The sequence below is a fragment of the Colius striatus genome, chromosome 16 (genome assembly GCF_028858725.1).
Source record: "Colius striatus isolate bColStr4 chromosome 16, bColStr4.1.hap1, whole genome shotgun sequence".
Classification (NCBI taxonomy): Eukaryota; Metazoa; Chordata; class Aves; order Coliiformes; family Coliidae; genus Colius; species Colius striatus.
The window spans coordinates 14,959,688-15,031,776 of record NC_084774.1 but is presented as its reverse complement, the minus strand read 5'-3'; positions in this window follow the sequence as shown (position 1 = coordinate 15,031,776).

Genomic DNA, 72,089 nt, shown 5'->3' with positions numbered 1-72,089 from the left:
TCACTTCACAAGTGCTCGGCATTGTTCAGGAAATTGTATGTGTAAAGCAAAACTGCCTGCGACCAACTTCGACAAGGGAGCGTGGATGTGAGGGTGCTTGAAACTGAAACAGAGGTTTTATGTGTCCTATTATGTGCCCCAGCAAGAGCCATAAATAATTGTGACAAGGATTTTTTTTGTGTGTTACGTGTGAAAGTCCTTGACTGTGCCTCCTGCTTCAGCTCCCCCTCTCTCTCATGCACTACAGCTGCCAAGCTGCATGATGATAGATGGCACTATACAGCAAATGACAGCCGGATAGATTTTTTAGTTTGTGCTTTAGAGAGAATCAGATATGCTGTATAAAGCAATAAAAAAAGCATACTCACAAGACGGGTTAAAAATAGCTAGCACAGCAGTAGATGAGTTTGCTGTTTATCAAAAAGTTAAACCTTTCCATGTAAAGTCCAAGTGATGTGTTAATTCTTTTAAATCTTAGCAAGTAGTAATCTTAAGCAGCCAAACCTATGGAGTTTAATATTTTTTCCTCCATCTTTTAATTTAGAACACACTGAAAGCCTAGATATAAACTTTTTTTGAATAAGGACAGCATACAAAATACAAGTGGAAATATACTTGATCCTTATAATAAAATAAAGTCCTGAATGTGTACAAGGTATGTTTGAAAAGTTTTCTCTCAAGTCAGATCTCGAAACACAAGCCCTGTAATCTTTGAGTCATCAAGCCATTGAAATCAGCAACTCTTTACCATCAAATTTGTCTAAGATTATCTGAGAACCAGTATGGTAAACTATTTTTATCATTGATACACGTTTTTCACAAGATATGATCTATTTAGGTTTTTAGTATATAGTACATACTCTCTTATATGCTAAAATTTAGTCACTTTGTGGTGATAAAGCACATAGCATTAATAAAAATAAGAGTTCAGGTGTGAGAGCACTCACAAAATATTTGTGGAATATGCCCTGCAAAAACATAGGTAGCCATCGTGGTCACATACTCAAACTGGAAGAAAAAATGTGCAAAGGTTTCTGTTCTATATGCTGGTAAAATCTGACAATTACATATACAGAAGGCAGTAGCTTTTCCTCATGTTTAATATTTTTCAGTAATGAATACGATGTTCTGAAGAACAGGATGTTCCCCTGAAATGTACACTGTGCACATCTGAGATGTGCAAACTTGGAAGTTGTTCTGTCCTTTCCACTGGATGTTAACTTTACTTGTTTTCCTCTGTGCTTTCTATTGATCTAGATTCTGTGTAACAAATGGCCTGGTTTCCCAGCCACCTTGGAAATGTCATGCAGGAGTCAACAAAAATACTTAGTGTATGTTTTATAAAGAATTACAGCTGGCTCTGAATTACTCTGGCTTTCATCTCTCTAAACCCAGTCTGGTTGCTCTCTGTATCGATGGATGAGCAGAAGTACCAGGAAATGATTCAATGAGTCAGTGAGTTTCCCAGTTCACGGACATGACAGCCTGAGACATACTTATTCACTCTGCTTCTGTCTCCTCATACACTATACTTGAAGCTGCTATGTAATTTAAGAGTAGTCAGTATATCAGATCTCAACTATTTTTCCCCCCTGATTTCTGATGAATCATGTTAGGAAAGCTGTGCTTTTAACGCTGGAGGATGTGACATAATGCAAAACAGCACAAGAAGTATATTAAAAAAATATGTCTGTCAGACTTTATATTGCTGGAAGGGGATAATTTGAATTATATGCCCATAATTCAAATTTGGGGATAATTCAACACCCAAACAGATACATTTCTAGCTGTACCCAGTCATCTGATATAATACTGGCTGTTGTTTATTACTTGCTAGTATGTTGTTATAGCATCACCTCCCCATGTTATGCTTAGGGGACAGTTTACATTTCCATAATAAAATCCATTTTCTATAGGTTTATAACTCGGTTTACATTTCACAAGGCTGCTGCCTGGCATATGAATTTCCGTTCAAGTCCTATTGGTTTGACTAAAAATAACTTTCAAAGCAGTTTATTTATTTAAAGATAATTAATCAATGCAATGGAGAAGTTTTAAAGTATGTAATATTGTTTCCTAGTCTACGGGGTTTTAGCAGCTCCCAGCTATTCACTAGAAGAGAACTTATGAAAGTCCTTTGTACAAGAACCTGATGGATTTAGGACCAAATGGAACTACTTAGATAAGCAGATGTTCCGGCATCACTATATTTAGAGACGAGTCAGAACAATAACAAAGCATAATGCTTTAAAACTGAAAAGGAGGATTTCTTACATGATGTGACAGCAGTACCGTTCAGTGTACCTGGTGTTCCCACCAGCATTCCCCCACCATTTATATAGTACCCAGGAGGGTCTCACAGTGGTTCATAGGCACAAAATTCAACAAGAGGCCTTAGGTCAGGCATGGAAAACCTGGAAAGTATGAGTCAAAGGTATCTGTCATTGTTTAAAGAATTAAACCTTCAATGCCTAACTCACAGTCACACTGGGAGGGGCAAGGCTGAATGTTGCCCTGTCTCCCAGGCAGCTGTCTGATCCTACACGTTCTTCCACATATGCCTCTTGTATTTTCCACAAAGTTCTATCTTCCACCACAATATTCATCACTCTCACATTACAGTACCTTCACTGCACAATTAGAAGGGCACATATTAACTTTTATTTCCCTATCACTTTTCATTTTCTCAGGATTTCCGACCAAGGCAAGAATGGGGAGTGCTAACAAAAACTGAAGGAATTGCCAGGGCTCTGATCACAGTGTCTGATTTAACGCTTGCCCACCAGAAGCAATGAAATAAAACTTGAATGCATGTTCCTGCTCCACAGAAGAACTTCTCCCAGTTTCATTTGTTGAAATAACAAAATATTCTTAGCCACATAAGCTGAAAATAATATAACTGTTGCGTCACACTGTCGCCCTTTCTACCTGTGTCCATGAAGCTATTGCAACGAGTTGAAGTAGTTCTGAGTGTTTAAATGGGGAAACAAAAAGTCCAAGCATTTCTGCTACAATAAGATGCATGATCTAGTACACACGTGAGAAAACGTGAAAGCTATATCTGATATCTGTTCACCAGACCATACAATCGTGCTTGCAGTTATTCCTGATTAGTTCTGGAAAATAATTATTTATTTTAAATCCATTAGAGAATTCAATAGAAAACAGTCAGTATTGACAAAAATATAACCCTCTCTCAAGTGTAATGGTCTCTATCTCTGGGTGCAATGAAACCTTTTCATGTTTCCCTTTTTGCCCCTCTCAAACAGTGTGTTGGCAGCATCGCCAAGTGTCTGGGAGGAGCCAGGATTTATGTGAGTAGGCAAACTCTGCTTGAAGACAAAGGTAAGGCAACTGTATTATCTGTTCTGAGACATACCTCTCCCATATCAGCTCGAGTGGGAGATAAGAGGGGGAGGGGTGCAATGTGGATCCTTCTCAGGCAAATTACGGAGCTTTGCCATCTCTGTTGTGCTCAACTGGAGCGAGGATTATAAAGCAGGTTTGTGAGTTTGGATGCATCTTTGGAATATCATGTTAAGCTAGTACTGGTGTTTTGATTATAGAGTTTGTGATCTCAGCCTTCCTGACCAGGGTTCATTTTAAACAGCCATCACAGATTTTGCACAGGTTGATACATATGTCTCCAATCATCAGAGCCAAGCTAGGGTTGCACCTCATAAACATTGTCTTTCTTGGAAGAAAATGTTTTCTTTCAGGTCAAATTGAATCACTGGGCCAGCAAGGAGGAAAGGGGGAGTTTATTATGCGTTCTAGTCTGTCCAAGAAAAGACAGGATTAACAGCTAATTTCCTGCCATTATATTTCAGCCCCAAAGAAAGCTTTTTCAAAGAAATGACTTACATCTCAAAATGACATAACATCTGCAATGAGCAAAGATGAGAAACCGGGACACAGTCTGAATTCTAACTCTTCCTTTGTAACTCTCTACTGTGGTAGTATGAAGTAAATTGCTACAATGAACAGAAAAGAGCAAATTGGCACCCAAGGCCAGTGCTCTCCAATAGGAGCAGGTCCCTCAGTCCCCATTGCTGATGCAGGAAGGTTACAGGGATGCATTCTGCTGTCAGAGGTTGTCAAGTTTGGAGCCAGGAGCTGCTCCAGTCCATGAACTCATGTGAGACAAGTTTCTTGTGATCACATTTTAAATGACTGGGGAAAGCACTGGCAATGCTGAAAAGCAGCTGAAGGTATGAGACTTCCTAACCTTCTTACTGTAAAATCACGTTGTCCAGTTCCAATACTTTGAGATCCCACCTTCAGACACATGCCTGCTATCTGCTTGTCTACGTAATCCAAATGTGCAATTGTGCTCATAAAAGGGAAGATGAAGCTATTTGAAAATCCCTTCTTGGTCATCTCAGTTTCTTGTTTTCTTTCTGGAACAGACTGTTCTGAGTTCTTTAAGAGAAGAAACCAAGAGAATAAGACTTACAATTTCCCCCCCTCCTATTTTAGCAACTTCCATTTTTTGTTTCAATCCCAGAATTCAGAAAAAAAATGGAGAGAGAATAAAAAGATCCAGATATAAATTACCTGAAACTTTCTCGATGCCTGAGCATGTTTCTGCAGTGCTGTATTTATGCAGAACATGTGTGGCACCAAAGGACTGGTCCTGTCAGCTGGCAGGACTAATGTCCTGGTTTTGGTTGAGATGGAGTTAATTTTCTTCCTAGTAGTTGGTAGAGTGCTGCATTTTGGATTTAGTATGAGAATAATGTTGATTTTACGGTGATATTTTAGTTGTTGCTAAGTAGGGCTTATCCTAAGTGAAGGACTTTTCTATTTCACATGCTCTGCCAGTGAGGAGGTACACAAGAAGCTGGGAGGTAGCATGGCCAGGACAGCTGACCCCAACTAGACACAGAGCTATTCCATACCACTGGATGTCATGCCTGGTACAGAAACTGGGGGAAGCTGGCTAGGAAGCGCAGATTGCTGCTTGGGAACTGTCTGGGCATCCGTCAGTGAGTGGTGAGCAATTATATTGAGCGTCGTTTGTCTGTCTTGGGTTTTAGTTCTCTCTTTGTTATCTTCCTTTTCACTTCTACTACTATTCTACTTCTCTTATTATTATTATTACATCTTACTTTATTAGAATTATTGGACTATTCTTATCTCAATCCACAAGTTCTCCCCCATCTCACTGGTGACCTGGGGCTGAGCAAGTCACTGTGTTTTGCTTAGTTGCTGGCTGGGGTTAAACCACAACCAGGCTGCAGAAGTTAGGCAGGGTGAGCACCCACTCTGTTTTCCCTGCCCCATACAGAACAGACCAATGCAGGAAGGTGATGGCTGCAAAATGATTTGGAGCAAGGGTACAACCCATTTTCCCATGGAGCAGAGTACTTCAGAGGACTTGTGTGGGAGTCCTAAAAATTGTCCAATTACCTTAATAAGCACAATCTCACCCTAAATTTATAAACCATTTCAAGATCTATGGATAAGCAGAAAACTGTCTGTAACAGTGAACAGTTATTGCTACCTGCACCAAGAGATGGAGCAATTTAAACTGTCTTTGTAGGTTCTATCAGTTAAGTGAGCAGATGTGTTTGGTAATAAATAGCCAAGAGTCAGTAACACTGTAAAACTCACTGGAACAGATTCTCTGCTGGTGTGACTCTACTGAAGTCAAAGGAACAAAGTCAGGAAATTTAGTCTGTTAAATTAAGACAATATAGATTACTGTAGCATTCTGAATGCATTTCTGTCTGCATCAATATTACCATCAAGTGTTGTGGAAGTGTTGTGACTCCATCAGCAAATGGAGTGAAAGGGAATATTAGCTACTGAAAAGGAAATAACCTTTGACTTGGCAGATCAAATAATTACACTTAAAAACTGCAGCATGTTTAGCTGCTCTTTAGCCAGGTTAATGCAACAGAAATAGAAAATCAAGCAGAATCTCACTATACTTCTCTCAGTATGTGCTTAGTGCAATGCATGTGTGGTTAATCAAAGTATTTCTTCATACCTATCACCACAGTGCATAGGTGATGCTGACATGCAGACAGGTTTTTCAGGTGACAGACCTTGTTCTTAGTGAGCTCTGCCTGAGCTATAAAGCTTGAACCTGAGTGTCCGCTCTCACTTCATGAGCAACTGGACCAGAAGGTCATCCACTGGCCATTCCCCTTTGGTGGAGTGGGACTGTGTGCATCAATTTAAAAGACATGAATTGTTCCGTTGTAGAAACATCTCTCTCAGCACCTCATGCACACCCTGGGCCAGCTCTCTCTGCGGTCAGTGGAGCTGTGCCAGTCCACATCAGCGGCATACGTGAGCCCCACTGCTTTGTCTCAGGCTTCAATAAGATAAATGAGTTTAATTCATCCTTTGTGTAAGTATGGACAACTCCTAGAAATTAGACTGGAGTTGTATGCCTCAGATTAATCCCCAAATTCATTCCTTTAAACAAGAATCCATCTTAAAATCACTGTTCTTATGTCTGTCATTACTAAGAGTCATTTGTGACATATATACTTTAAAAATTGCCCATCTAATAGTCATCAACATAAAAGATCACTCAAAGCACTCAGTGATATTGGGTCAGATTCTGACTGCAGCTCACCACTACATGAATAATATGAAAAACAGGCTGTAAAGAATTTGTTTCACAAATTACATTTGTTCAGAGCCATATAACAAAAGAAGTAAAAATCTAGATTAATTATCATAATTATACTCCAACTCAGAAGTCAGTCAGTCCTCAGTAAGAGTTCTTACCAAAGGCTTACACAATTGCTTTGCAGCTTATGCACACAAACCTCCAAATATACACAAAGGCCAATAAATAAAACAAATAAAAAACCCCATATTGCCAAAATTAGTGGGAAAGCTGCACACTAGAGAAATACGTATTTAACTCTTCCCAACATACACAAAGTTGCTAGGGAACAAGCAAGTGCCTTGCAAACTGCCAGTACAATTACATTTACAAAGAACTGACAAGGATTGACCTTTGCCTACTCCTTCCTGTCTGCCTTTTACCAGGCATGGAAAAGCCTGGTGGCTTGACAAACAGATTTGATGGGCATATTTCCAGACAGCGTGCTGTCTGGATGGGTGAGGTAGCCCTCTTTGAGAGTCTGCTGAGGAGTAAAGAAGCTTGTAAGAGCACCATAGCTGTCAACGTACAGCTCCTCTAGCAAAAGGTGGTCTTGCTTTCACTAAGCTTTTGTAAACTTTGAGAAGTATGAAATTTGTTTAGCACTTTAAAGCACAGCACTTTCAGTCAATGCCCAGGCAAATAGTTCCATCAGCAATTATCAATGAAATTGTAGTATGATTCCTGCATAAAAGAAAGGCTCCCATTTCCAAAATTACACATGCAAATTTTACCAACACTTTTGTGGAAACTTTTAAGTGGAAGCTACACTTTTGTGCAAAGTTGCAGTGGTTGGTTGGTTATGAAGATTGCATCACAGAGGTGATAACCCAACTTCCATAGAAAATCCTGGAAATGTGTAAAAAAGCATGTGTATTATTTAGTATAAGAGGCTAAGAGATTCTGTGCCATTATCTGTATATTTTAATAATTGCAACTTTCAATGGTAGTGACATAAAAACAATTACTTTCTGAAATTCCTCTGTGTATATGCATTTGAAAGTACACAGCCATTAAAAACAGTCTGTCGAATTAAAGGTTGTGCAATTAATTAAGTGCAAATCCTGTAAAACTGGACCAAGGAGAAAATTCATCAAATGTGTGAAATATGACCTATCTTGTCCAAAAGACAAATATGTTTAAACAAAATATGAAAATTGATGACAAAATTACTGGTAGCAAAATGCACACAGAGCAAATATGAGACAGCTGTACTTTGATTCAGCATGGGAGGTTCACCCTTACAGAATTTGTGATTCATTATCTCCACTGTCTTGTAAAACTTTTCCTAGTTAATCTCTGAAGTACGGCCTTTGTATCTATGATAGTAAAAATTCTCAATAAAATCCCATATAACTGCTTAGCAATGATTTACTGTCGCTTTCCAGAATCAGATTAAATCTATTATAAATTGGATGTGGGTATCCAGCAGCAGGCTTTCACTCAGACACCTGAAATCTTTGCCTTTTGTAGCTGCTTCTTCCAATCAATGTCCTGGTCTCACTGGTATGACCCACGTGGGTACAACCAGCCATGTGGGCATGAGTCAGGCTGAAATCCCTGTTCTGTCCTGGACAACTAGACTTTAAAAGGGGGACTAGGTGTCTTCTTAGCACCTAAAAATTTTCTGCCAGATAGAAACAGAGTCTCTTCAAATTTGACAGCCATGAAGTTGGATGCCTGGGCCTCGTTTAAGCCACATCAAGTTCACACATCATAGACCAAGTATTGGTATACCTGGCCATCATGCTCTGGTTCTGTACACAGGAACTGACTGTATTTTGAAGGTTTTTACCATCAAAAAAAACCAAACTCAAAATGAGAGTTTTTCTATTTTACCCACAACAACCTGTTGACAAGGAGATCTAGAGATTCTCTGCCTGACACAGCTTGAAGGAACACTTTCAACATCAATAAAGAATGCAACAGTTGTCTCCTGTTAATGAATTTGGATACAAGTCTTCCCACATGAGTATAAACAATTTGCTTGCTCATGGACTGCAACTGGAAACCGTTGCAGTGGCATATTGGGGAGTAGGATTTTCTCAGTCACGTTTAGTGTTTAATATTAAATCAGACAAAAATAAGAGATAGAGAGGAAAGTAGAAGTTGGCTGTCTAAGAACATTAAGAAGTGAAATTCAAGGAATCCATAGACTATTTATATTGCATGAAGTAGAAAATGTCACCAAAAATGTTTGGGGAAGACTGCAGCCAGAATGGACTTTACCACAGGGACAGGAACACCTAAAGGCTTCATGAATGTCAGCTTTAAGCAAAGAAGTGTGTTCCTTCAGCAAACCAAGGAGAACAGAGTGAACTATCTTTTTCTTTGCTTCATTTTCTACTTTCAGCCTAATAGGACAGCTGAGCCAATGCATTGCCCCAGAGAAAGTAGGGGCATGAGACAGGGAATTGCATCAGGCAGTAGGGACTCTAGATCTTTGAGAAAAATCACTCAAACAAACTTAAAATTAGCTTGTGTATATTTACACATGTATACCATTTTCTTCCTGAAGGACATATGCAAACTCAATGATTCTTGAAGAACGCACACTATCTGTCAGGAGCTATGACTTCAAGCAACTGTATTTGTAAGGTGGGCATCTATAATGTTCACTAGACATATTGTATTACATGCGCTTGACATTATAAGGAGGTTTAAGACTTCACAAATCAAAATCAAATTGTAAAGTGGATGGTGCAGAGGAGGCGGACTGCAGGGAATGCTAGGAATACAGCCTGTTATTTTCATATTAAAATGTAATGGTGCCATTAAAGTTAAAACCACTGTTAAACTTGATTGAGTAAATTAGTTAATTAACCATAGCATCTAATGCATTCCTCCAAGGCATACCTCAGTTCCTCACGATAGAAGCTTGATAGAGTTCCAGTTGTACATTTTCCTAGCTGTGAATTTTAGTATGATTACACTCTTGGAGTCACTTAGTGTTTGTCAATGAAGAATGCAAGCTGTCTTGTGAATTTGAGGTTGATTAAAAATTTTGAATTTGAGGTTGACTAAAAATTAGCAGGGAAAAAACTATTTGTTTCCTTTTCTCTCTTATTTTTTTCTTTAAGAAACTTATCACATTTAATAAATTCTTCTGACTTTCTCTGCCCTCAGAAAATTTTATATTAAAAGAAGTTAAAGGTAGGAATATTTTGGTCATCTCTAGTTAAGATTCATGAAGGAAGATTTAGTTCTAGTCTGTCAAAACAGAATAAACTCTGTAGTCATGCCATACCAAACCCACTGCCCAGTAAAACTCTGATTTGGTTTCTGTTAGCTCATCCACACTGAGGCGTTAGGAAGCCATACCATGACTACCTGCTGGTGGTGCTCAGCTTGGGTCCCCTAACAATTAGGAGAGAAACTTTACTCAGAAGGCACAAAAGTGTGCACAAGAAATTCACTTATGTCAAAAGTAAAATAAACAGATGCAAGACTTTTTAAAGTAAGGACCACCACTTACAGCCCACTTAAATCATGCAGCACGAAAGTCACATCTTAACGCTTAGCTCCCAAATTCAGCTTTTGACAACCTTTCCAGGACGGCATCTCTCCTCACTGTTGGCTTTTATATCCAGACATCTACATCTGCAACTTAACAATGGTAAAATCAAAATAACCTTTCCCCCCCCCCCGCCTAAGATCGCTACACCTTCAGATCAGTAGTCATATTTATATAGTTAAAGGTCTGAGAAGCACTCATTTGTATTTTCAATACTTTTTCTGGTACAAAACTTAAAGGGGTGAAATCTGCAGATAAAAGTTACACTAAAACACATAAAAGTCTCTTGGGAGACTAAGAGTTTCCCTTGGGCCACCATAACCTATCACATTTTTGTTTCTTTGGCTTTTCTTCTTGAGGAAAAAAAAAAGAATGATGCTAACCATCAAGAATATTGTGACTTAGTTGTTCTAAAGTAAGCAACAATCTGGTTTGTTACCAAAGCATAAAGTATCACACGCCATCAAATACATCTTCCCACCAAAACTTCTTTTTTTGCTGTATTGGAGATGTTCCTCACCACATCTGCAGTTAACACGCTCAAGATTCACTGCTAGAATACAAAAGCTTAAATGCAAATATCAACTTCAAATGAAAAAGGGAAGAATAGTGTTCTAAGTGAAAAGGCTGAAATGAAATAATTGAAATAACATGCAAAATGTATCATTCAGAGTTTTTAAAGAACTCAAAACCAAAAGGTAACTAAGATAGATTCCTCAAATGTGACTTTTGAATTTAATAATGTAATTTTACTCAAGCACCTTTTTTCAGGAAATATGGCCACAAAGATCAGATCCTGGATTTTGCATCTACCTATCTAATTTACAAATGAGGTAGAGTAAAATACAGAATTTCTGATATAGAAATGTCATGTGAGCAAGAAGCAAGATTATTTGAAAATCTGTGTTATATTAAGAAAGAAAATACATCTCTATCAAGATAGCATACTGTAAACTGAGTATATTTTCCTTTAACTACTTTATTTTCAAAGCAGTTGTCTGAGTTACCATGTTGTCATAAGCATCCCTGTGATCCATTCTTATTACATTCCCAGAAGAAATTTAATTTCTTTTTCAACAGAATTTACTAAGACTTACTGTTTTTCATTTATAGAATTGCACAAAACTTTTACACCAAAATACAGCTTTCACACAAAACAACAACAAAAAAGCATAGTAACACTCCTGCTCAATTGTTTTTCGTGTTCTCTGACCACTCCACTGTAATATCTCCAGTGCAGTGCCAGAGTAGTATCACCACACAAGGTGTGTTGCACATCCCAAGACCACTCTTTTGTGGCAGGTATGCTTGCTTTGACTCACATAGCAGCACACAAATGGCCAAGCAGCTTATTTAAGATCTTTTTGAATGTATGGCTGGCCATTTAATAATTTTTATGCATAGCAATGATATTTTCCCCAGCCTTCATCGCCTTGGGGAATGTTTAATTTTGAAAGCATTAGGACACAATCATGACAATTCCCTTATGAAAACATGGCTAATATTCTGCTTTAAACAAATGTAAAATTGATCTCTCAGGCTGCATTGCTCCGTTTCACATGATCCCTTTTCTCTTCTGCCACACCCAATAATGAAGCTTTCCTAAATGAGATCTGCTTTCTTTTTCTTTTAATTTTTGCTAACAGAGACTACATCTTGCAAAATCACTCTCTGTATATGGATAACAGTGCAAAGTGCAAATATGAGAGATTTTATCCTCTATCTCACAAGTGTCCAAGAGGTCACAAACAATCTGAATGACAATTACTCAGATTTCCATGTTTTCCACACCATAAACTGTCTCCAGTTACAAAGCAGTGTCTAAACTTAGCATATATTAATTCTGTATCTTATAATAAGTATGCTATTTTTTCAGTTATTTATTTGGGGTTTTTTTTCCCCATTGCCACCTTGATAAAACAAAGGATCTTCCTGAAGGTCAAGGTATTGATCTAACTCAACCCAAGGGTCTCATTCCCATCCAGTGACAGATGCAAGGTACCTGTGGGATAATGGACTCATGGGAATAACCTATGAAAAGGACAGTGGGATGGGTCTTCAAAGAACACTGCTAAAATTACAATATTTTTGAGTTATTTCTCCTTTATCTCTTGAGTATATAAAAGTAACTGTAAAGAGAAAATGCAAACACCGAGTGTATGGGGTCTTGCCAAATGATACTTATGGCAGAGCCCTGAACTAAAAAGAAGTAAAAATACTTGACCATTATCTGTGACATGGACTCTGCAGTTTTATTGTTAAAAATTCTGACCTACTGTCCAAATTCTACCTAAAATTAGAAGCCATGTAATGACAGCATTTGGCTGAGCTGAGAGAGGAATTTGCTGAAAAGGAAATTCCCTCTTGAATAATTAACTCAGTTTTCTCTCTGTTTTTCTCCTTTCCTCATCAGATTTCTAGTATATGGAAGGAAGTAACACTCCCTTTCCACTGTTGATGAGCTAATACTGATGATCTAAGTCATTTCTTGCTACTCTTATGTATTTAATAAGGCATCTAAGATGAGTGGTTAAAGTCAGCTAATTTTACCATATTATAGCATGTAATTGATTTAGGGATAGGTATGCATGAATCAACTTTTATTCAGATCTTTAAAATAATCAGAGAATTATGAGTTGATTTTGTCATTACCAAACAACAATGTTACATTTTAAACTGCTTAATAATAAAAACTAATGTAATATCTGTGCAATTAGTTGTATATTTTTGCTCACGCTCTTTTTCAGAAACATATACCTACATTTTTATCCCCAGTGTTTCACTAAGTATAAGGAGTATATAGACAACCCAGAAGGATGATGGCACAGGTGGAACTGTGATCAGATAGGATGCACTAAAAAACAAGTTCAGCTAATCCTAATAATGGTGTATCATGGATAGAAATCAGTGTATATACAAGAACGCAGATCACAGGCTAGTGCTCCACCCTTACTTTTTTATAGTCTTTATCTCTATGTCAATTAATTGTCTTCTTAATATAGAAATTTTTAGCACTCTGGTTGTGAGACACTGTCTACTGTCTTTTTTCTCTGTCACATCTTATTATAACTGCTCCACAGCACATTCTCTTTGTTACACAATTTAGCTTCCTCAAGGGATCCTATTTTTCTGCTTTTTCCTTCCCTCCCCACATCTTCACTGTAGGCCAATATGTTCAGCCAGATATCCTCGGGCTAATGGGTCTAATGTTCTCATATGCTGCATGTGTCCAAGACTTGTCCCTTTTAAAAAATTTTTATTTTTTAACATAGACTCTGACAACTGTTCTGCTGTCTCTTCTAGAGCAGCTTGTAACCAACTAGCTGAACCACAAAACTTCCATGTTCTTTCCAAGGTGATTTACCCCTCTTTTGTGACTGTCAACTTTTCATCCTTCTCAGCTTCAGGGATTTGATCTTTTTCTACTCCTTTCTCACTGTCTCCTCCATATTGGTACTACCACAGTGCTGAACTTCATCTAGTGAAAACACTGCTGCTAACCACCGATGCTCTATTATTCTTCTTACTGTTGTATTGCTGATGGTAGTTTAGTCTGCTAGACGCAAGGGTCATTGCAAAGTCAGTAGCCAAGAAAACTATGTTAATCCATTAAAGTCTTCAGAGTTTACCGTCTGAGAAATTCCACGCTCTCTGGTACCTCAGAGAATTGCTCACCGTGCATTACACCACCTAACAGCATCCCAAGTAGGAAATACATATAATTCCATCTTGCAAACAGAGGTTTCGTAAAACACATAAACCTTCTTGTCTGCTGATAGTCTTGGGTTTTTCCCTTGTGTTTAAAAGTATGGACATCAACAGTTCATGCCAGCTTTGTGCCAGAACTCAGGACTGAGTGTAGACATTTAGTCTTATCTATATTAGAAGCCAGTTTTCTTTCAATGATGTGTCAAAACCAATACTGCAGGGATACAAACTTTGTAATAAGGAGTTTATCCTAAATAATTTTCATAGTTTTAATAGGTACTTAACAACAGTTTAAAGAATTATTGTTTCCTTATTTAAATATCCACTGCAGTTGACTCTGGCTTAGTGAAATGCAAATTTTGTAAAATCCAATCCATCAAGCAGAAATTTTACTAGAAAAGGGTTTCATAGAAATAATAGCTGTCAGCTAACAATTAATGCACCCAACATGCTTAAGTACTTCACTGAACTTTAATGAAAGGTTACGGAGTCTGTTAAATTGCTTCATACCTTGTAAGACTAAAGTTAAGCAAAAATTAACATCAGTACTCTGGGAATGGAGCATGCAAACAAAATTCACCTTAATGATGGGGGGGTGTAATGTTTTCACCGAATATTTTGAACTATGATTCCATTAGAACGTTGTCAAAAGCCTAATAAAGTCACACCATTTAATGTTCAGAACAAATATCTTTTGGGATTTCATCTACAATAATTCCACAGTGACTGTGAACTTAAATGTATATTTAAAAACACATACAGTTCTCAAACATAAGGACAGAGATATCCTGGAATTCTGGTCCTCAGTATTTACATTGCTACTGACCCTTGCATTCTGATAAAGGCTTACTTCACCAGCTGGAAAAGGTCATTTCAAAGCAAGGTATTGTAGCAAGCACCACAGCACACCATTTTGCTAGATGTTTGATAGTGTTTCTAGTACTGTTAGCACTTGGAATACTAGGCAATCTCCTTTGCTGAGTTCTTATAAACATTCCCACACTTTAAGTAATACTTGGCAGCTTTACTACTGTTGTCAGGAACTAAAAGGTGCAATAACCCCATATACAACACAAAGGATCAAACCATCAGATCATAACTCATTCTCAAAGGGCAGTCCAGTAAAAGTGATAAAGGAAACCACACTCCAAGGACTTCCTCAGGCCACTGCCCTGGATCATTAGGGCTACTGATACTGCTCATCTATGGCCAGAAGCACAGAGCTAACTCCTTCCCTGATTATCTTTCAGCCCTGTCTCTCTCTCTGCTTGGTAGCCTCTCCTAGACACCCCCTCTATTATCTGCAGGGGTAAAAGTTCCCACTCAAATGGACAGCTATTTAACCCCTTTGAACATCAGTGTGCACCCTTATTATCAATCTTTTCAGTAGGAATATTTCAAAAAGCAGTGCTGAATACAACTGTGTGGGCTGCTTACTATGGCTGCAAGGACCACAGTTTGGGAAGAACAGAACCAGCCCTTTTCTCTTCTGCTCACTAAGAGTTTATAGAAATGTAATGATGAATATGCACACATATTTATGTTAGAGAGAGCTTGGAGATCAAGAATCAAGACCCAGGCGAGTCTATTCATGATTTTATCCTATCTGTCTGATAAATACACAGTGCTCACCTTTGCTACATCACCAGCTTAGAATTGAAGTTAACATTTGTTTAAGGACATATGTAAGAAGAAATCGAGTACAGAATTAACTGAAAAAAACAGAAGCCATCTCTCAAAATTACAGGCCAGATGAAGGCTCAGCCAGAAAAATGAACTTGAGAAGTACAGGCATTTTGGATGCACACATGGAGAGGTGACAGTGCTGAATACTGTGGGATGAAGCTGTGTGTATGTGTACATGCATTGTGTGTAAAAGAGAAGAAGATAGAAAATGCTATACAAATAGGAGATCTTTTCTTGTTTGAAGCCAAGTACCCATACTTGCATGGTGTGAAGCTGTTTCCCATCAGTATCTACTAGTTCTGTGCTATGGCTGCACAGTTATCAATTGACTTGGTCAGGATTGGTATTTGTCCTGTGCACAGGTAGAGTGAACTCACATCCGCATTACGCACGTAGTCTTCTGACTTGTACCCATAAACTAAGCAGTTCACTAAGTTTTTCTGTGAGGACATTTATCAAAGCATGTTTTCAACAGGAAAATATAATTTCCCCCTTACATTATCCATGCTGAGGAGTGCACTAACTGTTGGCCCCAAACTAGACTCCGTAGCAAGGCATCTGTCATCACAGCAGCAACACAAAAATATGTCAGAGAAAGCCAATGCTCAGAAATACTTTAATGGAAATATTCATCTCTTTATCAGTAGAACAATTAGTAGTCTCTAACAACAAATAAAAGAAGAAAAAGAGAAAAATAAAAGACAGATAACATCAAGGAGACGGAGGAATCCATGATGCAGTTTGGCAGTCAAGTTTAGTACTACCTGTGCTGTGTACACTATGGATAAACAGAAGGTGTAATGTTCCAGAAAGGTAAATTTAGCATCATTCACACACACTAAATTCACTTAATTAAGTCTCTATTCCATGCTTACCATCAGAGTAATGTTTGTGTGTGTTCTTACCCTGGTCTGTCCCACATTATGGACCCATTCAAGCTTCTCCTTGATGCAGATGTGCAATATATGAAACACAACTGATACATTAACCCTCCCCCGCTCACATATTTTCTTGAGATTCTCTAGACTATATTCATGAAAAATGATTTACAAAATACAAATAGATTTTGGCATGAAGTAAGCTTAAATTGACTGCTTTCTATCAGGAATTAATATTAACCAGAGCTTGTCAGCTACTAAATATTTATTTTAGGAATACATACAGCCTCTGCTTTCATGTAGGTTAAGCTGTAATCTTTGGCTTGTCAGTTCCAGGATATAGCAGTGGATAAATCATGCACTCTTGAACTGATAGATGTCAGAGCCGTTGTATACAAATGGAGGGATATGTCAATGAACACCCTAGTTTAGGTTACATTTACTATAAACATTGACATTCCTTTGCAATGAGACCATTTGCTGGCTAAGCAGTCACAGCTTCACAGGATTTGATGCTTTTGTGCTCAATCAGGTTGTAATGATTTCAGATGTTTGCAATTAATGAACCATTAGATTAATTGGTTGAGTACGGAAAGACTGGTTTAAGAATTGGGTCAGAACCACAGACAAGCTATTACCTGAAGTGACAGCAATCACCAGAGGCAAAACAGTGAGAAATTGAATTAATGATTTTTTTCACTCTCTCTTTCACTTTTGGCAAAAATTAGCACTGGGCCGGTATTTAAACTGAGAGAACACTACAAGCGTTAGGGGCAAGGGGTGAAAAAAGTATTCTCATCTGTCCTCATCTTTCTAAATGGAAGAGCTCAATCTTTACCATGCAGACTCTCTGTTGAATATAAAGAAGTTACCATATTTCTTTTGGATCATCTGAATCCTTCCCCCCCCTGCCCCGCCCAAAGCTTTCTTCCAAAGTCAATGTATAACATTAATTATGTACCACATAGGGCACCTTAGTAACATGATTAAGTGTACTTCAGAACCACTGAAATAAATAAGCCTTGCATCAATATATGATCATGTAGGCTGGGTAGAAACCCCAGGGTAGCCATCCTTTAGATAGTGTACATAAGGACGTTTACTCCCGGTAGATCACTGGTGCTTAAATTCCAAGAGTGTGACAAGTTATCACAATGAAGTGATGGCAGTTTAGCTGAATCTGTAATTTCAAAGAGTAAAATTAACCCTGGATGTTCAATATAGATTTTGGACTATTTTCTTTCCAGGAAAGTGTATATTCTAATGAGGTTTTCTCACATTCCATGATGCAGTACTTCAGACATCAAGTGATAACATGGTGGCTGTCACTGCCTTGTGAGCACTTTGTACAAGAGTATTTATGTGCTTTTAGAGAAAAAGGAACAGACTGCAGCAATCCTACCTCACTTGAACCTCAGCTCAAAGGAAGCAAAACAGGTTGCACATTAAAAATAATGGGGTGTGTTGCATTCTTAATCCTGTATTATGTGAATCCAGCATTACAGCTCACAGCTGGAATGCAGGCTAAATAGCAGGAGTGATCATTGTCCTTTTCTTTCCCTGAATCTCCACAGACTTGATCCATTTAGGTTGCAGAAAGTATTTCAATGTGTTTGGGATACAACTTTAAATTACCTTGAATAAGTTATGGATCCTTTCATGGTGCACTTTTATTTCAGGTATAATGGAGCAGTCAATAGACACTTCCCTAGATAAAATAAACAATTTTTTAGCTTTGTTATTATTCCACAAGGAAATGCAATTATTCTGGATCTTCTTGTCATTTCCTTAAATTCTAATTTTATTGCAAGTAAACTGAAATGTGCTGTGTGGTTTTTGATTTTTACAGGAAGTGACTTGGTTGCTGCTGAAGGACAAAATAAATTTAGTGTTTAAGGCATTTTTAAAGTTAACTGTGGATTTATATAAATACTAAATGTTCAATGCAGATCTGCTTTTGAACATGAAAAGAAGCTCAGAAGTTGCAATATTTACAATTGAAATGTCCCACTGATTTCTGATGAATAGCTAGGATTAGTGTCATAACTTTAATGTCACATATTAACACACATTTCCATCTTTTTGCCTGTGTCCTATTTAGTGATTAAGGTTGGGTTTATAAAATTTTAACATCTTTCTACCTGAATTTAAAATCTAACCTATTGTAAATAAATCTGGCAAAACAAGCAGATAAAAGAGCTTTTTGTGGTTTCACTGTTTTACAATGAAAGAGAGCTCACTAAGTCAAAAAGAGACCTTTCACTAATGTTAAATACTTTAAGACAACAGGAAACCAAAGATAACTACATTTTCATCTGTATAACCCATGGGGTCACTAAATGAAGGATGCCTGTGATTCAGAATATGTAGGCATACAACCAGGCAACTTTGTTCCATAGTTCTCTATCCCACAAGGACTTTCTTGTATTTGATTCCCAATAACTGCCCCACTTAGGTAGGGGTTTTTTCCCTCCATATCAGGAATTCTCCACCAAATGCTTCATAAATTGATGAAATCACAGCCATCTGGGAGGAAAAGTAGGTAAGAGTAAAAAAACGGGAGTAATAGATGTGACAACATGATAATCAACCTTAATAGCCCCCATTTATGAGATGCTGAAGACCTGCAAAGCAGCTCTTCTTTTCTTACTGTTTTCTATCAATACATCATATTTATGAGACAAATAAGGCCAAAAAGAGTCAATGAGACTCTCTCTGTTGACTTGACAACTAGAAGAGTAGTCTAGGATATATGCACAAGTAATCCTACTTGCCTGTGTATTCCCAAGTAATATCAGGGAGATTATTTTATATGTAAGAGCTCTCAGAATGACAATCACTTAGCTGAATTGGAGTTTCTTATATCTAAAGTATAACACACATTCCTTTCTTTGGGGGGGTGTTGTGTTGGGAAGAGAGAAATGCAAAACATCCAAAGATAGAATCTTATCCCTTACATGAAGAACAAAGGATATAAATGTGAATCATTAAAAGGCAAAACCAAAAACAAAACCTCTGAAGGCACTGTAAATAAACCCCTGTAATTATGCATCACAAAAAAGTCAACTGCAAATGGTTCAGTAATCTCATTACCAAGCTTACTAATAATCATTGTAATATTCTCCATCTCCCCTAAGATAATGAGCAACACGGTGGATGTTGCAAAAATAAATAAATAAACTTATGAGCAACAATTTCTCATCTAAATATTTAACAAAACGAATGGGTTTGCCTAAAGGTTTGAGATTGAACCTTAGTGTAACAAATTTTTCCTAGTTTCAAATGGGGAGAAAGCTCAGCTCATCTGAGAATGGAGTTCAAACTAAACAACAATTTCATGTCAACCTAAAAATAGAGAAATAAAACATTTTAAATATTTCAATACTACAAAATTAGCCTAAGTTAAAGGCAACAATTAGTAAACAACTTTGTCATATTCAGAGCAGTATCTTTCCCATTAACATTTCTATAGTTCCCCAATTACATTATAAATCAAAAGTAATACAAACAGACAATGTAATAATGAGAACACATAGACTACATCAAAAATTAAGATAGCAGCCTTTTCTTTACTCTTGGATCATTCTGTTAACTTGTCCTACTTTACTTTCTTGGCAGTAAGAGTACAGTCAGACAAAGTGAATTTACACCTTGGTTGATAACTCCTAAAATTTGATCTGAAAAGGTTCTGAAAGGCCAACAATTTCTTTTCTGATATATAAGGCACAGCATTTCAATTTCACAAACACTCTCTTCTGCTACAGATAGAAAAGCAATAGGGAAATCAAGTCACAGGGTCACAGGTCACAGAATGGGGTCTGATGATCATCTAGCCCAACCCCTCTGCTAAAGCAGGTCCACCTAGATCAGGTCACTCAGTAATGTATCCAGGCAAGTTTTGAAGACCTCCAGAGGAGACTCCACACCCTCCCTGGGCCAGGGCACCCTCACCCTTACAATATTTCCTTAAATTGAGGGGATTAAATGGTGTACCTAGGCACTACAGTACTGCTTCCCTGGTTAACCACCAAGCCGCTTTTCTATATTTTCCTTTCACCTCAGAGTTTCTGACCTGCTGATATCTCCTCCTTTACTGTCAGTGTGTGACTCTTCGGTGATGCTACTTCTGGCTATGAAAAAGGACCTTTCAAAAGTGGATTGGATATTCCAGATTTTCTCTGGCAGAGGGACAAGAAGGGAAACAAACTGTACATCAGCAGAGAGTCCTGCAGAAACGTGGGGCAGGACCAGAAGAGCTAATCGCTTTGCTGCATCTCTGAATTTGATGGCTTGACATCCCAACTCAGCTCACTAAAAATGCACTTGCTCAGTATCTCTCAGCTCAAGTCCTCCTTTTGTGTGTGTGGGTTTTTTTGCTTAGCTGCTATGTTGCTGTCATATCCATTTACTACAGTAGTGTCCTTTGACAAGGAAGAATTTTTAAAAGAATGACTAGAAATGGTTATGGCAGTTGTGAATGCAAGTGATACTACAAAAGAGGAAAGTGACTGAGGAAACACAGAAGCACAGGGGGGAGAATTAGAGGTCTTAGAAAAAGGATGGGGATAAAAATATGTCATCATAGTTTTTAAAGTACATCAGTTCCATCAGAAACAGGCTTGCACACAGGATGAAAGCACAAGGGTGTGGATAAGGGAGCACAAGGATGTTAAAATAAATGCAATTAACTATCAGTATTTTATCTTAATGTTACATACTTCTTAGAACATTGTTGCTGCTGATACAGAGATGAATTGTATAGGGTGAAGAAGAAGATTAAATTATGTGTTGTTCCTTTAACACTTTCTTCAGTTAAATAACATAATATTTTCAAGGTTACTGTTAAAATAACAGGGTTGTCCAGTGGAATTTATCCCCACTGGTGTTTGTGTACTGTATATATTTATACCACATGAGCAGTCCATAAATTCTCCTCATAAACGCTGTTATCTCCACCGCTAGCAGTTTCTCATTTTTATGGTAGTATAACTTTTAGGTGTGGTATATGTACCGTTATACCTCATTGCATACAGCTTCTGCTGCCCCATTAGGCTCTGATTCTGAGGTGTGTGCAGAGCTCAGAGCTCCCTGTCCTCCCTGACACCATTTAGTCCTCCTCTTATCCCTGTCCATGCCATAACAAAACAGCCCTGTGTCGTGGCCACCACATAGTAAGTAACCTACTGCTTCTGAATCAATCCACTCCCACTTTGAAATTTGTCTAAGCCCCGTTTGATCACCTTTGAACATCCAACCTCTCCTCCTGGTTAGGAGCTTCTCTTCCAGACCAAGAAAAGTAAAGAAAAAAAAATGGCTTCCAAGAGGAGCACATTACAATCTCATTCTTTTAGAGGTGGCCAAGCTGATTAATAGGAACACAATATTCGTTAAATATAGTTAACCACACAGATATAGATACAGAAAAGTTGTTCAAAAGGTCATCTGAATTGGGAATTGCTTTGAGTATAGGACAAAGCTAAGATAATTTTAGAGGAGGAAAGAAGCCTATGCACACAGTTGCAATAAACCCTTTGTACATCATAATGGGCTTACAAGTAATGAAAGCCCTTCAATGTATCAATCTGTCAATGCATCCACACACACAAAATGATTAGTATCAATGGAACACTGAATTTACTTGCTGCTCACATCCATCTGTCCTGAAGTTTGGTGCTGCTAAGTCCAGACTTCTGAATCTGAACTCAAATGTTGTTTTCTCCAATTTTCTTCCCTTTTATGACCTTTTTCTGTTGCTACCTTGATATATGGTCATTTGTGTGATTGCATTGCTTTGCTTTATGGCAGTTTATGTCATTCTGGTCTTGTCATAAATGACTACCATAAAGTGAGGTAAAATATCATAAAACATTAGTGAGTCACTGATATTCAAGGTTCTTGAGTACAAGCACTGACAGGTAGCAACCACAGAAGAACTGTGCCATTCAAGGGATGTATCATTATGAATACATGTGTGTACTGGGATCTGGATGAACAAATGCCACTATGACTTCGGTTGTCAGTGGAAACAATTTAAAAGGGCAACAATGAGTTATTTTTATAAGTTTAAAAGTCTTATGTTCCTATAGTGATTTCTTTTACAATAAAATGCTTGGGAAATGGAAGCTGATCTATTCCCCTGTAAAATTTCTCCTTGCATTTCACGTATACCTTAAAGGCTATTTAGATGTTAGCCAGGACTGCTAATAACCTGTGCATTAAAATCAGATTACTTTGGTAGGATGAACAGTCTTACTTGTTTGTCCATCCTTGTTCATTTCTTAGCACTGATGTTTGCATGATGCTTTGGTTTTACTGCAGTTGTTGGAAGGTATACCTCTGTGAGCTATGGCAGGCATGTTCGGAAATACTAAATTGATTATTTTGATGTATTCTACTTAAACACATTTTTTCCAATAATCTAAGCACTTATTATTACCTTTTAGCTAAGAGTATTCCAAAGCATTTAATACTTTTTTCTCAGTTTAGAAAAATAAACCATCACAGTTATATACTTTCCAAATAAATGTGAAAACAAAATACAAAAATCTTTTGCCACTGATGTTTGTATTATGAATCCTTTATGCATTAAGAATCACTAATCGCTATTTCCACTATAAATTCCTATTATCAGTTGCTATTGCTTTATAGAATAACTTAATTCTAGAATGAAAATGGGTATTTTCTGCATTAAAAATGGGGAAGGCATTACCATTAAGAAATATGAAGATAACAGTTTGGAAATTTGTGTTTGTTATTTGAACATAAAAACATCGTTCAGATTTTAAAATGGCTTTTGATTTTCTACTATTACTGCAAAAATAAAAGACCTATCATCTCAAAATCTATTTAGTCTATAGTGACATTCCATTATTTATTGGACTGGTTCTCTGGATACTTTGAGGGGGCATATTATTTTTAATGTAGGGCTTTGGTTTTATTTTTTTTATGAAAGACTAAATTTTCATTATGTATATCGTTGCATCTAACCCCTAACATTGAGAGATTTATTGAGTTCATGCACAAAGGAAAATATTAAAAAGAAATGCTACTCTTTCCCCAAATGTGCTGGACTTCATCATGTTTAATGTCAGACCTCTCCCATTTTAGAGGTTTGCAGTAGTTTCTTTGCTGCTTTTTAATGCAGCAAACTCAAGATAGAGCCACTCGATAACCTTGATAACCAGGGATCTGATTCCACTCTCCACCAATCTATTTTGTTCCAGTCTTAATGGTTTGTCCTTTTACAAACATATTCAGCTTAGATTCACCACTTCATTTCAACCCCTTTCTGCTGCCCAGGTAAGCAAGTCAATTTGACAAGTGAAAAATATGCTCTGGAAATGGAAGCCTACAGCTCTACAGAGGCTATGCAGCGCTGCACAGCCTCTGGGCTAACCCACCACTGACCAACAGTGCCTGGTTCTATGCTGAATGTATTGTGGCCAAGAAGACTCTAGATGTGTAGAGAAAGAACGGAGACTAAATTCTGGCAATGCCAGATAAGGTAGAGTCTCAGCCAAATTCCCTCCACCTGCCACAATAACTCCATTTGGAGATATTAACAATTTGTACAAGGGAGAGAGGTGCTAATACCTTCTGGTGTTACACATCAGAAAAACACAATTTTCATGTGAAGGTAGGGGAAAAGTGGAAAGGAAAATAAAGTGTCTTCAGCAGCCATACAGCTAGTGACTTGCAGGAATGAGTGATCAATCTGCTCTATTTCTAACAGGCAGGAAAAGCTAAATCTTATTGGAAGTATCCCATTACAATCCTAAAGACTGGTAAATGAAAACAGAGTTAGAAGATAGTATTTAACCCATGAACCAAATGACATAGGCACTTGTACATCACCTGAGATTGCACACTGCTTTTAGAAGCATCTTTCCCTTTTTTTTTTTTTTTGAGATGTTGGAACACAAAAACCCATCCCCTTGGTACAAAACAACAGCCAAGAGGATGGTTTGAAATGATTTCCTACAGCTAATGCTCCCCTAGGAAATTCTCTGAAAAAAGGTGCTGTATCCAATTTCACCTTTGCTGGGTGGAGAGAAATCTTGCACAGTTATCTCAGTACTTGGGACAATTAATTTCATTGACACTAATGCTTATGAAACAGAGTTTGTGTCCTGTTCCCTCTGAATGCAAGGGCAGCGTTCCTGCTACCTTCAAGGATGACAGGATCAGGGTACCTGTCCTTAATACTTCAGAACTGCTTCTCTCAGCACAAGAGCTCAGTTCCCTGCTCAGTGCTGAGCTGCACTGTGGAGGTTATTGTTCTACATATAACAGAAACCTGAAGCAAAATATCACCGCCAGCAAAACTGCAGAGGAAATTTATTTGTGTGGGTACATTTTGGCACTGGATCCACATATGAATACCTGGTAACGTCTGTGAAATAATCAATGTAATTTGGGCCCCTGTGAGTTTAGGAATTACTGTTTCAGCATTGCATATAATCAACTTGTATCAGATGATCTCCAAATTACACAGGATGTCTAAGGCAGATGATCAGAATACACAATTTGAGGCTGCTACCTGAGTACAAGACAATCCCTTCTTCAGAGCAGGCAGAACAGAGGTGTAGGGTCCCCTTTTTATTTTTTCGGATTTTTTGTTTTTTAGAAACACTAAGTATATTTTCTATTCTTTAAGAAACAAATGCATTCAATCACTCCTGATTCCCAGGGGAATGTATGTGGAATGTATCTGGGTTGCTTAAGAAGAAAAACAGTTTTTGCTGTTAGTACGATGGGCTATTTGGGTTTTGAATTAACGTATAAAAGGATGTTTCCAAAGCAGTGCTCCCTGCACAACAGAAGCACTTTACCTATAGCTCTGTTTTGGTAAGAGAAACACTTAGGTTGTGTATACTCATTCAACAGTTAGCAAAACTGTTTCTGTAATAATAGATATTCTCTGTCAAAATGGATAGACTGGCATTTTTCTTAGAGAGCAAGAAAACTCCCTCTTAATGTTTGAAAACCAACAAACAGTTTCCTTCCCCTCAGCCATCCCTGAAAACTGACTGATTTGAAATATATTTTATTTTATAAGCACCATTTGAGCTGTATTTATGTGTACATGGGAATATCTAAAAGTTTCACCAGCAGTAATTGCTAATGAAAGGCAGTGGTTATTGGTGGTGGTTTATTTGGTTGTTTCAGTGGGTTTTTTGGGTGTTGTTTTTGCTTTGCTTTTTTTTTTTTTTTAATAAATACTGAGGATGTAAGATGAATAATTGGGCAATAAAGATTTGTTAGAATAACTGTAAATATGGAGTCTCTTGAACATACTCCCAATATTTTTAAAGAAAAATGACTGAGATATTTTAAGTTCAACTGACTTATAGTTCTTCACTCCTGCTTTCCTATTTTTGTAAAGTTAAAAGTTTCTATGAAAGAGAGTTTAGGGAAAAGATGTTCTTCAGAAATTCAATTTTATCAAAACCATGAAATTTATGCACAAATTTGGAAATAGATGTTAAAATTTCCATTAGAATAAAACCAGTAAGACTCATCAAAACTACATTCATTTGAAAATTCTGGTTTAGTGTTTTGAAAGACAATCATAATTTCTATTTCATAAGCCAGGTAAGTAAGACAGTAGCTTAAACAGGGTACTGAAATCCCTTGATATAAACTAAGTGCAGAGAGAAAATAGGGCTTTGCATGAAAAATAGAAAGTACCGGTCTCTACCTGTGCAGTGATCTAGATCTAGCATGAAAAGAATAAATTAGAAAAGTATTCTGTTTCTTTGCCTTGTTGTAATATGAAAGAGAATGCATGCTCACCCAAGCACAAAGAAGTCATTGGTTTAGCATTACTAGGGCACCCTGCGTGACCTATTCCAAGCTTCGTTACAATTATTGTGACTAAAGACTGAGAAATTTAGCACGACTGAGACTAAGTGATAAATAATGCTTAAACATATCTGCTTCTTGCATTAAGGAGATAGAGGAAAGAGTTAATAATGCCTCTGATCAGCTTTTAATAGCCTCTAGATACTTTCACACAATAAATAGATCTGTTGTGAAAATACTTTGGAACGCACAGCAAAATACCACATGCATTGTGCCCTTTAAAATGCTTTAAATAGCACAATTATAGATTTAAAGATTGTAATTGATTTAAATTGGTGGTGGAATGTAAAATTTTATATGATGCATGAAACCTCTTAAGGCTTTAAAACTGTAATTATCTTTGTCACTCCCATATTGCACCCCAAAGCTTTTCTTTTAATGATTTCAACGTTATAGAAAACAAAAGAAATGTTCATATGGATTGGCAAAGGAAATGAAAAAAGAAAAACCGTATGGCGCCGTACCTTTAGGAGGAAGAGTCGTGTCAGAGTTTGGCTGAACTCTGAATTCCCAATCCCCAGAAAGCTGAGCAGTAAATAATGAGCAGACATGCTTTGTGTTAATGATGTTCACACTAGTTTAAGTCTATTGCTTCATATAATATAGCTTAGTCTGAAACCTCAGCAGATAATGTCTATGAACAATAAATCTCTGCTGCTTGTTTATACTACAAAAGTGCAATTGTGGGCATCCAAATTGGAGATAAGACTTTAGACACATATTTAAAGAAGCTTCTCAATGTCAGAGAAAGTAATTAATTATTCACTTTTATATTGGCAATGAATAAACAGCAGATTCCAAGCGTCTATTACATATATACATTAAACACACAATAGATATATAATAGCTACAAAATGTATCTTGTCCTTGCTTTCTTATGGCAACCCTTGTCATATAGTTGTGTGTATTTAAGGTTGGAGTACTCTTGATTGTCACACATATCTGTCTCTCCTCTTTGAAAAGATTTCACAAAATTTATGACAGTTTGAACATTCAAAACTCAAAACAAAATTCAGCCACAGAAGAAAAGTCCTGGTCAGGGGAAAATACAAAATTTCACGCACAGTGAAATAAAATCCAAACTCATGTTGCAGGGTTAACCACTAATTCCTGTGGTATGGGACTTTGATGCTGTTTGAAGCCCCTAGATGTTACTTAATATCAAAACAAAAACTATGAATAAGTAGCTAGAAGGAAGAACATTAACTCAAGAAAGATTATTTCTGTTTATCTGACCCATATTTGGAAACTTAAATCAATTTAACATAGTACAGCTCTCTTCGGTAAATGAAGAAGAAAAAATCATCTCAAATCTGTTTATATTCCTGCAGATGTTGATGCTGATATCATGACACAAACAATGAAGTAAACAATTAAGAATTTCTTTTAACTTCTTCTGCTTTAGAAATCCGGTGAAGAAAAAACCCTCAGTGAATCAATGAACTAAAAATGGATAGAATCTCTAGGAAAAGAGATTGTATTTTCAAGCTAAGAGGATATTACCAACAATAGGTAGTTAAAAATGGAATTAACAACTAATAAAAGTGGTGAAGCATATCTTTTTAAAGACTAATTTGAAAGGCTTTCCATTAAAATAACAACTTTAGTCACAAAATTCTGGGTAATGCAATGAATAGGAATATTGGTGGGCTTGTGAGGGCCAATTACCTTTGACTCTGTATTTATGAGTTCCCATTCCCAATGGGACAGGTACCAGAGTTTATTTTGGTGACGTGTGTTTCAGAGAAAGTTATGCATCAAAGTAAACCCTTGACATATAATCTGACATTTTTGTCCAAGTTGACAGAGGAAATGTGACACATTTAACAGTCGTTATGACCTCAGTGAAAGGACAGACACATTCAGGCTGTTGGGAAACAGCGTCATTATAGCAGCAGAAAGATCAGCAATTAATATGAGGTGAGAATGATCTACTACAGAAATACTGTTTATGTCTTTGAATTTTTAAGGTATTAGACAAAAACACTGAGATTCATAATACATGGTCAGTGAAAATAAGGTAGCGTGTAATTTGCCAAGTGCTTTTAAGAAAGTATATGAAAGACAACATAGAAAGCTGTATTTTCATAGACGCCATGGAGCAGTACTATGTTTGCATTGCAGTGGGAAGCCACCAGTAGCTGAGAAAGTGAAATGATTCTAATCATTTGACACAAAAAGAAAACTAGTGCCAATGACATTGACAAGATTACAAAGTACCTTTACAGATGATTTTAATTTTTGCTCTCTTGACACACATTTAAACTCCTGTTGGCTGAGATTCCAATGTAAGCTAAAGGCTCTCTTTGTATCTTTTTTCTTTTCCTTAAACAGCAAGGTTGCAGAATAAAAGGGAATCCTTAAAGGTTACTGCTACTGTATAAAAACTGAGATACTGAAGAAAATGAGGAGTGTGCGTGGGACAGCACAAGACAATAACAGTACAAGCACGTGCATACACAGGAGCGTGTGATACATACAGTAGGAGCAGTTCTGTGTTTAGGGAAGAAGATTGGCAAGCAAGGAATGTAAATTAAAAACATGCCATTCTCACTGACTTTCTGTTCTAAACTTGAGAAGAGCTAGTGTTAAATTAAAAAAAAAGTAATGAAAATATTTGTTAACAGAAAATTCTGTAAAAGCTTAGAGGAGATCGATGAGATGGAAGGGATACGTGTGTTCCTATGCTGATTCTGTTCAATAAGTTACTATTGCCCTCATCTAACAGGAATCTCTGATCTGTTTACGTACATAGTGAGCTGATGTGAGATGATCTTTCAAGGTCTCATCCAACCCTTAAGATTCTGAGATTCAGTCTTCTATAGCTAAAGCTAGAACAGTTAGAATACAGACACATTAAATACACAAATTGATGCTGAGAACCTAGACACTCAAGTAAAGAAATTCCACCTGAGGGCCAAAGCTTGTCTCATGTAAAGTGGTGTGAATTTGAGTCAGGTTAACCTGTATCCTTACAAAAACAGAATTTAGCACTTAGGTGTTATTTATGTTTTGCCCCATATACAACAGAGATGTCCTGTATCATTAGTTACTAGAAGTTCACAGCTGCATTGCCAGCTGGAAGGGTAGGTTTTAAAAGTGATATTCGGGGATATGAATAAAGACTATCACATTTTAATTTTATAGATTGGGAATCAGAGATAAGAAGAACATTTCAAACAGTACCTAATAGACTTCATCAGTTGGGTGTCTCATAGTTTGTGGTGCTGGACCTACTTTAGGTACTGCCATGCACACACAATCCACAGTGACCCCATGGGCTGAGGTTGTGGAATGTGCAGAGCTTCAGAAGTCAGCTGCCAAAGACAAAGTGATTTAAAGCAGAAGAGATTTGTGATAATAGGGAGTTAAACCTGAATGTGAAATGAGCAATCCAAGCACAGCCTTTTAGTGATATGTTTAACAAGTTACCTGCTATGGGAAAAGAAAAAAACCTCAAAAATAATGATTTTCAACCTCTTTTGGATTTAAATATTTGGTCAAGGTTTTTGGAAAAAAAAAACCTCAAAAAACCCATCTCCTGCACCAGTTGTCTGCTATTTTCTTCTACCCCCTACCTTACTGTCATCCTGTTCTGAGTGCTGCACATGATTTACCAGATCCTACCTGTCTAAATGATGAAAATGAGAAAGCTTTTACCAAGTATGTATATCATAGAAATGTAACTATTACATACATTGTACTGACTGTTTTTATCCAGCTAAATACAGTAAGACCATTAACACGAATACTAAGTACAGCAGTCTGCTTAAAAATCCACAAGATGAATAACAAATCATAATACTGGCAAAGCAAAAACCACCCTTGTAAACCATTCTTTTTCAGAAGCCTTTGAAGATACCAGTGTGTATTTGATAGTTGTTTTAAAGTCTAGCATGAACAAGACCTATAGGGTTGTGGAATAAAGTATTGTAGACAGTAAAGGAAAACCCATTGTTTAAAAGTATCCTGGAAAACAAACTCTAGAAAATATATAGTAAGAAACAACTTGGTAGGTAACTTGGGTGGGTGGGTAGAACCTGAAATGTCTTTTGTTTTTCCTAAATAGTATATATCTGAAATCCCAGCCTCTTTAAAAGGAGGAGTTTTACCATTTATTTAATCAAGGATAGAATTTAATTCTGTAGTTTAATTCTTTTCTAGTGAAAGAACCGGTAACTCAACAGATTTCAAAGAATAAAAGTGTTTTTTTTCACAAATGATACCTGATTTTAACAAATAAATATTTTAGAAGAGTGTTTTGCAAACATTTGCAATGTCTATCAGCTGCCACAGATCTTTACGAAGAAGCTGAACTTCCTTGCAACTTGCCTTCCAAGTTTTTTACCTTTTTCATCAATTCAAACATTAACAGAAAGAAAATGCTATTCGGTTTTTCTGACTGAAATGATCAAATTCCATATGATCTACACTCTAGAGCTGGAGGAAAAGAAAGACTGGATCAGCCACAACAAAATGACTTTTGAAAAACTGAAATCAGGACAATAGAGCAAAAGATACTTTTTAAGAATCCTGCAAAGCATGACATAGATGCATCTCAACATTCATAATCATAATATTCCCATTATTACTAGGAAGTAATATTAATGCCACCTTGCAGTGTGGTAAAAGTTTGTGCTTTCCAGGTAGGGAATAATGGCCTTATTACTTGTGTAAGAAAACAACATTTCAAACAAAATTATCATGTGCTGTCTTCTCTTTGTTTCCTAGCAGTATAATGGGCTACATTCTCATTCTAGATTAAGGATATACATGCAGGTAAAATTTGGAAGAAGCAAACACAAATGTATTTGTAAGTACCTTACCATAGGCATTTACGCCAAATAAAATGTGAATAAAAATTGTGGAAATGCCACTGTTTCAGACATGTTATAGATGCATCTTCACTGGTGCAACAAAAGGAGTTTAAAATTAGCCCTATGGAGGGTTGTCAGTTTGCTATTTTAAAATTAGAATACAGAATAAGATTTTATTTCTCAGTGCTTGAACTACACAGACTCTTTATTGCACTAGCAATATAGTTAGTTCAGATAATACCAATCAGAACTAAGTGAACTGCTAAAGGGAGAGACTATCACAGGACATGTTATGGCCTAACCTCCACTAGTACTGAAGGACGGGTACAGACTGACAGCAGCAGAAGGTGACATGAAATATCTACCCATAGTTGTTAAGAATCAGCTCATATTTTATTTTTAAAGACTATTTTAACATAATTAAGTACTTGGTTTTTTGACACACATGAGTAGGTGCAGCATTGGTGCACCTTGATGGGTTACTTGATATGAGAGTACCGTGATCAAAAAATTCCCTAATAACCCTTCCATCTTATTATATAAACCTAGATTATTTTATTCCATCTATTGTTCAACTACCTATCCAAATTTCCCCTTGGAAAGGTTTGGTAAAAAATGAATTCTTGTTGTCCCTCTTAAGAATCTAAATGTTGGATACAGTGACCTATTCCAAACTTAGCTATTTATTCAACATGTAATGTCCAGCTCTTTTTCTTTACCTGTCTCATTTTTGGTCTACATAAGGAACAGGAACTCCCCTAATTTCCAGACCCACACACTTCACAGCAAGGATATCTTACTTATCACTTCCTATGGAAGTGAGGTTCCTTCCTCCAAGTAAGAAACAACTGGCCTGAAAGTTTGTGGCTTGTTCACTGTACACCATCAGTGACCCCAGCTCATCTATTACACTGCCATAAGAAGAATCAGACTCCAAACCCATTTATCTCCTTTAATACTAGGTCTTTTAGGTTGCAAATGGAACAGATTTTTATTTAAACCCCTATCTAAGAGTGTCATTATCCACAAATCTGCTCATAAATGTTTTGGCAACTGACAAAAAAAATTAGCTTCAGAAGAGGAAGCCATTAGGATGAAAACATTTCAAATCATGTCATTCATCAGATCTCTGCTCATCCAACAAAACTTGCTTTTGTTACAGGCAATTGTGGTGCTTAATCTCTGTACTTTTCAGCAACACATTTTTCTGATTAAAAAAACATAATCATGCTGGCAGTAGTTAGAGATAGAAAAGACCTATTAGTTTACTAAGCCTAGCTCCCTTCCATAGCAAGATATAATCCCTGGCAGGAAGTATTTCAGATATTAAGTTGATCCAGAGCTTAGTTTTAGCCAAGGGACTGAATATGGAAATCTGTATGTAGGTGTCACAACGTTGAATTTAAAGAGCCAAAATTGTTGTTATAATTTTTTCTTTTTATTTGCACATTTTCCCCCTCTTTCTGACCTTTGTGATTTCAGACCATGAGAATGAAATTCAGCAATTCCACATCTACCCAGTGGAAAATTGGAAGGGAAACTCCAGGTCTGTTCCCACAAATGACATAGAACTGTAACCCAAAAGCCAACTTGCATCTACAGCTTCTGAACTCATCTCACTCTGTGAGTGGGGATGAACCTGGGGGAACTGTGTTCCCTCAACCTGACCTCCCTGTTCTCCACAATGGGGCCAGAGGAGAGACTGATGGAAGCCTCTGTGGATGACTGCAGGATGGTGAAATGCAACACCCAGATGGGAGTGTAAGATGGCAGAGAAGGGTGAGGAAGGGATTGAGTTCTTTCCAGTAAAGCTACTGTGTTCTGCTGCAGTGAGTGAAAGGCTTATAGGGAGTGTTTTACTGGAGTTTGATGGTGTTGCTGATACTTTACATGGGTTCATTCTCAATTCTTGCCACACTGCCATGGCTTTTTAAAGGCATGGTTTGCTTTCACCTGTAGAGGATTTCTTTTCCTAGCCCCACCCTAGTCTGTGAAAAAAAGCCCCACATAAATGCTATTAAGCACCCAAGACATGAGTTATTTTCTCTCTGTTCACTTCCTATAATCATGTCACATTTACAGACCCAGCAACCATCCCTTCCACACACAGCATGGAGCTACTGGAGAAGAGACAATAAAATACCCTGCTGCTATCCAAACACCACCAGCAGCTCAGCTGAACCATAGAGGGAGGTGGGGATGAAATTGTCTTTTAATTACATTTAGAACTGAAAAATTAAAGAGATAAAAATAAAGAAATTCCTTTTGCTTGGCATCTTGATAGTCAAAGAAATTTATAAGGAGGCTATTCTTCCAGTCCCCTCCATCTCAGTAAATCCATCAGCAATGAAAGACTGTTTATGACCTCCACTCACCCTTTTTAATTTAGGCTTTGCCAAGTGGATATGCTCCTTTGAACATTTACAAGAGCCTCCTCTTCACCCTAACATTTTTATATAGTGGTTTCTGTACTACTAAGGAATTATGAAAAACCCAGATGAATGTCTTATTGTTAAATTTATTATCCATATGTATTGAAAACATTTAAAAGATTCAGCCCTAAGTTTCATTCTAAATACACAACTGTTCATGTGTAGGTAGTAGAGACATTTAAAAACTGCTTACAAATAATAAAGATGTCTTAAAGAAAACAAAATCCAAAATCCCAAGGAAACTGAAAAAACCCACTTTGAAGCCCACCTACACCAAAAAAAAAAGAGTTATTAGTACTATTTTAAAGTTTCATTAGGGAATTATTACATAATAACATACATTCCTGCTAAGTGAAAGTTACTTGTATCCATTTTAACAGACACAATGCAAATAAAAACTAGAACTTGAGCCTTCCTCTCTGCCACCAATATCTTATGTCAAAGGTTACCTCCTCCATCTTCTTTATTTTTGGGATGGAAACACGGACAAAGAATTTAGCCTAAGAACTTCTTGCATCCAGGTGGCCTCCCCAAAGGACACCAGTGAATTGAAGAAGCCTTCCAAAAAGCATGAGCATTCACTCCTGTATTCCAATTTACAGAATTAGAAGAAACAATCTTATTTTTCACTGTGTTAAATCAATAGAAAGGCTCCCATTGACTTCACTATGTTGATTCAGATCTCAAGTATTATAAGGAAAAATATGAAGTCGTTTTATAAGTCCAAATGAAACATTCAGTCAAAAAATGTTTACAATTCTGTGCTATGAGACTTTAAATTTCTATAGTAAATAGGAAGCAGTTTTCTCTTAGGTTGTAAAAGCTGATTACGATAGTTTGTAATTTTTGTAATTATTAGAAGAAAAAGACCATGTGATATTAGTATCTACCCAGCTATATGTTTTTAATTTAGAAAGTTGCAATCAGAAATGGAAAGATGGAAATGTAACAGTTGTATTGAAGATGATCAGAAGAGTTCTTTCTATAAAGGTTAACAACAGATAATTGCTTTCTCAGGAAATCACTAAAATGACATGTTTTTTCTGCTTTGTTTTCTCTGAAGTTTTATGATGCTCCCCTCTTGCCACTTAGCAATGAAACAAATGAGGTTAGATGGCAAAGATTATGAAAGAAATTAGCAATAATGAGTCCAGTAACTAAAAACATTAGTAGAGAAAATTGAGTTGACCTTACTTTTATAATTATTCATTTTCTTAATTGTTTTTTTCTGGAATAATTGGAATGAAATTAAATAATACAAAGTACAACCCTCACATGTGATCATCTATTTGGCATAGATTAATAACCTTCCCAAATACACAATGCATTGCCCATTCTAGAGGTCACCTCTGGGCAAATACCTGTTCTGAGCTGTGATCTAGCTACAGATACTCTATGACAGTGATACTTTCTCTTCTAAACCTTCACTTCAGGATTAATACACATTCACTTCTCACTAGCCATCAAAGGCTTGTAAAGTTTAATATGTTATACATGTAGTTGTCAATCAGGAGATAGGGAAGTGGATTTAAGTGATAATCACTATAGTATCTTTCCAGTTCTGCAGCTACCTCCAAAAGAACTTGTTTCTTGGTCAATATTTTTCAGCTCCATCAATGGAGGAAAGCAGAACTCCACCAACTTATCACAGCTGCTACCAAGTGCACTCCTTAGGCAAATGTGGGGAACATTATTCTCTCCTTCAGGCAAATAATACATCTGTCCCACTGAAGCCTGTGGAAACACTGAAGGAGAGCAAGTTTTACTCTGTACCCGCTGATGTTTGCAGAATCCATTCCTGTGTTATCAAGTGAAACACTACAATTAGTTCAGTCAGTTAATAAAAGATAAAAAATGAACAGTTCTCAAGTTCAGGGTTACAGCCCTTAATATTTATACAGCAGACAACTTTGACGTCACAAAGCTCAGTCTAAATACCATGTGATATGCAATCCCTCTCACCTCCTGGGTATTTCTTTTCAGAAGCATGTTCCCTGAGATGACTATCAGACCACCCAGAATTCCATGGAACAAAACTTTAAAGGGAACAAGGGCTCTGTGAAATCAGCTAAAATCACAGAGTATTAAAATATTGAAAGCAAAAGTTAAGGTAACCTTATCTTCAGATCTCCACGACTTTCTTCCCCTCTTTATTCTTTAGCTTCATCATCTGTGAAATAAAATACTTAGCAGATGAAAAATATTAAGAAATTAAGGTCTCCCAGTACTCATATAAAGTAAAGCAGCATTATTATTATCGTCATCACCACCACATTGTGAATGGGAAGCCAGAGTACAGCAGCCGAATTACACATCCTCAGGTTGTATAACTGAGAAATCAATTCTAGGGGTCTCAGATCTGTCCTTCAGCTACTTGATAGCCCCAAATCAAAAGAGGTTTAAAAGCTCTTTCAAGTGAATGGATCAAACTTTGAGTAAACCTGGTTAAAATCTCAAGATGGTACCTAGGCTTGTGGATGTTATCTTGGGGGTGTGGATTTTTTCCGAGTTTTATTGGGAACTTCAGTGTTGATGTAAATACAGCACTAACAAAGTGGATTCCCACACACTCTGTGACTCAAATGCCAAATTGTTCCTTACTGTTCTTGTTCTACATTTAAATTCAATTTCAAAGTAGTACTAGGAGATAAAATGATTTCTGCTGAGCCAAAATACATGGTGTGACACAATTTGTAGCATAATTCGTACAAAATAATGAAACCAGCACCCTATTGCACAAGCATGCCACTCAGCTGTACCCAGCACAAAGGAACCTGAAGTACACCCAGGTCATATCCAGATGCCTGTGAGATTGTTGCATCTAGAGGCTCCTCAAGCTGCAGCAGAGCTGCTGTGATGTCTTCCCCATGTGCTCTTTGATGGGCTCCTCCCATGGCATGGCAGACACAGGCAAAGCACCCTTCTCACTTTCCTTCTGAGATCTAAAAGATGTGTCTCAGTTACTTGCCCATTGTGGTGACTAAAGAGATGTAGGCACTTAAATTGGAAAAGACATCTCTTAAGCATTGATTTCCAACCAGATACTGGAATTCCCCTGCATTTACTTATGGGCAGTAAGTAACCTGGGAACAGCAACTTTTCCAGTCTGTATCCACAAACCAAACACCAGACACTCCTAATCCACTAAATTAAAAAGACAAAAGGCAAAAGAATTAAAAAAATCAGTTGAAAAAAAGTTTGGATTTCCTGAATAATGACTCAGTTGTGAAATTGTATACACCTATACCTACATCTATGTAATTCCAAGGGCAGTCCTTGATCTTTCTGTGGTTATTTCCTGTTCTGCATTTATAATTACATAGAAATTTAACAACTATAAACCAGCTTATTTAAACAAGGCATTACACGCTGCCTGCTGATAACAAACCACTAACATCTAACTCACAAATATGTCATTAAAGCTGTATTTGTCCATTCCTATTTATTATAATAAAAAAGAAAAGGAAAAAAACTCTATATTTGAGTCATATTTCCTGTGAGTTCATCATACCCTGGCACATAACATTTGTGAATTTTATTCAATTCATTTAAAATGATTTCTAACACACAGGCAGCAAGTTAAGGACTGCAAGGAATTCAAATGATCACCAGGCATGCAAGATTTCTCAAGAGACAGCTTTCAAACCGCAAGTGAGGTATATTTTCCTTTAGGAATTGTACATAAAAAAAAATTAGATCTAATGACTACATATTTCTCAAAAGAAGACAGGCTTATTCATGTTGTGAAATCAATTGACTCACATATCCTTAAAAGGGCAGGTACTGTTCTCTTCAGAAATTTAATCTCAGGCCAAACTACAGCAGTTCAACAAATTTCAGTAGCTTTAAGCCAAGCAGAACTAGAGGCAGCAGAACTGATTTTTACTGGAGTGGCTCAGACCCACTCTGACATATTTAGTATGCCTTCCCCTTACTTTTCTTCCTCATATCAGTGTACCGTGTACCATCCTGTTACTTTCCTTGCATAGGATAGTTCAAACTTACCAGAACTGTTGCCCATCATCTTTGCACAACTAGTGGGAAGGAATGAGGAAGAGGAGGACCTGAGCTTGCTCCTGTACCCCAGCTGCAGTAACAGACATACTGCACTGAAGATTTCTGGCAAGGTTGAAAGGATTCTTAAAACATACAGTGAAGCCTTCAGCTTTTTAAAATAACATTTTTTTTTGTCCATTTGCCTCTGCTCAACAGAGGACTTCCTAATTATCTCTCCCCCTCCATGCTATCTCCCTTGTGGTTTCCCTTTCTCAGCTTCATCATTTTCTTCCCTTGCTGGCTGACTTTGCTTTCTACTGCTCCCATCAGCATTGACACCTACTTTTCTACTCCTCTTCCTAAAGCACAAAGGAAGGTTTCATAAATCCACTATCTCTCCTCCTGCTTTATGTGTAATGACATTTGTTTCCTTTTAACCACTTCTTGTTCTCCAGTAACACTAGGCTCTTATCCAGTTCCACTCACAAAGACATTGGTCATTCCACTTGCCATTATTTTTCAATAGTCTTTCTAATCATAGTTTCTGCTCCTCCCCATCCAGCATTAAGTCTACAACTTTTAACAATCAGCTTAGTGTATACAAAAAATGCTTTTATCTAGGGGCTATAACAGAAGTTGAAGACAACAGATATCACTATTTTTGTTTTCAGTAAATCAGAATGACCCTGCAAGCTTTATTTCCTGGGATTGCTGTTAACCTTTTATTAATCAGACTTTATAAAGAACATATCTTCATTTTCCAAGTGAAGGAAAATGTTTCACTCAATCCCCAGGTTTGATTTACAATCAGTAACACTGTGGACTCAACAAACAGAGATTGCTGACTACTGAGAACAATGAACTTGTTAGTTAACAGAATTAACAGTGCGTTGTTTAACTATAATGACAGCAATAAAGCAGGAGATGTGAAGTTGATACAGTCACAACTGAATTGTAATGGATGAGATATTTACGACAAAGCTGTTAAAACGTTGAATAAAATATAGGAAGAGCAAAAGCAGATGTGATTTTATTCTTCAGAGTTGAAGCTTGTAAAGTATGAGATAGCATGAGTAATAATCACAGGTTCTAGTTCACAATGCATTAATAAATATTGATATGATGCCAGTGCTGAAACTTTCCAGATACCAAAATAAAGTGAGAAAGCATGCTTCTGCATTATGGATTGCTAAGTTTAAACTTTACGGCACACATGGCAATATATTCATTATGATATTACACCCCCCTACACTATCTCACACACACACACCTCTCGCTATTTAGGACCTGAACGAGCATTCAATTTGCCAGTCACCAGTGTTACAGCTCCCACTGCTGCAGGTACATCCCCCATAGCAGAACTGGCAGGATGGATGCTATTTTAGTGTAGCATTATCTACCCAGGCGTCAATGGTTTCAGAGGAGAATTTGGGCAGATCCCACTGATTTTGCTCTGCAGTGTCAGGTGTTGCTGATGGGGCTCCCTCTGATGGTGGGATTCCAGAGAAAGGGTTGATAGTAGTAACACTTCCAGCTCCTCCAGCCAAACCCTAAATGCATCTCCCTCCATGATCTTACACAGTTACTGATCACACACTTTGTTTTCTTTCTCCTCAATGGGAATGATATTTCTAGCTAGAAGGATGATCACAACCTGATTATACACTAGATTTCCTGGCTGCAGTTTCACACACAAGGTACTGTAAAACCAATATAAGTCTTCACAAGAAAAAATATTACTGCAAATCTGAATCAGTTTCCTTCATACCTGCTCAGACACATTTGTGCTGGCATGGCCACACTGACAGCTAATGTGTGTTTGCATACATAAAACACTTCACAAGTCTGTACAGACCTTTTTGTTTTGTTTTACTTCAAGTACATTAATCAGCCTAAATGACTACTTCTGCATGACTAAAGGACAGGCACAAAACATTTTTCTTCCCACTGATTCCTGCAAAGCTACTTTCCCTCCTTCCTCCCCTGTTCTCAGAGAACACAGAATGTGCTACAGGGAGTTTACATCGCGAATGGGTATCACCTTTGCACACACTTCCCTCAAGTTCAACCTACAGACAGAGAATGCTAAACAAATTACCTGATATTGTACAAATACAGAACACTGAAATTCCTCCACTCTCCAATTAGTATCCTGAAAGTGGATGGCAAGTATTTACTACAATATTTGTCATCAACATTAAGAAATTGCATAATTCTATATATAATTTGATTATTTTTCCAGACATTTCCAATGTAATCCTGGGAAAGGATTCTGTATATCCATATGGAGAACAGATATAATTTCCCTGTGAATTACTACCAATTACTATTCTTCATTAATCACCAAACTAAATCTCAAAAGTAAGAAACTATAACACCTAACCTCACTTTCTTGAATTAAAATCTCTCTCAAAGGAATAATTTCTGTCATGAAGGCCCCTCTAACATTTGATGCAGTTGCTACTAATTTTTACCTTTTCAGAGGTGATAATTCCACAGCCTTGGCAGGGCAGCCTGGTGCAATTCATAATCTCCCTTTCACCAGTCACAAGCCATTAGAAAGATGACTTTCAGAGTGGAAATCTCTGGGGTCTCATGGCAGATGACCGCTCTTCGGTCCCAGATAGGTGGGATGTTCTCTTCCCTACTTTCTGCTGCCATCTCTAACTTTCTAAAGTAATTCTCAGCACCTTTACAATGAAAGTTAGAGGAGGTTCTTTTATAAGAGAGGTCACAAGCCTTTCAGGAAGGGTTGTCCTTTTCTCTTTATAGACTCTATGACTAACCACCTGTGCTGATGAAGGTCTGTAGGTTTCTTGGAGCACAAATAATAATAAAAAATTTCCAATAACATCCGGACTCAGGCATCATAAAGTTTCTTAAAAACTTTCCTGGATGTAGCCTTAAAAATATCCAACTGTGGGTACAGCAAGATGCACACCAAAGCAATGAAACCCGTAACAAATTGTACAAATTGAGATCTGATGTAAACTGACAGCAGCTCATTGCAACCAGCATGTCTGCATTGACTTGCATGAGGTAGGGGTGTACTCCTTCAACTTTTAGTCCAGCCTAGTCAGCAAATCTCACCCTGGAGTTTTTGCAGTGCAAAAGGAAATGGCAATAGTGAAATAAGACTTGATCACAGTTTCCACAACTGTATATGCAATTCAGGAAACTGCATTCAAATGTCTTTTCATTGTCATATGAAAGCAGAGAACCCAAATCCAGAGAATACAAGGGCACCTGTTAGTGCACTTCACAGTTACATATGATAAGGTTTTGAAAATAAAATACTAGGATCTACTTTGAAACATCCCAATTGCTTCCTCAAATCTTCCTTGAGGCTCTTTACATCCTTAATATCATTATCCATTAGCCTGACCCCCATCTCTTCAGAATCAATGCTGTTATTGATGTTAAACTGCACCAACTGATTTAGATTTCTATGACATATGGACTCCTGTCTACTAGGTACTCAGCTGCAACCACTAAACTCATTTCACTTAGATCTCGACTCCAAATAGAGTATTAGGGATAAACGGTCAGTGCTTTAATGGTCATTTCACACTTCATCATCAAGTCATCCATTCTCTGCATGTGCCACTTAAGTCCTCCATTCTGTTCCCTCAAATATATCATAACAAAAATGAACATGACAAAACAAATGTTGAAAAAAGCAACCTTTGCCTGTTGTTGGTGGTTTTTTTTCCTTCTAACTAAATGGCGAATTGTCCCATTATACTCATTTCCTGCGAAATATCTATCTCCAGGACCTTCAGCGCAGCAAAGCAAAGCACTGCTACAGTCATCGTCTGTGTGGAGTGCTTCTGTTTTACATACTGACACGCATTTTAACATGAAAAAGGTCAGAGATGGAAACAGCACAGCTTGTTGCTGTGACAGCAGACATTTAACAGAAAGACTTCTGGACACACTACAGTTTAAAATAATTTAGTAAAATAATTGCCATGATTGATTTTTTAGGTCCCTGAGTTCATACCACACACTTTTGTGTGACAACTCCCTTCAGTGCTGCTTTTTCTTTCTTTTTTTTCCCCAGCAATGACAAGAATTGCATTTCAAATAAGTTTTGGGTTGTTGTCAAAGTTTGATCAGATTCACAAACTCCACCATCATTTGTTGGCTAAGATCAGTTTATAAAGCTGTTGCCAATCCTTTTCCCAAACAGCTGGTAGCACAAGGCTAGCAGAAAATCATCTTGTTCAAATGAACTTTGATAGCCTGCCCTTATGACAAGCTAAGCCCTATTTGTAAGGAATGCAGCACTTGCTTCTGTTGCAAACACAGATGTTGCTACAGCAATGGCCACATCAAGACTGCACAATACATCTGCCCCTGAAAATAATTAGTAGTTACTACAAATGAAGCCAGAAAGGATTATGTTTGAGGGAGAAAAGGAACTGAGAGGCAGCAGAGAAATAAGCAAAGCTGTTGAACTTGGGAGAAGCACAGTGTCTGTTACATATAACACCACATGGCCTTGAATTCACTTGAGAGAACTAATTTAGGCACAACAATATCTACAAAACTAAATGCCACAGAGCTTACAAGCTAGACTTCCCCTTGAGTCAATGAAGACAGGTACATCTGAAGACAGCTTTAGCATGCTTGTAAAAAAAAGCATCTAATTTTTGTAGAGTCATTTGGTAGAAACGCAGAAGGAAGTCATGTAAATGTACTAAAGGAAATATTGGTATACTGATTATGTCAAATATATATTACCAGTAGCTATACTGATTCAAAGCTGCAAGGTAGATTTTGCAGCATCAATCCAGAAAGCCAAGTCCCTTCCAAAGTGAGAAGAATTAGTGGAAGTGATTATCACATTTAGTGTGTGTGGTAGAGTGCTCATTCTAAAAGCAGGATGCAAAAGACATAATTCTTTAGCACAAAAAGCGGTGGCTGCTCTTACAGAAACGACCAGAACTTGCAACAAGCCATCTTGCAATACAATGCCTTCACCTAGGTCAAGACTTCAAGTATAGCTAAACAATCTCATTTCAGCAGTGGTGTGTAATCATGAGATGCCATCCAACTTTGCCACCCAATTTTGCTTATGATTTGGTAGTTTGTGCTCTCTTCTGGTCTGCAGAACACAAGAAAAAGGACCTAAATTTAGATTTTGTCTCCCTAATCACAGGACTGTACACAGCACAGCAAAGAGTATAAGGCATAGACCACCACAGTTGCTGCTTTGACCAGAACTAAAAATGTTCTGACCTTTTTAAAAATGGTCTGAGAAATCTAGATTGACAGGGGATCTCAGGGTCCTTATGCTTTATTTACATATCTCCTCACTCTTTGACTTAGAAACCAATTTGGTTGGGAGTAAGGTGTACAATCATATATTTGCATTATCTGCATCAGATTATTGACCCCTGTAATAATATTTGTCGCATACACACCTTTTCACCACTTTGTTCTGATCAGCAGAAGGCAGCAAGAAGGAATGATACAGTAAAAAAAAAGGGAAAATTAAAAAAAACACTACAAAATACAAGTGGTAAAAAGCAAACAACATTTGTTGAATATAACATGCAGTAGGGTTAGAAATCTAAACACAGATCACAGCAGAAGCCTCTATTAGAAAGAAATCAAAAGGAGTTTTATTTTCAAGTATAAGAATTCATAATTGTTCAAAATAAAATCCCTATTCTGATCTCCATTCTGAAGATGGAACAATGTAATTGGATGTTTTTCTTAAACAGAATTTTCATCAAAAGGTAATAATTCAGTAAAAATCATGGAAAAAACCATTAAAATGTTATAGTTCAAGTTTCACTTTTCTCAAGTAACACATGTTGGATGACAATAGCAATATGCTGTTCATATGCATCCATATGAAATACAATGGTACATAAATAGCAAAGATGGCCAAAACTTCTCTCAAGTCTCATGCAGTGATTTTGGATGACAAAAAGCTTTAAAAATAGATTTTAAGAGCATAGTGAAAACTGCTGTTTTAAAAAACTAGATAAACCAGGTTCACTATAAATAAAAGTTTTATGTGAGATATAGCTAAATTAAAATCCCTGGTACTCATGATTTTTATGTTAAGACTTCAAAGATTGAGAACACCAGTTCTGGAACTTGCAGATATTTCTGTTTTGTATCCAGAAACCTGCAAAAGCTAGACTTCAAAATGACACAGGAAGAGCAGTTTGCATAGACATCTTTTCTCTGATCACTGAATAACACAATACATCATTTTGCTTTACAGACAGAAAACTCAGTTGTGGAAGGCATTTATGCTTGTGTGTGTAAATGAAAGGGAGAGCTAAAGTGCTTTCCTGAATAGAGGGGATTGCTTGAAGAGGGTATACACGGGAGACTAGACTAATAGTGAAATTTTGTCCTACCTTCTTATGCCTTGCTAGCCATCTCAATGTGGCTTGGAGTAACATTCTCTCCTTTCCAGCCACAGCCCCAGACCTCTTGATTTGATGTGATGAGGAAGAAGAGAGAGAAATCCTTTTGCTTGTCACAAGGGCAGTACATCTCACCCCTTCTTCCTTTTCACTGTGTGTGGAGCATGGATCCCAGAATCTGAAAGTGTTTCATAGAATCATAGAATGGTAGGGTTGGAAGGAACCTTTAGAGATCATCTAGTCCAACTCCCATGAGTTTCGATATTAAATGGCTGGTTTTGAAACAACACACAAGAGTGGAAATATTATTGAGCACATAAGTATACAAGTGGCACAAGGTTTGGCTATGACACTGGGAAATTATGCAATATGCCTATGGTCACAGCCTGTTCCTATTGGAAATACAGTCCTGAGGCAGACAGTTGCCACATCCCTGCTGAAGGGGCTAGACAGCACTAATCTCTGTTTTAAAGCTAAATGATAATTGGTTCACTATAAAGACATGATATGATCAATCTGTGATAGTGCTGCTTGTGCAAACTCTTCCTGATATAAAATGCAATACTTAAATGTATGTTGAAGCATTTGACTCCTCACCCCATTCTTAGTGTGCTTAACTTTGACAGTTCTAAACAAATGCCAAACTTGCTTTGAATTTCATCCCTCCTCCTCCCCACATTTTGTGCTGGTGCATTACTAACAGAACTAAAACTTGAAAATAGCCTTAGGCTTTCTAACCACTTTTGAATGGTATCAGAGGCTTTTGTCTATTTCAGAAGACAAACTCAAAGATACTAATTTAGCCATATTTTTAAATAATAAACTAACGAATGTTCATAGCTAAAATAATAAAAATGGGCTGTAAAATGTAAAGAAAAAAAAGAAAGAAAAAATGAATACCATATTGTAAAGGAAAAAGAGTTAGATTGTCACGAATCTGAAAGGAAATCAATAGGACAACTTTGGAGACCCATTTCAATCTGTTGTTGACATTGTTTTCTAGTAGTAATTTTCTCAAAATGTTAACAGTATTGAGTTTGCTTATTGATTCTATTATTTTTGACCTTGCATTAGTGTGGGCTAATCTTACATGCCATAAAATTTCCTTTCACAGCTAAAATTATTGTATGGCTCTAGGGGAAAGTTACAATTAGGTCACGGCCCCCTTAGGATTTTGATGAGCATATAACTGGCAATAATGAGTTATTTTGGCTTTCAGTGTACCTTCCTATTGTTTACATTTTATTACAGAATTTAGGCAGGATTGTCATACAAGTGATCAGTATATTGACTAAAATACCAAAACCATAATAAATTGAAAAGTAAACTTAGAGCAGCTAAATCAGTCTGTCTCTACAAGAGTCCACAGTACAAACAGATAATGAGGGAGCTAAAGCCAACATGTTACTTATTTGCTTGGGGATGTGGCTGCAGAGCACACTACAGCACAGCCAGCTGTTGTAACATTTAGGATTCAACAGCAAAAAAGATCAACTCCAATTGTCTGCTGTAGACCAAAAGATGATGAGTTTATCCTCGCAATATACATTTATGTCATGCATTCTAACATATATACCTGAAACACCTTATTTTAATTCCCTTGTATTTATGCTTTAATTACATGGCTATTATATTTACTCAAGATCCCTATATTAAGTGTTCAGAATGGACAGTGTTGAATTAATTAGCAGCAACTACATAGCTCAATAGTCTAGCACCATTACTGGTACTAAAATATTTCTCAGAAGACAATCCCCTTTCTTCAGGAAGGATCTTCTGTGACTGCTTCATGCCAAGTATCTGAATACCTTCCAGGCAAAGAAATACATATTTTAAATTTCAAGCCACACTGAACTGACATCTAACATCCTATACTGGACATGCATTTGCTAAAAATATAGGTTTATGAGCAAATAGCATACACGTTTGGGGATAAACAGCTATTTTCATAATGTTACAAATAGTCTGACATTTTGAGTTTCTAACCATCCAACAACAGCCAGGCTTCTACCTAGAGGAGACATTTTGGATTCTGAAAACTCATAAAGGTCTAGACATACCCAGATGTTCCTTATAAAAGAACTTTAACACGAGAGAAAAGACACCCAAAGATAGGCTAAGTGCCCTGCTTGAAGGCTGCATAGTATATATGTCCCTGGAGAAGAGAGCTGGAGGGAGATTTATTGTTTGAGGCTTTTAGCCTCAAGCTTAATTTTTAAAGGTATGTATTTCCCTAGAAACGGAATAGTTCCATTTAAAAGTCACAGGTGCCCTGAAGCTCTGCTTAGAAGATTACCTCAAGTTTCATCTAATAACGGGCTTCAAACTTGAGTCAAATTATTTATTACAATGGGCAATATTTTTGTCTGTTTTTCCCTTATGGTCATCTTAGGTGCTAAAAGGGCTCAATAAAAATTAAAAATGATAGCAGCTTATACTGTTCTGCCAATGAAGGGTTTTTCTTTGAACCATCTTTAAACCTGATATATAGTTCAAACCAAACCTTCCACGTAATCCTAAAAGAAAACAAGTAGCAGTTCATCTCAGTTTATCCCAGGCTAATATATCCAAGTCTCACGTTTTGTTTTTACAGTTTTTATGTACAAATTCTGACAGAAATAATCACTATTGGAACACAAATATGAGTTTGCACAAGAATGAAGTAATTAGAACTAGACAGACTTTCATGCAACGATTAAAAAGATAAGGTTTTTTACAGATAAGGTTTGGAATGTTGACCACGAGAGATACTGTAAAGAGCTGAGCAGAGACAGATTTTAGACTTTCTGGAAAATTTGATAAATTCTGAAAAGTTCATTCTCTCCCTTTGCTTCTTTTTTAGCAAAAATTCCAAATCTTTTTGTAAAGAGAATAGTTACAAATCAGGCAAAAAAGGAATGGTTGAGGGCTTTCTGTGTGTAAAAGTTGCAGCTTTAAAAAGAAAATTTAAAATGAAAAAAGAATTTTTAACTGTGACAATTTTAAAAGAAAATGGGAGTTCCATTGTAAAACCCCCACGTTAAATTACAGCTTTTTAGAAAGAGCTTTTGTTCTTTGTCTCCAAATAAACAGCATCAAGTTGTCAAACACTTGCTGAACATTTGGGTTTTACCGAATCAGTATTTTCCTACTGAAGACAGTAAAAAAATAATTTCATCACAATGGTGTCAAGTAATATTGCTTTATTAAATCATAGATGATATAGTTACTTTTTACTTAAAGAAACTGATAGCCTTTTCCTAGAAAAGTCGTTTTATTTAAGATGCTTTGTTAACTACAAAAAGAGATCAAAAAGTTGCAAAGTGAAAAAAGATATTTTGCTGTCTCTATTGTCCTTACAAGTTCAGAAAACAGCTTTCATTCAAGAAGCTAAAAATGCCATATACACTACAGTATAGTACTTAAGCCCACTAAGAAAATTCTTAAGCATGTGCTTAAATATTGTCGAGATTGTCTAATCTGTATTGTCTACTTTTGCTGTTATTACATTTTAGTGGTATTGGATGAAGAACAGAGAAAGAAAAAGTTGGAGAAGATTTAAAGAAGTATGAAGCCAAAATAACTTACAGTAATGGAATTTAATGTATTTTTTTTTCCTTACCCTCAAGGGAGAAAGCATTTTCCAAGATTTAATTTGATAAACAATCAGTTTTGTTTCTCTACAGTTCAGTTAAAAGGAATTTGAGAAATCAAAACAGAGATATTTATTCTATTAAAATTACATAGGCACAACTATCTTTTGATATTTTTTTTTTTTAAGAATTCTCAAATGCAGAGGCTCAACGATGAGACAAGCCCAAGCCAGTTATTACATGACCCATCTTTGGTCTTGTTGCTTACAGCAGCTCTTACCTGCAAGAATAATCAACCTATATGGGTTCCTAATATGAGATTTTGAAAGGGGACTTGAGATGGTCAGCAGTTTTATACAGGCACCATTAAGTCTATGTAAAAGTTGACAGAATGTAGAGGATGAATATCATTTGAGTTATGACTATCTTATATATCTTTGGCAGTACAAATGTACCATAAAGTGTTATTAGTAAGCTCAGTAACAGCTAAAAAGTTTCAAAAGAACATCAAAGAAAGGCAATGAAACTCAAGCTTCAGCCACTTTGATGCTTTTTGAAACCATTGCAGAAATTTGTCAAAGACCTCTAAAAGGCAGAAGAAACCAAGACAGCAGCCTGAGGAACATACGGCGACTCTATTTGCAAACATGATGGGGAGCTGTATACTTACATAAGTGTGTCCAGTAAGTATCTCATAAAACAGTTGTGTGTTGATGGGTAAATTACAATTACTCTTATGGTTATGTACAAATGCATCTGCTGTAGTTCCCTAAGGAAGCTGCATTTCTCAGGACAATAAATGTCTATGGATCACAATGTAATGGGCACATGGACACCTGGATATTCCATATGCACAAGAGTGAGTAAATACATCCAACAAACTTGACTATCCTATCTCAGAGATTCCAGAGCCTTTTGTCCCCCATTTCTTTATTTTTGTTTTGTTTCATGGTGGCTTTTTGGGTTTTTTTTTGTTTATTTGTTGTGGGTGGGGTTTTTCTTTGTGTAAATAGAGCTCCAGCTCTATTTAAAGGTTAGTCCTATGAGGTACCAAAACCAGACTCCCGCCTTCTGTAGAAAGCCTGCTGCATGAACTTCAATAAAGCTGAGCCAATGCTCTCAGTCTCACCCAGCAACCTTCAAATTGAGGTCCCCATCTACACTATGAATACTGCTATATCAGTTGATCTTAGGTCACTCCAGGTAACTGAAAATGTGTGGATTCATTTTTTTCAAGTACTGCTGGAAACAGAACTTTTTACTCCTTTCTACCCCGAGGCAACACCTCTTGTAACTGTGACCCTGTGGTACTACTGAGTGAAGGGTTACACCTTGCATGACACGGGCACATTCAGGCTACCATCTCAAGTGGAAGGACACCCGCCTTCATTCCTAAAGAGATATGTAATGAGGGACTTCTCAACACCTTCTCCTATCAGCTATTTTATTCTCAGATTCTTGCTAGTTTCCCACTGAATAGGCTATTTTGAATTCCAGTCTAATGCATTTAATTCTCCCAGATACAAGAGAACTGCTCATCAGAAGGTAGTTCTCTATGCTACTCCAAAATGTTGAAAATGTTGGTAGAATGCATAAGTTTCTTTTCACCTCTGCATTATGTGTCATGAGATGATTCTATGACTAAAACAGCCAGCCCCAAGTTTCTTTCCTTCTCTCTGTTCCACAGCTCTAAAATGGAAACATCAGGCTTTCTCACCCTTGGAAATCAAATTCAAAACACAAACTGAGTACAGGAAGGGGCTTAGGTGCTGCAGGAACAGAGTCGGAGAAGTTGCAGCTGAGGACACAGACCAGACCGCAGAGTTTTTTATGGCCTGCTTTTTTGCCATCCACCAAATGTTTGTTTTCTGCTACATCTGTCTTTAAATCAGCCCTGAGTTGCTCTTTTCTGTCTATTATCTCAGATTTTGCTTGAAACAAACTAATTTTGTCTACTTAATTTCAGAAACACAGAAAAGACAAGACAGAAAATGATGTGTGTGTTGTGGAGAACTTGCACACTGAGTAGTGGCCTTAGGTTGTTCCCTTCTGGGATTTATCTCTCAAAAATCCCTTCTGATCCGCTTTTCCCACCTTCTTTCAGGTTTACAAATGAATTTCATTTGAGATCAGTGCTATGCAAACTCTGCTACCAATCACTTATCTGTGCTCACTAAGAGATATATTTATACAGATTTATTCAATAAATTAAAAAAACATCTATCCCAGGCCTCCAAGGAGCCTTTGCCACATATCAGTCAGTATGCAATCACACCAATACAACATAACACATGCTTAAGTTTTCTAAACTGGTAAAGAGGAATTAAAACAAGAGGTATTAGTGTTGAATTCACAAGTCTCCATTCTGTCCTCCTAAAGTGGTTTTCAAGTTGTGGTTCCCAAGCCCCACAGATTGTAACCCACGACAGATTTTCAAATTGAGCAAAACTCATTGGTTTATAAATTCACCATTTAAGTGGTTAAATTTTACAGCACCCCAGTCAGCAGGAAACTAGAAGCTTTACACATCAAAAGGCAAGGAGGTGAGCTCCAAAGCCAGGGTGTCCCAATGTAGAGAAGTACCAAGGACAGCAATATCTTATCGCTGTTCACTTCGATTATAATATCATTACAGTAAAAGAAATAGCAAATTAAATATGCATGTATCAAATGGTAATAAGGTCAAAACTGCTGCTTTATTTGCAAGTCAGAGTTCAGATAGAGGTTGATAACCAGCACCAGTGTGATGAAACTTCCAAGAAATGCCACCAAAGACATCTTAGGGAAACACTTAGGGAAAAAAGTCTGTAAAAGCAGTTGTGGGTTCTGTAGTTAGAGTAACAAGTAGTAAATAGAAACCACTGCATCTCCTTGTAAAAGTCTAAATTCATCAGACAAGCTTGATAATTGATAATATTCATTGTTGCTTCAACTCAATAGCAGGAATGAACACCCTTCCATTCTCTCATAACACTGGATTCACCCTCCAGCTTTGGTAAAATATTTTTTTTTGTAAGTTCTAGGACAAAAAGAAAGGCACAACAGAACGAGATAATTTGCACATGTAGTATCCCACTACTGTACCCAGGACACATGTCTGCTGTACATTCTCAAATATTCATTTGCATAAGAAATCACCCAACCTGACACTTGAATGCACAGCTGGAGTAACTACAGAAATGGAATAACTGTGCTTATTTGTGCAGGCCTATTCACATCAAGTTCTCCTGAAATCAGGGACTGTTACAGGAATCACAACTCCCTAGCACACCTTTCTTTGTCTGCAAACTCAGTCTCTTCTGTTTCTGGAAATAGCTACTAAGTCATTATTATCACTGACATTTCTTGCAATTTCATGTATTTCCTTAGCAGTGCCTGTTTCCTCAGTTTCATTACTATCAAACAGCTCTGCTGTGATAGACTGCTGATCCTCATCTTCATATTGATTAATTTCATTTTCACATGCATCATCCTTATTTTCAACATCTTCAGCACAGTCTTCTTACAATGAGTCATTTGCAAGACAGATTTTCATTATTGGAGTCATCTTCAGCGTAGGAATGTGCTGGACCAGTTTCAGGTACAAGGCCATATACTGCTCAGACAGATTAGTATAAATTAGAAATGCATGTACAAAATAACAGAATTATTCAAAATCTGCAGTGGTGAAAGGAATAAACTGAATCTGGCCCACAGTGTTTGCTCCTCTCTGCCTTCTGGCTGACTGGAGGAAGGAATATGCCAATCATACTTGGGCTTGATCATTATCAATGTAATTAAAATGCAATTTATTTTTTTGGATTAATTTGTAGATTAAACAGAGTCATTTTATTATGTTTATCTCGGACATCTAAAATATTTAAGCATTCAACATTACCAAGTTAGCTAAATAAATCTTTAATTCAGTGTAATTAGATTTGTTTAAATTAAAAAATGTATTGATATTCCAAAATAGTTTCACATTCATTTGGAACACTAAATTAGAACTTAAAGTAACTTGTAGCTGTCCCTGCTTTTTCAGCATACAGGTCATGAAATACTGTTATCTAATATGATGCATGTTCTTCTACACATACTAATCCAAATCCTTACAACTTACTAACTATGTCATCAGTCCTTCAACCTGCTTCTGGCAAGAAGAGAAAGGCATCTGTTATGTTTAGCATATATAGGCATAAAATGCTCTGAAAGGGTTCAAAGGAAACTGGGCAAATTCATAGGAGGGAAATCCACAACAGGAGGTTTGGCTGAGGAACGCTGAGCTGTGGCTGTGTCCCTGCCTGGACCTCTGGTGTGAACCTCGATAGGAGAACATAATGGCTTTAACAGCAAGATTATTGCTCTCTAATGCCCTTTGAAAACCTAGAAGCATGAGGTGAGGTTGCCTTCCTCTTAATTTGTGCAATTACAAATGTTATTGGAGGTCATACAATTATCAGCTATTATATTAAAATCCAGTTCTAGAGCCAAACTTCTGCTAGTAAGAGGACTTGGAAAGTAGCATAGCCAACAGGAAGAAACTCTAAGATACACAGAAGCCAAAAGCAATGGTTTGTCTTACATTTCAAAAAATACTCTCTTGGGAGTGGCTACAGAAGCACCATTTTCCCTCTGTTTTGCTAACTTTGTCTTCATTGGGAACCGCCTTCCCTGCAGCAAACTGTCAACTTATCTGTGGAAAAGGGAATTAAGGAGAGTAGGGGTGGGTGGATGTGTAGCAGAGTAGGAATAGTGAGAGAGGAACAGCAAGCAGGATTGTGAAAAAGGACCATTCACATGCTGGATTTATGGCAAAGCCATTTTAAATTTAATTAATCTTTCCCCATCCTCTAGGTTTCTTCATTCTTTCTTCTTTGAGCTCTTTTCTGGATTCTTTAAGCTGCTTTTCATGTGCACAAACTGCAGTAGTCCAGACCAGACATATTTGAGCATCACTGGACAGACAGACAGATTGCTTCCCATGTCTTGAAGGTCAAGGACTTCTCCACATATTCCAGTTCCTTGCTGCAGAGTGGCATTCGTGACTCACATTCACCTTATACTCAGTTGATTGACTTGCAAAACCTGCTACTAAGCAGTTGTTTCCCCATCTTCTCTTGTTCACCTGATTATTCTTGCTGAGGCACAGGACCTTGAATTTGTCTTTCTTGAACTGTATCCTTTTCTTCAGTTTATTTCCCCTGCTGGTTTCACTTTGAATTCTAATCCCATCTTCAAACGTAATCACAACCCTGCTCAGTTTGTTTCATTTGGAACAGTAATAAGCACTCTCTCTGGTCCATCACACAGATCTTTAATGAAATATCACTAGACCTACAGCAACCCACTTAATATATCTTTCTATTTCTACAGTAAGCCATTGATAAGAATTTTTGAAGTGAATTTTTTAACTAACTAGCGTTTTCAGCTGGGTTATGCTGTTTACAGGGATGTCCTGTGAAGCTCTCCCATAACATTATGCTGAAGAAATGGGCATATGGGGATGGGCACCATCCACGGGAAATGGCCACAATTTTATTTTAAAAGGCAATCACTCAAAGTTTTCAGATGTTGACAGTGAGAATTAGTATTTTCACCTGCTAATTTTGTGTCTTATAGATGCAAGAAAACAAAATGAAGAGCTGGATCTATCAGTTATCAAGTTTTCTTCAAGCCTTACATAAATTAAAATAGATGGAAATTTTTTTCCAGGGTTCAACTCAGCCTTAACATAGGTACACACTTGCACCTGCACACTTGCATATGCTTCCTGCCAAATTCTGCTACCAGATTAAATTGTGCATACACATTAAATAGTTTACATCCAGCATTAAGGATGTAAAGCATTATGGTGACTACAGATTCTGTTATTTGTTCATATAGCTAAATATGAGTCCAACAAATTATGAACAGGACTTTGTGCTGATAAAGCTGAAGGCAATTTTTCCAGAGACTTTTACCATTTCTACATGGAGAAGATTTTGAGATAGATTTATCTATGGACCTTATAATCACACATGAATTAAAAGATCTTCCTTTTACTCACTTATGTTTACTATAGTTATTTTGCACTTCTCTGGTTGGGAAAGTTTAAGAGATGGCTAAGATGATGTGAGATATTTTAAATATTGTTATACTTCTGTCCTGTCTCACTATGGCCAAACCTCTCCTTTATCCACAGATTTCTGCTGGCACTACAGCTGCATTTCTATGTGTGACTGCACCCACATTTTTCACATTTCCTCAGGAACTCCTTTTGCTGCTTCTTATACTGATCAGTCCCTAATTTTAGGATGAACTAGCTCTTAAAACCTTGCTTTAAAACCCGTTCCACAAATGCTTGCATTTTTTATGAACTTTGGGTGCATCTGGTCTCAAGGGCACCATGTTCTCTATTTCAACATTAGGGAAAAAAGCCTAACATCAAAAATCCTGTGCTATTAACAGATCATTTTGTTCGATCAATTTTAAGAGCAAGACTCAAAAGTAGCATGTTAACCTTGATCCTATGGCTTCTCTATGCAGCGATCAGCAGACCATCAGGTTCTTGTGGGACAATATGCCTGTCTTGACTTTCCTGAGCTAACTCATGGGGAGGACAGTTTTATGAAAAACTGAGATCCCCAGAGAAGAGTGTCAGACTTTGTGCAGACAAAAAGTTGGCAATCCTGTGCACATATCCTTCTGCACATCATAAAGAGGTGACAGTTACGAGAGTGTTTATTAGAGTGGAAATTTTTCACGCTCCTGTGGCATCTGATAACTGTTATATGCACTAACGAATGACTCATGAATGGCTATCAGAAGTAAGACAGAGCATAAAGTAAAAAATTTAGAAGTCAAAGGGAGCTTCAGATTTACAGGCAGCAAAGACTTCTCGCATCTCACATACCCATCTTGCTCAGAGCATCCCAGTCAGCTTCACAACAAAGCCAGGGAGATGGTACAAAACAATAATTACACAGAGACTCAGCCAGCTGCCTGAATTCTTCCCTTTCAGACACAGGCGTTGCACAGACTACAAGATAATGGTCCTAATGTGCCATTTGAACCAAATTTCCATCTAGCATGAATTCTACAAACACAACATTTCACATTTGCAAATTACTGCTTGGATCTGTAAGATAAAGGTTTGAGTAACTGAAGGAAAAGGAGGCTCTTCTCAACTCTCATTTTTTTTTCCCCCAGCACAGTCCTGTTCAGTCACATGAGAGTCTCATTTGGACACCAGCAAACCTGGTATCTGACTCTGAATGCATACACACACTTGCCAGGTTTCCCAGTATCACTGAAGAGACAGGTTGCTTGAAGGAGACACAGGTTTTCGTTTGGGTAGTATCATTTATTGTCATAATAAAGATGCCATTTGCTTGTTCTCTTCCTAAAAAAAGAGTTTGCATTTCCTTTGTAATTTTGTGTCTGTTGTGTTTAACAGCTTGGAAAAAAACAAGCAAAGAAATGCTCACTATTTCTCCTGAACCTCAGTGCTGCAGTTACTGCTGCAGAGCAGGATGTGTCAGCAGCCAAGCGGCCCTGACTTCTGCACCTACACCTTCTCCTGCTTAGGCAGCTGTCCACCCATAAAGCTTTTCTGAAGTGCCCTCACAGTTTTAGTCTAGGATAGGAAATTCTTAGAACATAGACAGTTATGGAGGCAGCAGGAATCCATACACTTTATATAGCCCATAAAAGGATAGTAATAAATACATGCTGTTCCTTTTGTTACAGAAATAGAGGACAGCATTGTCCACTCTCCAGAATTGACCATAGTACCCTTTCTTCTCTGTATCAAATATATCCACTCTCTGTACCACTGGAAGAGCAGATGAGCTTCTCTTCCCCCTTGATTTTCTCTAGATAATATAAAATTCAGCATTCAAGGTGCTCTTTTAAAAGTAGGTTAGCTCCTGACGAAAGTAAGAGTTCATATTTGTGCTGACAATAGCAGATGATGTTAGTACTGTGCTGCCTGTATAAAAAAAAAACCCATAAAACATGAAGAACAAAAGATACTTCCTCACTAAAATTCCCTCAGTTTGAGTCAAGGACACCTTTCACCTCTCCAACTAGCAAGCGAATATTATCATGCTCCAGCCAAATTGTGACTCGCAGAACACTTCCACTGTTTTCACAAGGCACAGAGATTTTCATAACCAGAACGACTAGAAGATGCTTTTTCTTTTTTCTGAAAAAAAGAAAGCTTGGATTTTTACAGGAAAGATCCATCTTCTGTGTTCCCTCCCACCCCCCATCCTGCCTTTGAGCTCTAATTCTCTCAGTACTCCCTGTAAGATCTCTAATCTTTACAGCCAAGCACAAAAGCTGCTAATATAAATATTTGCAATACTATCATATGCTGGAGAGTCTTGAGTGATGAACTGTTCTGTAATTTGCAGCCCACTAGCTGTGGGTGCTGTTTCCATTAGGCAGAAGGAATGTGGTAGTCTGACAGAAAGTACTAAACAATGGGAAGGTTTTACACAGTGCTAAGGATGGGGTTTTGCCACTTCAGAGAAAAATACTACAACGTATTTGTACTACTTCTAATAAGACAACGATAAGTAAATCAGGGTCACCAAGTGGACTGTTCCAGTGAGTTATGAAAGTGAGAGTAACAAACTTGAATTTACAATGTGTGCCCTTTAGCTAAATCTGAGATTTGTTGCAGTTATTTTGGCCTTATTAAAGTATAATATTAACGTCCATAAGAGAAAATTTGTTATTCCAAAGACACTTCTATACCAAACAATGCTATATTTAGAGACAATAACTATCCTGCATTGCATAATCTGGCATTTGTGCCGCAAGGGAGTCATATGGCATTATTCACTAATGACAGAAAGGCTTCTGGCTCCTTTTCCTGGTGTAATAAATATCTCTTTAGAGCAAGAAAAGCTAGAGGGGAACTGGATTTTTTGTAAAATTTATTTTTAAATTGCAAATTAGGCTGAAATGTTTTTAGTCCTTATGACACTTATTCCTGCTGGTATGGTAGGAGTTAAATTTTATCAAAATCAGTAATAAATCAAAAGCAACTATCAGACCACTACTGGAAACTTAGCTTGAGCTTAAAGGACTTATTAGTGTTTGATGCCCTGCAGAAGTTCAGCAAATTCAGGCTAAGGGCATGGGATACCTGTAAGATAGAAATCACCACCACAGACTGTTAGTATGGATTTAGGCTACTGTTTCTTCAGTGAGGATGAAATTTCTCAACTATTCCATGATTGGACTGGTCTTAGGCTAAAACACACTATGAATCAACTGTTATTGGCAAACCTAACTTTCTTCTTTTCAGATTTTGGCAAGGAAAATGTGATTCTTAGGTGTCATGCTTAGAAGAATAACATTGGTTAAACCGTAAAAACTAAACATTTAAGAGAAAAAAACATTTTAAACCAATAAGTTGTATGTACACCTATAGTACATAAATCTCTTCGTAAGAAAGAAAAATACAGACTGCCTACTTTCTTCAAATTTTCCAGGCTGTGTCATCTTCTGGTTTATCTCTCCTTTCTGAGAGACAGACTTTTTCAAACTTGCCAGAGTAGATCTGATTACCCGTGTTCTTTTTGCTGTCCTAGTTAAAAGTAGTTTTGTCAGTCTGATGATTTTTCCTCATTCTCAGCTAGGTTAATGCTTTGGCATTGGTCCTTAACAACTAAATGGTTGGCAATAAGATGGTCTGCCTCAGAACTTTCCTGCATTAGCTTTTTCTGAATCCCCAGTCAATCCTCCATTGTGTTAAATACATTTGATTGTAAAAAACAAAAGAGAAAAAAGCCCAAGCTCCCATAAAAATAACCAAGCCAGCACATAATTATTGCAGAACAGCTTCAAATCTACTGTTGTCACCAGGGATTTGATCTTTCCATGGGGCTGATTCACAGTTAAAGTGATGGGTTTCTCCAAGAGATTCCCAGCCCAGTACAGTGCTGTTTGCTGGAGAGCTAAGGGGGTGGTGCAAGAGTCACCTAGAATCTTTAAACTATAGAAAATATTCCTGTGTTAAAATGTATTAAGACAACAGGCAGCAAGTAACTAGGAAGTTAATAGAGCTTGCTGCTTTGAATCACAACTTTGTGCTGTCTTTGACCTGACAGTTCTTTTTTGGCATTTTACTCCCTTCCATCTCTTTGCTACCCAGAGCCCTTGACAAGCTTCCTTTTCATCCCTATGGGATGCTTTTGAGGCATAGCAATGGGTGATGGTGGGGTACCCAGATTCCCAGCAGCAGGGACACGTGAATTCCTCCCACCTTGAACACTATAAGGCATCCCATATTTACAGGCCTCGTTAAGTTTGGTCATTTTTCCTTAAAGATGCCTAAATGAGTCTGACAGACATTGAACTTATACTGTTATTTGTAAAGATTAAAAGAAGAGGGACACACGTGATAGCAGCTGGCCATTGTCTTTAGAGGTTCTGTATAAATGGAAAAATCTGATCTATACATATGTTCTTTTATATTTTTCATGCTCTGGATAACACATCAAGGCATTTCATAGACATCAGGTCAGCACTGACACATAACCATCGAAACCATCAGCTGCACAGAAAGCAACAACCCATCTCATCTCTATCCAAACACAGGAAGTGAAGACAGACTCTGCACCACACCAAAAGTTCACCAGTCCTTTTAATAGGCAGAACACTATTATTTGTACTGAATTCTGCCAATCCAATTATGATGAAACAACTCTAAATGACATAAGCACAAAGAGTTGATAACCATCCAAAATGAGATCTATTATAACATCATATTGCCCATTCTGTGTAGACACCAGGGAAAAGTGAAGGAGTCCACAAATAGATGAGTGTCTCTGTCTTAGATCTCTTTCCATTCCAGTTGTGAGAAGTCAGGGTGACTTCAGCAAACACTGGACCAGAAAATGAAACCTGCCACAGCCATTGTGTGAGATAGCTTCAGGCACAGTTTATTTCTCTCATCATTAACAATGCATATTCTGATGAGACACTACCATTGCAATCTGCTCTAAAAGCCCAAAATAAGATTCCAAAAATTTTACACATATTGGCAGACACATATTTTATACAAACATGATTTTCCAGTCAGGCCATAATGCCATCTTAAACTCAGAGTAAATTTTTGCAGCTAAGTTATAAACCCCTGAAAGCAGCATTTTATAATGGAAATGCTGATATAAGCTTAACCAGAAGAGCAAGAAGAGTACCATACACTATAAAAATAAAAGTGAATCATAAAGCAGTTAAGGTTTGATTACTATAAAATACCTGGGCTTGAAATTTTGATTCAGACTTTTTTTTTTTAATTACTTCTCATGACCTAGAGATACTTTTTGGACAGATAACGTCTAGGGAATTACATCAAAGATCCTTTTCGCAACTTCAGAACATAGCATTAGTGTGTTCTATGGTCTCCTTCGAGCATAAAACATAAGACTTTGAAAGTTATTTGGTCTACTTGTAAATAACAGCGTGAAGCAGAGCTTGCAATTAAAGAGAAACTCCCCCTCCAAACTCCAGCCAACCAAAACTGAGATTTCTAGGGGTAAACAAAACAAAAAAAGAAAGAACACAAAAAAGAAAAAAGGAAAAACCTCCCAAGATTTCAAAGATGCCTGGTAGGAATATTTCTTAATTGAGCCATGCTTTAGAGCTGCATGGAATTGTTCTTATTAAAAATTAAATAAGAACAGAGGAGAAGAACATGGGAGGTTTTGAGAGATTAGAGCTTCGTAAGATTTACTTAAAAGGTTTCTATTAGACTTCAGGGGTTCTCTCACATATAAAAAAATCACCTACACAACATCTTCTGAAAGCTGGGGTTCCAGCTATCAAAAACCACAATCAGTTGATTGGAAAAACCGAAAAAAATATCTTTCTTCCCAAGACAGCAAGAACGCTTATGTTGAATCCATGCATTTCCCATTTCCTTTGTTTGCTAAATAATCATCACATCCTTTTTTTTTTTTTTTAAACTCAGCATGGTCATGTCCTACCTACATTTCATCCTGATATTTCTGTTTTAACTATTTGAGAACTAGCTCTGAATGGGCTGATCGCAGGTACCTTCTTTCCTATCGTGTAGATTGCAGTGAGTTGGATATAGCTCAAGAATTGTACACAACAGAAGTTTCTTTACACTGACTATGGACCGTGAATCACAACATCCACAGGGACCAGAGATCTGGTCTCTGGTTAAATAATCTATAGGGTGAACAGCATATAAAACATAGCTTGAAGATCTTGCCACAAAGGCGGGCCCCTTCTGGAATTTTATCACCTTTCTTCAGTAAAAGTGCAGGTTTGCTTTGAAATCTTTAAATATGCCACCTGCTACCTTATTTTGGAACCCACCTGCAAAAAGGGAGCCTTAAGATTCATCAGATGGGGACAAAAAACGTTCTCAGTTCTTTGGCTCCCATCTGTGCTAACCCTGTCTTAGCAAGTGCACCTTCTGCATCATGCCAAGCTTTCAAGTATTGGCAGACTTTGGAGATTTCACAAATGAAACACTTAATACTTCTGGGCAACCTGAGGAGCTTTGCTGATCTTTGTTCATATTACATTTCTAGCTCATTCAAGTTGGCTCACGGACCAATTTCCCATTAGGTTTTCATCAAAATCTCAAATGACACATTCTCAACCCACTCCCCTCTTTGCAAAGCTATTACATATTTTAAAAGGAGTTAATCCTGACTCCCATATAACTATCAATGGGCATAAGAAGTTTAAAAATAAAAAAAAGCTACTGAATGTGGCTTGCACTGATGTTACAGAGATGTGGAAATGAAAAAAGGCTGCTAATAGACTCAGTATGTACTAATGTAGCAGTAATGCAAGCTCTATCACTTGCTTCAGTTTAAAGGGGTACAACTCTTAATGATCAATCAGAAATCTGTAGAAGATTGCTCAGGGGAAAAAACTTAAAACAGGAGAAGTGGTATGGTGTGTCTTATTCAAAAAGCTTGAGCATGCTGGGTTCCTAGTGTTAGAGCTGCCCAGCCCATCTTGTTTCAGCAAAACCAGCAGCCTTCCTGGCCACAGACCCTCCCTGGCTCAGAGGAGCTTCAGAGCCTGCAGCACCTTTCCCCATAAACGTTCTGTTATTGAAATGCATTATTAGTGAACTATCAGCACATGGCATAAATTCAGTGTCTTTCACAAGTGCCACTGTTGCAGTCTGAAAACTCCACTACCTGGGAGATGGAGAGGATTATGAGGAACAACAATCCAGGTTCCTCCCAAAACTGCAAGTGCTGTGTGGTTAGGACAGAGGACACTGAGAATGCAAGTCCTGGTATTTTCAGCTCCGTGAGGATTTACAACTTGATCTTTATAACCCTCATCCCTAAAACACAGAAATGATTAAAAGCAAGTAAGTGGGAATAAAAGGATGCTACTTCTGTGCCCAGTTCTTCTGGGAACTGTGTTACTTCTGCAGTCAGCCCTTCTGGGAACAACATTTCAGAGCTGTTGGTGTGTCTGTGCTTTCTAGAGACTAGAGTCGAGCAAGAAACAGGAATGAATAATTTAATCTGGAGTGTAAGCTTTTTTATTTATGCTACATTTATCAGAAAATTATGGTTTAGTATCACTGTCTTTTAATTCATTGCAATAAATGCTCTGAATTCTAAATTAGGGAAAAAAAAGAGTAAAAGAAGATATAAAATAATTCAAAGACAGGACCTTGTTAACAATAGAATAGAGCTAAAGTTAAGCAAGTTAGATGAGGGTTTGCAATACAATTCAGAAAGAGAACAGAAGCTACCAAGATGGGTTACATAAACAGATGAAGACCAGGCATTGACACCTCAGTTGTGCAATACAGGGCAGTGTAGCATCAGCCCACTGCTGAGAGAATCTGCACAATGCCAATCAATATTTCACAGGTGAGACGGACAAAATGAATGTATGTAAGAGAAATTTTTGAGCACATGGTGAATGTGCCAAGGGACAGATAAGAGAGAAAGGGTAAGATATTTCTTACACTTATTTCCTGTAGAAAGATGTAAAGAAAAGGAAAAAATTGTGGGCAGGCTAAAAGGTATAACAGGGAATAATGGAAACTTCAGGGTTAATATTAAGAATTAGAAGTAGTGTTGCTGTAAACTCTACCAGTCCAAAAAATAGAATCATGAGCTAAGATGATCTTTACCACTTCCTTACTAAAGAAACAGTGTGTCTAGCCTGGAGAAATTTAGTCCTTGTGATAAAGAAGGAAAAGGGAGATAAAGGCAAACTAAAATAGACCTCTAAACTCCTTCTAATTTTACTGTGCACATTAACTCTTAACACCATCAAATACATCTTCTTCATCTGCAATACTCATTCTTTTAATATTGTATTCCTGCTTTCAGTATAACTGCCATAATTATTGTTTTCAATGAAACCCAAGATTTTCTTTATGCATGCTATTTTTAAAGGGAAACGTATGTGCACTTACAGAACACACACATCTATCATATAATTATGTTCCTACTCCATTTTCATATTCTATAATTTGCTTCATATCCCTATATGAATTTCATATTACAACTGTTAAAACTCCACAGCCTCTGGTATACAAAAATCACTCTGTGGGAGCAAATTTGAATAAAGTCTAAACTTACATGTAACCAGGGTTTTGTTTTCCTTTTTTTGTGTTAAATCAATAGCCTGCTAAAAATCTGACAGCTAATCATCTTACCAATTTAAGTATTTGTAAAGGTCTTCCCAGGAATATTCTTCTGTCTCAGAACCTTAATGTCACTTCTAGAAATGACATTGCACAACCCACATCACAGTAAAGGAAATAAGCTGTTCTTAAAATGCTAAAAACTTTCTTGAAAGCATCTTAAAGGGACCTTTAGGTTTTCCTCAGCAGAGCAGACTGCCTTGTAGTTACTGAATATTAAACTGCAATTTCAACATGAGAGTTTTACTCTCCAGTATTAACTCACACAAACCACTCAGAGGCTCACAGAGATATTAGTATGGAATAAGGGTAACTTGAGAAACCTCTCTACAGCTTAGTTTCCTATGTCTTTACCTAGAGATTCCAAAATTATCAAGAATTTACAAAATCTGGTCTGAAGAGTCCTTAAAAAGCCCAAATGTTTTACAAGATGTGACTAGAAAACACATCATAATTTTCTGAGGAAAATCTTTTACAACCCATATCATTACAGAAATTTTCTTCTATGTAAAATTCTTACCTGAGAAACTATTTTAATTATAGGTTGATTACAAAAACAAAGGTGAATTGGATCAGTACATACTGATGTTCCAAACACGGACAAATAGGTATGTGTCTTATTCTCTAATTTTCTGAGTATGATACCAGCATTTTTAATTCCTGTTTCCAGTAGAGGCAGGGACTAAACCAGCTTTGTCAGCTGATGATGACAATTAACAAAATTTTTAGTGTTGACTGACAATGAAACTCAGTAACAGAAAATGAAAACAATGGAAACTAGCAGTGTTCTTGGGGATTTATTCAAATAGTAAACTTCTGTGAACTTAAACATGGTTTAGCACGTATTTATTATAAGGGCTATGCTAATGCAAACCTCCTTCTCCCTCTCACATTGTGCTCCCCATTTAGGGTCATCAACTGCTCAGTCAACAGTACTTAATTGTTTACTGACACTGCATTAGCCTTGAATCACTTCCATTCTAAATGTACACCAGAATAGCACAAATGAAGGGAATATATCAACATTTTGTGTATAACAGATATAAGTCTAATGGGCAAAGTCTTCCAACTGCTGCTGCCATTCATTTTGATAAAATACTAGCCATGAATAATTAGTATTCATTTGCTCTAATTAAGGAATATAGATAATGGAAGCTAGATTTAGAATAGCATGAAGCAGTTTTATGGGGCTTTGTCACCCTTGTTCCAGACCAACCAAAGACGTGAGTGCTACTTCATAGGATGGGCACAGGGCTATCAGCTCAACAGGACAGGACCCAGGAACAAAGCACTATGTGGGGAATTATCAAGAGATTTCCAACAGCAGACATGGCCTGTAGTTTTAATCTGGTTCTACATTTCCCAAGCACCAGATTCTGTGAATTATGCCTAAAGCAGAAATACAGTACTAGAAGTACAAGTCATCATAGCAGATGCACAGATGCTTTTCTTTATATATTATTATTCAGAAAACTTGTGTATGAGTGAACAAGTAATACATGTCCCAGGCAGAGAGCCTTTACAGCTCTGTTTGGAAGCTGTTTGGGTGCAGACAAGCTTTGCCCAGTGGCTGGAGAAGTACAGAGAGGAGATGGAGGTCTGCTTTCTTGTCTGTCACTACATCAGTCCACAATCATTGATGGACTTTGTCTATGCCTTTGTTCATCTCCTTACTCAAATGCGAGGCACAGAGGAACCATCACACAGATGCCACTGAAATTAAGTTTCAAAATCACTTGGAGAGTTTCTTGTTAAGAAAGGCTGAATATAAGTGCCAAATTACTGACAGACTCCATTGACCTAAAACAAGCACATACAGAAATGCAGTCCCCTATGAACGCTGCCAGGACAGCTAGGCAGGCCTGTCCTGAAACACTTTGATGGTTTCCCCTTCCTCCTCTGTTTCATTACTGTACCTGACAAAATTGTGTCCAACTTCTGCAGGTTGGACCTGCGAGTTCAGCCTGGCAAGCCCACTGACCCACTGGTATCACATCCAGAGCAGCTGTCAGAGGCAGCAACCATTGACAGCTACTCAAACAGAAATTTTAAGGCAGGACTCACACCTATCTTCACGAGTGTCTGCTCCATCAATCTCTGAGGCATAAGAAAAGATACTTGATTTTCTTTAATCACTAGGAGTGCATACACACAGACACCTCTCTCAACCAAAATGTAGTGCTCTGCCTCCTGTTACCACCAATTTAATTATACTGCCTGCACCATTTCTTTGCTAAATTCCATCATGGTTAAGCTTTTCACTGGAGACATTGGTGGAACAGCACTCATGACTTTTGAGTTGTGAACTGGTAACACTGCTTCTTCAGGGCAAGCTCAAATCGAAACATTTGGTTCTGCTTGCTAAGAAGTAGGTCCTGCTTCTGTCTGGGAAGGGTGCTCCTAACTGATGCTTCTCAGGAACAAAGCAGAAAAAAAAGCACTCACCCAGCTAGTTTTAAGGCTTAGCTGAGGGATGAGATACTGTTAGTACCTGCTTCCAAAAATCATTCTGCATGCAAGCTCCTTTGCTGCAGCTGCCTGGGAGTGTGGCAGTGGCACATCAGTCCTGGCTGGGAGACTGTGCCATTAGAGCTCCTGAATTGCAGTGTAGACGATGAGCACTGGGGCAGCTGAGCTCTGGCCTTGGTGGGGACATGATGGCCAGCAGTGAAGGTAGCAAGGAGCAGCATGCAGAGCCCCTTCTCAGCACTGACAAGCCCCTCTGCCCACTCTACATGGCAGGTTGCTGCAGTAGCTACAAGGGCTTCAAGACTCAAGACAAGGAGTGCTGTGTGCAAGGCTTGCAGGTTTAACTATGCATACTAAGAGAAACCAGGAATCAAATCTGAGGTCAGAGCAAGAAAACAGAAACAGCCTATGCATGTAATTTCCTGTTTCCTCTGGAGAGCAAACAATTTTTCTATTGGCTACAGAGGTCTCTAACAGAGCAAGAAAAGAGAAAAATACATTTGCAATTGAAGATCAGAGTATGTAAGAGTAGCCATATGAGCTGGGTGTCTAACCAAGGTTCAAAATTTTAAATAACATCAACAATTGTGGACAATATGTAGCCCACAGATAATTGGAGGTCTGCTGGGAAAAAGCAAAGCATGCTATACCTATTACATTACAGTTTTCATTTTTTTAGTCCTTTGAAAATACAAAATCATTGTCATTTTAAAAGAGAATTCCCACCTAGATTCCCCTTAAATGCTGCTCCTTCACTAATTTCTCTGTGTTTTCAGCTAACTAAAACTATTACGCTTGTTAAATAAGTGGAATTTGCAGTGCAACAGAACAATGCTCCATCTCTAGCTCTAAAATAAGTTCTTTTTTAAAAAAAAAAAAACCAACAAACCAACACAAAATGAATACAGCTTACTCCAAATCCTACTGTTTTGTTCCTCTCTCTAAAATATCTTCTGGGAGGAGGCCAAATTACATACTAAGCACTTCTAAAGGGCTTAATAACACAATCAGGTTTGATGTGAAAATGGTTATAGATTCTGCTCTACAGTAGTGTTAGTTGGCTCAGCTATAAAATATCTATATCTCTGTATCAATGATAGATGACCCAGTATAATAAAAGATCTTGACTTGCGTGTATGTTAACAATTAATGGGATGTATAATGTATCACATACTGTGTGTGGAAGGTAATAAAGAGGTGTAAATGAGAATTACACTGGTTAATTGGTGTCATTAATGGTTCTTTTGTTCTGCTAGAAAAGCAGTATCTTGCTCTGAAGATGATATTGTAGGGCTGACTTCAGACTTCAAGTCAAGAGTTGAAATGAGTTAAAAAATGCCAGCTCAGCCAGGAAAATGCTCTTCTAGAGATGCGTCCCAACATGAAACCCACTTAGAAACCCAGATTCAGTCCTACCAAATAGGCTGTTTCCTTCTTGTGATTGCCCTTAGACATCACCTGTGTTTTGTAAAACAGATCACCATATGACTCCCTCTGGTACATCTGTAACAGCAGGAGATTGCTCTCTGTGTATTCCAAGCAGTCACAATCCTGGCTGGATTTGTTCTTTCAAATGAGTTTACTCATCTTGTGATCTTCCCTGCCTATCCTGTCACATCTCCACCCATGTAGGACGAGCAGCAAGTCAAAGCAATGATGAACCATGTTTCTCCACTTCATCAATTAGGTTTTTTTAATTCATCCTGTTCCCTGATGCAACTTCTTGCCCCGACACAGAAAACACTTTTTGACAATGACAATGAAAATGAGAAAGTGTTGATTTTGCTCTTTAGAATGCACTGGTCTAAAAGTTAGTGTTGCAGTATCTTGCTGTGCAGGACACCATTTACATCTAAGCAGACTCTCTGGGTAACGATTTTGGATCCTAGGAGCCTTGAGAAGTCACAGGACATATGTAGAGTCAAGAAGAAAATATGGACTAAGAGATATCTTCCCTCTATGAACCTAGCTGCAAACAGAACAACACAGCACAGAACCACCATCATTTTGAGGAATAAAGATGAGGAAGAAGAAAAAAGGATTCCAAGATCAGCACAGAAGGTAGTCACAGAAATAACAAGTGTGTATGTCATTACAACAACATTTTTGTTATTTGAAAGACTAGATTCAGAGTGTTTGGTAAATTAAATCCTATGATCATCAACTGTCTGGAAGTTGTGTGATGCTTTTTATGCAGGACTCAGAATACTTCATGACTGATAGATCTGATTCTAGCTACTGTCAAAAGGAAAGGGAGAAGTTAAACAGCTTCTACCAGTTCAGAGAGGAAACTAGTACTTGGGAGTGAAAGCCAGGTTTCCAAATTCTACCCTATCCAGAAGAACATGCTGATATTCCTCTATTTGAGAAAAAGAAACCATGTGAAAATGTGAAGTGCTGCAAAGCCTCTGCCACTTCAGTACAAATCTACCAGCCAGTGGCTCTGACTCGACAGCTTGGGAGAAGAGCCAGCATGCATACATCATTTTAAAGGTGAAACTTCCTAACCACACCAAAAAATATTTAGCAATTATAATAAAAGATACCTTTTTAATGAGTGACTTTTTAATCAGCTCTACAATGCTGTAAATCAAACCATGCAGGATTTTTTCCAAAAGACTAAGTGCTAAGCCACTGAATTTAAATGGTGTGACAAACGATGGGCCATATAGTGCCCACTGACATGATCGGGAGCTCTGAAATGGATTTAAGGCACTGCAGAACTCTATAAAAATCGCTGTATCATATTCAGAGTTTTGATTTTTACATCCTTCTTCTGTATTGGTGTTAATTTAGGGCTTGTGGAAGATGCCAGGCATACTGAGGCCCTTTCCAAGCCAAAGCATAGGCTCAGCAGTGATATAAGCCTCCAGATGTGCTGCTGCTAAATTTGGCACTCAATGCTAAATGTCACAATCAAGTAGAGAGATATGTCTACATGGTCAAGCTCAAACTGATGCAGAACGCATCTCCCTATGCTCTTGGGTTGGTGGATGTGAACATGCCACTTGAGAAAGCAGGCAGAGATGTCTCCTGACGTTTGCCCTTACCTGCATCTCCAGATACAGCGAGAGCTGTGCTCAGTTTAATTCTTGTGACTCTAGTGACAGCTGTGAAAGACAAGTGTGAAGGTCAAATACATAAGATTCTGACTGAAAGCTTTATGCCTAATCTTAAAGTCTCCAAGCCTAACAAGATTTCTTCCAAGATGTATGTGCTGAACAGTGACAGACCACACATTTTTTTTTGTTTTCAAGTGTAGCGTTGCTCATATTGTGTCTGAAGCCAAAACAGGATCATGATCACCACCCTAGGGTGGTGGTTGCTTGCTGAATACCCAAGCAGTGAAAGACAGTGTTTATCCACAGAAGAAAAGTCTGGATTTTCCAAGGCTAAGTTATTTAGAGGGTTAATTTAACTTTTCAAAAGTGGCCTAAGCACATTGGAAAGTTCACTTCAATAACCATTTTTAAGAAGTTAATTGAATAATAATAATAAAAACATGGCAGATATGAAAGCAGTCCTCAATCTATCTTAATTCACTGCTACAGCAAGCTACTGTTGAAATGGGATACCTGAAGAATACCAGAAAGACAGATCATAATACCATCACACTCTTCAACCCCTGTTACTGCCTTGACCAATGTCCTATTTTGCTTATATCTGGAATCAGTCTTGAACCCCAAATCAGTGCATTCCCATATCTGGAGAGTATTAACTTTTTCTTTTTCCCCTTACATTCTCTCACACCACAGACATCTGTAGGTTTTAAAAATTTTAGAGCCTTTTGAGTACATCGTTTCTCTTGAACAAATTTGCATAACTAAAAGCAAACAGGCGATATAAAAATGCATTTGTGTGATCATCATTTTAAGGGGTTGACTAAAACCTTTTTAGGGAGACAATTAGAAATGCAGAGGGAGTGTGGCTGATTTATGTGTATGATAGATTCACTAACTACTCTGTCTTGGTATATTCTGAGCTCTCCGTTCCCATCACCAACTGGTAAACACTCCCATTAAATATTTCTCTTTTGACCTGTACACTTATATTTCATTAGCATACATTACACACGGGCCAATATCAGAGTAATTTATCCAAACTCCAGTTCTGTTTGTACAGTCATTTTTGAGAGTGGAAAGTTGCATGCAAAATTAGAAGCCAGATAGAAATAAAGTCCTTAAACTCCCAAAAACTCAATTGTTGTTTCTAAATAATTCAGAGGTTGTTGAAACTATTCACCTAAAAGTTTTGCACATACTTATATCATATAATGAAAAAAAAAAACAAGAACAGCAAACTATTTGTTAGCTATGCAGGACCCATAACAGCAAAGGAATTTCAGTACATGCACATTTTCTGCTCTTCCCTCTAATGGTCTTTCTGTCTCTCTAGTTTTTCCTCCTAGATTTAGTATTTCCAACAAGGGACTTAATTTTACTTAGTTACCTCCCCCCTAGACCTCTTTTCTTCAAGGGAACCTGAAATAAAGTGTCTCTATGTTTATTCATTATTTGGATCCTTCCTCCATTTCTCCAGGTTGTCTCATGAAGAGATTTCTTACTCAGAATTAATTTCTCCAGTTGTACAGAGCAAAGCATTTATTCACAACACTAACGGTGATGCAATTTACTAAACTCAACGTCTTTTATTTTGAGGAAAAAAAAATTACTTAAATGCTATGAAAACATTAATCATCTGTTCTTAAATGTGCATTGTCTTCTTGCACAGGCATCATGAGGACTGAGATCCTGTGAAGTAGTCATTCTCTTTTAAGTAATGTGCAATAACTACAGGGCTCTTCCTACAGGAGCCACAGCATTTTTTTTTCTTCAGGCTTCTAAGGCAAGATACAGCCTTCACCATCAGAAACTTCTGGTCTACGACTTGTGATTGAAACTCTCACTTCCTTGGATAAAAAAATGGGAAGGCAGTAAAAAGAAATATCAGTGGTATGATAGTCTATAATATAAGGCAGACTCTATCCTCTGATTGTTGGTTTGGAATTATATCTTATGAGAAGGAAAACTGTTTTGATTTAAGGTAACAACTGCATCATGCATATGTTCAACTTCTCATGGTGGCTGCAGAAGAAACAAGCTCAATGCCTAAGTCAGTATGCACACTGACCTCGAGAGAAATGAGCACTTGTGCCTATTTCTTTGCCACCCTATATTGAGTCAGCAGTCCAAATTCAGGAGATGTTTGGACTCAGACTTGCAAATTGATCAGATCCAAGGAAAGTTCATATGTATAGCTGCAAACATCATCACCTTGACAATGGCCAATCCTTTTTGAAAGATCTCATGGAAAAATATGCCTCATGGAAAGGAAGGATGAAACAGCTACCTAATTAATGATTTTCATGATAGGAGAAAGAACAAGCATAAAAACTATTTCTCCGCTATCCTCACCCTTAAATCCTATCCCAATAACTCCTGCAAAGGGGCAAGCCCTCAAGCTTGAAACTTACTCTTACAAACTGTAAGGGCTTCACACGGGCAGTGACTGACTGCAGGACCTCAACACAGAGTACTGCAGCTGCCAGCACACTGATCCTCAGCAGCTCATCTTTCCATTTCCCTGGGCTCCAAGAACAATCACCTCTGACATTGCCAAAGGTAAACCACATTTAGAGGACAGGAATAACAATTGTAACATTCAATATGTCACCAGAGTCCTTTATCCTTTTATTATTCCTAGTTAGCCTGTCAGGAAACATTTGCTACATACAATAGTGAAGAAGCATGGCATCAAGTGAATAACCAGAGACTAATCCTAACAAACTTCAATTCATTATTTCACCCTGGTTCTTACAGGATGAGTTTCTAACAGAAGGAGCAAAAGGATATTTTGATATTCTTTCATCCTTCATTGTGGCTGGGTTCTCTCTGCTACAATCCTATTATCAACAATCCTCATGAAAGTGAATTTGTGCTCCTCCAGTTTATGGATGTGGCCCAAGATAAGCTCAGTCCAGACTGCCACCTTGCACTGACTGCAGTTTCTTCCACAGCCTTTTAGATTCAGTGCAAGGATTTTATTTTAGCTGCTAAACTCTGATCTCAATCCAGATTAGGTTTAAAAGCTAATGATTAACAATGAATCAAGTTTACTTCAAATTATAAATCTGACTGTACTCAATGTGCAGCAGCTCTTAAGGAAAATAGGCTTTCATAGACCACCTGATTTTTTTTTTTCTTTCCTAAATACATCAACTTAAGACAGACCACTCCAAAACTTAGTTTCATTTACTTGTCATCGACTTCTTCACAGGGCACAGTGTTGAAAAGCACACATCACATTGCCTCAGAAATCAGGGAAAGATTTAAAAGTAAAGCTACAAGGCATATAGTAGAAGCTCACAGATGATAGGTGTATTACAACATATTTTGATCTCTGTGCAAAGGAATATTCCCACTAATATTGATAAGAACGGGATATACGTGTACAGAGGCAGAAGCACACATTTGTTTGCTTAGGAATAACTTTAAACCAGGAAATAAACATGTCAGTATTGTTTTCAAAGACCTCTTGGATTCAAGTGACATTATGAAGATCAGAATGCCCTGACTAGGAAATAATTTCTGTTTCAGGGAACTCATTTCTTTGAAGTAAAGAACTTAAAAGTTTATAATGCTCACCAGAAATGAGCAATAGTTTATTACTTATAGATATGTCTGTGCTCTGAAGGGTATGGGACATGGGATGAAATCCTGGACCTATTCAAGTTAATAACAGAACTGCCACACTTTAAACAGGTGTTAGTCTCCATAATTTACAGTCTAAGAGCAGATATTGGACCCTGGCAAAGTTTAATTTGTAGTTGAGAGAAGAATCAGACTGGAAACCTTTCACTGATTTTAGGAATCACTCAACTGAGTTGAAGCAACCGCATTACAACACATCTCCAGAGATGTCAGAGAATGATATTTATTTAAACAATGAATGAAAAAAAAAGTCATAGCAAAACCACTGATAAGCAACAATCAAGCATACAGAGACACAGGACAAACAGTAACATGAAAAACAGTAAAACAATCAGAAATCTCCAGGGAAATAGAAATGAGGTCTTCACTTATAGGAGCTCATGATTGAAAAAGAGTATACTGACAGTGTCCTTTTAAGTGTGCAAGCTTTCTACACTGAGGAATATAGTCTGGTTGAAATTAGTATAAATCTCATAGTGTATTAAAGCATCAGAAGATGAGGGTAGCTATGGTAATTCTAGCACTTTATTAAACACCAGACAAATTGAATAGTACATTTCCTGCTTTTTGAAAGAAATGAATGATATTTTCTGATTGGGGAATGCTAAGGGCAAAGGAAGCTGGCTGAAATGGCTTAAAACAGTACTGCAGTACATTTATCAGGACATTTAGTGTGGCTTTTCATGGGAAAACGGTGGAAGGAGGAAGGAGGAGTGACTTTTATTGCTAAAATTAATTTTATTGCAGTGCTAACTAACCTTCTTCCCCCTGGAATCTCACAC